The following is a 72089-nucleotide window of genomic DNA, read 5'->3' on the forward strand; positions in this document are numbered from 1 at the left end:
GTATGTATATCCAGATATCCTTTTTTTTTTTTTTAATATATATATATCGGGTCTTGCCTTATCTATCTGCTTATACTTACCCCTGGCATTTTTGCATCTATGAATTGTTTTTGTGATGATATTTACCAAAAGTCAATTATTTTCTGAAGGCTTTAGCTTTCATGCATTCTATAAGTGCAGGATGGGACAATGGGATTTTTTTTTTTTGGTTCCACATTTTATATTCATGTTTTCCAATTTTTAATTATGTATAAGCTTAAGGCTTAAGCTCTCACTAGATTCACTAGATTCCTTAAAAAGGAGACATGCAATTATTAGCCGAAGCTCAGCTCCACTACTATTAGCAAGAGTGACAACTTATATGCATCCAGAGCCAAAATTAACCCACACCAGACGAGACAATCAACCTCAATACATAATTTACCGTGGAAGACATAAATATTATATCAGAGGAATAGCTAGTAGTGTTAGGCAAAGCTGATTGGAATGCTTGGCTGGAGTTTTAAACCCAAGCACTATTGTAGCAATTGAAGTAGTAAATGGTAGGAGTAAATGCTCCTGCAACACATCAACTAACCACACCCTCCTTCACCTGCTTGTATTAACTTCACCGTGTCTAGCCTTTATATTTACCACTTCCTTGTCTCGAACACTCCCATCCTGCACTTTCCCTCTTTCCCTTCAGTCTTAGTTCTTTGGAAGCACACAGAGATGGAGAGGCAGACAAGCAAGTTTAGTTCCATGTTCACATGGACTTTGGTCGCTGCATTGCTCTCTCAGAACTTGGTGATGCATGTAGTGTCAACAAGCTTTGAAGATCAGAAGAACTACTTCTACTTCCCTCCAGTCGACCCACATCTCCCCGGAGGTATATCTTTCTCTTACATCCTCACACACAGGGACAAGATTTGGTGCTATTGATTACTCTTTATAGAATATTAAAGTGTTTTTGGTATAAAATAACTGTAGTTAAGTAAAGTCAAAACATTTCCCTTCAAGATGGCTAGCTTTTCGAGTAAAAAGTCTTCAGCTACTATGCTTTACTAGAGCTTAGCCACAGTCAATGTAAAGGCCCTACCAGAAATATATTGCATCAAGCTTATTGTCACTGATTATTTATCAAGTAGAATTTCTTCAGCTTCTATGCTTTACTAGTGTGTTCTGTGTAAGCACAGTCAACATGATGGCCATGTTTCTAGCAGTATGTCACTTTTTATTTGGTGATTATATCAGAAATATATTGCATCAAGCTTAAAGTTACTCGAATTATAATATTTTCACTCTCATCCCACAATCTGCACTGCATTTATTACAGGTAGTCCCCCGATTACAGGTAGTCCTCCAATTACAGGTAGTCCTCCCTATGTAAGCACACCACCACCAGATGGAGGCTATGGAGGCACACCACCTTCTTATGGAAATCCACCACATGGAGGCACACCACCTTCTTATGGAAATCCACCACATGGAGGCACACCACCTTCTCATGGAAATCCACCACATGGACACGGAGGCCACAGCCCAAAACCACCAAGCCCTTCAAATTGTGGAACCCCCCCACATCATCATGATCCAACACCATCTCCTCCTTCAGGAGGTGGTGGTTACTACAATTCCCCACCAACTTCAGGAGGTAGCCCCCCAACACCAATCATCGAAACCCCGCCAGTCACCACCACCCCACCAAGCCCCCTCGTACCTACACCTCCATACCTCCCTGATCCTAATTCACCCATCATTGGTACTTGCACGTAAGTTACTATATTTAGTACCTGCACGAATATACACGAAATATACTAATGGTCACTAGGTTAACAATGCCGTGGATATTTGTTGATTTGCAGTTACTGGAGGACTCACCCAGGAATTATCTGGGGTCTGTTAGGCTGGTGGGGAACTATGGGCAATGCATTTGGTGTGACTAGCGTTCCAGGGTTTGGAGCACACCTCAGCTTGCAGCAAGCACTTTCCAACACAAGAACTGATGGGCTTGGGGCACTATATAGAGAAGGGACTGCTTCCTTGCTCAACTCCATGGTGAACAATAGATTCCCTTTCACAACAAAGCAGGTCAGGGATAGTTTTGTGGCAGCACTCAGCTCAAACAAGGCCGCAGCAGCTCAGGCTCATCTTTTCAAGCAGGCAAACGAGGGCAAACTCAAGCCCAGAGACTAGAAGTATTTGATTCATCAGTTTGTGAAAGCATTTTATCTTAAGACTCTAGCAGTGTGGTTTTATTTAGGATTTGTGTCTTCTAAGTATCTTATTATATCTGTGATGTCATAGCATGTTAAGATGGATACCATGTGAACAATTTTTATGCTCAGCTTATGTTTTCTTAGTTATAAATAAATTCAAGTTTTAGTTTGAATTTAATATTTTCATTGAACTAGAACTCTGAGTGTGTGTCTCTCTATATATAGCCCATCAAAGTCACTAGTCTCACCTATAAACCGGTAAGTTAGTGTAAGTAATATTGTTTGAGTGTTTTTAATATATGTGTGGGTGAAAAAGTTTGTTGAAATGTGTGTAAAGTTATTTAAAATGTGTTATAATTGAGCTGCCAAACAGCCCTTAAATTCAAATTTGGGGAGCAATTTAATTTTTTGCAAATCACACCACGCTTCAGGCTGCTAAATCAACAGGAAACTAAAGCATTTCTTTTGCAAAATAATTTAAAAAAAAAAAAAAATAGATGTAGCTGTGGTGTCATACATGAAGTGCATGCATTACAAGTGCTAGCATGACAAGCACATTTCTCATAAAAGCAGTGTCCACTTTTCAAAAGACCAATATTTACAACATTCTTTTTCAAAACTACACAGAGCCATCTTAGCTGATATCCAAAGCAATGGCAGCATAGTGGCATGATAAATACACTGAAGGGAGTATCTCTATGATGACAGCTAAAAGGAAAATTTAGACTCAGGCATAGGTATGCATTAGCATCTAAAACAGCATTAGGAAAGCCATTAATTACCCATTCAAGTTCTCTAAGCAGCTTGGGGATAAGAAAGTCCTAAGATTCAGGTCACTAATGCTATACGGTGCTAGCAAAACTAAATATCTTAGCGTTATTAAATCATAAAATAGTTACCACATAACTCATGTGTCAGCTTAGAATTCAGTAGGTTCTGGTCTCCATATCCTTATTCATAATTTCCACGGTTTTAAGACAACGTTCATTATATCTTGACTGTAAATAAACAGTAAATTCTCCTTCAATAAAGATGTGAGGAACATAACATAACAAAGAACTTACAAAATGAAAATACAAGCCTTTATCTGTCAAAATATCCATCTTATTTATAACTACAACTCCCACCATTTGGTGGGTGAGGGAAGGCAGAGAACAGAAGGTGGGGGGTTTTGATTTCCAGCGGCACAATGCTACTAGTTATGCAAAGATGATTAAATTAGCATAAAAGATTTTAATATCCTTCAAATGAAGATAGGATTTCAGCTATAAGATGCAAGAATGTAATAATTTTGCTTCATTAACATCTCACTGAACTCTAATATAGGCTTGCAGCAGTTTATGGATATTAGAGCTATCTAATGAAGGGTCCCAACAACAGTTTGAATCTTTTGAATGGAGGTTGTATGATGTGAACCCAATTCATATATACAATGTGCTAATAATTTCAATTCGATGATGATTCAGGACTTTTCTTATAACAATAATAATGTGGATAATTTCTCTGTTTTTCTCTACTGTTATATATATAAAAACCAACCATGAACAAAATTCTCTACGCCAACAGAAACAAATTTGAACAACTCAAAGAAGGGTAGATAAATTGGTTCCCTGCTATAGACATCTTTACCAAAATAGAACCATTAGCAAGCAAACAATACGATTGAAGTGAAAAGATTAATTTCACTACTGGTCATGTGTTAAAAAGAACTCCAAATTAAACCATAACAGTTTATAGATCCTCAATCTTTTGTTAAATATAAATAAAATGCATGCGTAGATCAAAATAGTTTCCCATCACAACACATCTGACATATCTACAGAGAACAGATGAGGTAATTTAACATAACAATAAATGCATATCAACCAAACTAACAAGACAACAAAAGAAAGGAAATATCTCGTAATAATGGAATGACACATTTACAATTTCTTCAAATATAGAGTGGTCCCAGATTGGAATTCTTCTAATGGCTAATGCAATGCTTCATTAGATCTAGATTGAGACCATGATTCTAGTTCTTTTTCATTTCCTTTTTGCTTTTTCATTTCTTTTAATGTGGGGGAGGTGGTGAGGAAGAGGGCTAATTTGATGGAAAACCATGATTCAGTGGCACTAAATGCTTTCTAGGTGCAGCAAAAATAAAATAGCAGCAAACTAGTTATAATCTGAAAAACATTATTTCACATCAACAGATATGAAAATTTGGCGAGTGGAACCCTCAAGTTGGTATCCAGAAAAATCAGCTGAATGGAAGTTAATTGAATAAAATACTTGATATTTACTTATAATCAAGAGAGAAAGCCAAAAGAACAGAGAGCTGGAACGCAAGTTATGAGAATCGCATGGGTATATTGAGGAATATTTTAATGGGACACAACCACCACAGAGGAGCATGAGAATTCCTAACCTTGATGTAGCAAATTCTATTAAAGCATAACATCAATAATAAATAAGAGATGTCCTTTACAAAGCCATACCATGTTTGGTCAATATGTATTATGTACCTAGGCCCTAGTGTACTAAGTATGACATTAATTCCCAACTGTACCCTGTTGTGGTTGGTAAAGAAAGGAAGGTGGTGTGAAGCTGTCAAATTCAATTTTTTTTCAAATTCAATCAGAATCCTACTGATATAACTGATAGTCATTATCACACAAATTTCAGAACTTACTAAAATACTTCAAGGAAAACATTACTGAAAAAAAAAAAAAAAAAAGGGAGATTCTTCTGTCATCATGAAAGAATCCACGGAAGTGTTCAATCTTCATTTGTTTTTACAATAAGACCTAAACCAGTTCCAATTGATTGCTGAAATTTCATGCATACAAATGTAAATCTTGATTTATGTTCTTGACTTAGTTTTTAAATAGAGTAAGCATGATCTGTTACTCAAAGAATCAATAAACTATATGATCTCAACTTTCTAATCAAGCTGATTATAAGGTTCTGTATAACCTCCGGTATTAACAATTTGCCTCTTCACTATCTCACACTGATGGAGGCCATAACCTCTCCCTTCTCATCACGAACAATCACACCAAACCCCGTTGCTCTGGACTCCTTGAAAATAGCAGCATCGAAATTTTAAGGAGATTTGGTGTTGGGGGAAACCACCAAGACAACAACTGTTGTAGAGCTGGTCTTGAATTATATTGTTGCACACAATGAAGCTCCTCAAGGATATGTCCCTAGCCCAAGCATTGAAAGTCTGGCTGTTGTAATTCAGTTCCGCAAGTCACTGCATTTTGTCGGTCATAGATGACCCATGTCAGTACTAGAAACAACTCCAATTCCGAAGGTTCAAGGGGAGTAATCAGCTCTTCCACCAGTTGAAGCATGTCCTCTTGACCATGGGAACACTTCATCTTGGGCAGCTCTGTCCCACAAAGCATGAATTTGTAAATTCTCCATGGAAGATTAATTTGCTTCTAATTCGCAAATTCACCTATTGAAGACTTATTTTATGGGACCGATAAGTAATGTTCAATTGAAGTAAGAGTCATGTGGTTTTAAAGGTCTAGTTATATGCGTCTTAGGGAAAACATTTTTTAATTTGGGTTTTTATTTAATAAATTATGGTCAATTTTGTAGTCGGGCAAAACTATAATTTCAACAACTGTTGCCAATTAAGGGTATTTAAAAAATTTATATGTCTACAATTTTTTTAAGATCCTAAGTATCTTAGGTTTTAGTTTCTTTTAAGTCCAGGTTAGTTTTTTTATTAGGTTTTTAGTTTACTAGTTAAATTAGAAGTCCTAAGAGCTAAAAGGTTCTACCTAAATTTTTGTTAGGAAGCTATTTTACTATTTTATCTACCTACCTTTTTTCTATCCCCATCATCCAACAGCAGAAACCCACAGCTACAACAAGCAACAAAAAGAAAAAGATAAAAATGAAAATTCTCACAGCCTCCCAAACCACCACCAGACACAGTGCTGCAACCCAAAATAGTACCACTTAAAATATTGTCCAAGGCAAATATATCCATCAAATTCAACACACATAGAACAAGGAATTGATGTCAGCATATCTAGTTCACTTACTGAATATTCTTCATAGAAAAATGACTGATTCAACACTGGATATTGAATCTCTTTACACCATTCTAATAAAATCCTGCCCATCAATTTACATGTTCAACATGGATTTTTAATTTGGACAAGTATGGAAATTTAAATTGTATCCTCCTAAATCAGAGCAATCATGCCAAGATCCTATTAAAGCAATAGAGACTATTGTAGTTCCATAACATATTGAATAATAAAGCATTTACATTCAATACTGTTTTACTTCCCATGGATAGCATAATTTACATTCAGTTAGTTAATAATTCATTTGATTTTAATTATTAGGGAAAGAAAAACTATACAAAATCTCAAGTGACTTTCATTTTCCCTAAAAACAACCCAAGCACTTTATGCATGATGAGTTGAAGTGTCAAATTTATATATATATATATATATATATATATATATATATATATATATATATAATAGAAATTTTATTCTAACTTAATTTAAGTGTAGCCCTTGCAGCCTTATTCTTTCAGCCCACAAAAATTTAGTACTTATGAAATGACCATCATCCTAAGGGTGCATGAGTCGTGGTGGTTATTATTTGACACATATGTAACTCTAATATGTGTACTTTTTTTTTTTTTATGAACCTCTAAATATGAATACATGTTATCACAAAAGCAAAATTGTTTTCTTTTTGAAAAAGAATTTGAAAGAGAGAGAAAAAAAATTAGTAGAGAATGAGGTGGGCCTTTTTCTGCCTCTGGATTCTTAGTCTATCAGGTGTCTTTCATCTATATTTAAATAGGAGAAAACGATAGGGGAGCCAAACTCTTAAACATAATTCAATAAACTCGTTTACTATGATTTGCCAAAATAGGACCCAAAATCATTAATCCATCTAAACGTAAATGAATGAATGAATATATATATATATATATATATATATATATATATATATATATATATATAAAGGGATTTTCGATCATTGGGAAAATCAGTCAAATTTGAAAATTGGAACGATAAATTTGACATGTTTAGAAAGTAGACATCACAAGCTTTTCAACAACATCACAAACCAAACAGAGGTAAAAAAAAGGCCAAAAATTATGTTCGTAAAAATATGACAAATCATGGGAAACCAATAAAAAGAAAGTCCAAAATCAGGTTTTTGTATCAACTTTGCACACAAATTTCTTATTGCTCATTAAAAAAAACATTTAAAAAATTTGGTACTTTCTTAAACTAGAGATGATTATCTACATCTTGGAAAAAATGTATCTCAAGACAATGTTTGGATTGTTAGAAATCACTTGTGCAAATACGACAAAACCAACTTTGAGAATTTTTCCCATTTGTTCCACCCAACTTTAGAGATGCATAACTTTTGGCACACTACGCCAAACTGCAAATAGTTGGGACTTTCAAAAGGTGCTTTGCACGAGCTTTCCAACAATAGCCAGAACACAAAAATCAAAACTCAAGACAAACATTCAAATAAGCATGCAAAGATGGTACTTTATGTACAATCCCAGCCTAATTCATGATTAATTTTATAGATTTATATACTTATTATTAGCTTAATTACCTTTCTTTTTTTTTTTTGAGAAACCAGCCAATAAGGCTACTTAATTAAAAATGAAAAAGTCCAACAAATAGTAGTTATACAGATACGGAGGAACAGACTCCAACCAAACCACTACAGGACTAGACAACCTAGCTCTCTTAGCCAAGGCATCAGCTAAAGCGTTACCTTGCCTATACACATGAGAGAAAGAAAAGCTCTGAAAAGAACTAGCAAACATTAAAATGTCATGAATAATATGACCACAAGACGAATGTAAAAGAAGTCTATTACTAATAGCTTGAATGGAAGACTTCGAGTCACCCTTAAAGACAACATTGCGAAGACCAAGTTCCCGAACAAACAGAACTGCACGCCTAGCTGCCAAAGTTTCAAGAGTAAAAACAGAATCAGGAATGGGAACTTGCTCTGCCAAAGCTGCAACCACCTTGCCATGCTCATTCCGAACAGCCACTCCAATACCCGTTGCTCTTAAATCCTCAAAAATTGCCTCGTCAAAGTTCGCCTTCACAAAACCCGCATCAGGAGGCTTCCATTGAGGTCTTTGTGCACGAATTTTCTTGCTAGGACAACGCCTGACCTGCTGAAACTCCTGCAGATGACGACGCGCCACACTAGCAACCTTATTCAGCGGCCATACCACCTCTCCAATCCTCAACTTATTCCGGTGATTCCATTGAGTCTAGCAAGTCATCGTAAAAACCTCAGAGTTCAGCGAGGAACAAAACACTAGCTCAATCAGGCCCCTAAACGACTTGACCCTGGAAAATTCAGAAGGTAAAGTCGGGAAACAAGAACCCCACACAGAACAGATAGCCTCACAAGACCAGAGAACATGAAGAACTGATTCCTCCCCTACATGACAGTTACAACAAACCGAGGAAGGAACAATTTTCCGCTTATGTAGATTAAGCATAGTTGGGATGGAATTTGTACAAGCACACCAAAGGAAAAATTTCACCTTATTTGGAATAGTTAACTTCCAAAGGCTATTCCAAAACTTATTCTGTCCAGCTATATCCGAAGATGAAGCCAACTCATTTTCTTGCAAATCACATAGCAAATGGTAACTTGTACAAACCTAATACATACCAGTCTGAGATGGAGGCCAAAACAAAAAATCCTTCTAAGCAAAATGGCAAACCGGAATGGATTTAATTAGTTGCGCTTCAGAGGGTCTGAAAATCGAGTCCGCCAAATTTGTGTTCCACCACCGAGAGTCATGATCAATCAGCTAGTCCACCATGGCTTCTTCTGACAAAACAAAAACAGGGGAAAGAACTCTACCTGAGTGGGTACCAAGGAGCTAGGAATCTTTAAAAATCTTTACCGAGGACCCATCGCCTATCCTCCATCGAGCACCTAACAAAATCACTTTATGAGCTTTGAGAATTCCCCTCCAAGCATACGACCCTGAACCCACCTTGGCATCAAATATGGAACCCGTAGGGAAATATTTTGTCTTGAACACCATATAAAATAAGGACTCCGTATCATGGACCAATCTCCAAACTTGCTTAGCTAACATGGCTTCATTAAACTTACCCAACTCCCGAAAACCAAGACCCCCTTTTGATTTTGGTAGACATAGAATATCCCACTTTGATATTTTGATGTTATAAAAGATTAGGCTCTATTTTTAATGATATAGAAAGAAGTTTTTAAAAGGTAAGGGTACATATATATAATTTTTTTTTTTTTTTTGAGAAAGAAACCGGTAACTTCTATAAAATTAAGGCTTAAAATCAGCTAATACAAAAGATGAAATATCCATTGGATAAGAATCCAACCAAACTAAAATAGGAAAACAAAGTCTAGCTCTCTGGGCCAAGGCATGAGTTGCCGCGTTACCCTGCCTACATATATGAGAGAAAGAAGTACTCACAAAGGAGTTTACAATGCATAAGATATCTCGAATAAGATGACCATCCGAGACAAGATCCCAACCACCCCATTTGAGGGCTTTCATTACCTGCTCTGAGTCCCCTTCAAAGATCACCATGTCAAGACCAAGTTCAAGGGAAAAGAGAGCAGCACGTCTGGCAGCCAGCAGCTCCAGTGCTTCCACAGAGGGAGGCTTTTTGATCTTCTCCGCCATAGTCGCCTTGACCTCGCCATTGGAATTGAGTACAATCACCCCAACACCAACTTCATCAGATTCCCCAAACATTGCCCCATCAAAGTTAATTTTCCAAACATCCCCAGCAGGCGGGCACCAACTTTTGGGAGCAGCAGTCCGAACTGTGGTGGAGCAATGGGTCAGGGATTTAAAATCACGAAGGTAGTCGCGCGCAAAGCCAGCTATCTGACCCAATGGCCGTGTATGTTCATTCAGTCTGATCTTGTTTCTATGATACCACACAGACCAGGCAGTTGTGGCAAACAAAGCCACTGTTTCAGGCTTGGTGAAAACTAGCTCAGTCAACTCCCTAAAGGTTGGAAAGGACACCCCAGACTTGTGCATCCAACCAAAGTCCTTCTCCCACACCTCATTAAGGCCACTACAACTCCATAATGAATGGAGGGTGTCTTCAGAAGCAGCAGCGCAGTGAGAACAAGAAGCATCAGTCAGGATTTTACGCTTCATCAAATTCTCTTTTGTAGCTAGGGAATTTGTGCAAGCCCTCCAAAGAAAGTGTCTAATTTTTCCTGGGACTTTGATTTTCCATAGCTTTTTCCAGAATCCCTCTTCTTCAGTGCTGACTTGGGGCAGATTTTCAGCGGAATCCTGGGCAGCACACAACAATCTATAGCTCGTTTTCACCAAGTATTTTCCAGATTTTTCCAGAGGCCAAAATAGCACGTTGGGCTGAGGAGTCAAGCAAAGTGGAAGTGCATTAATCCGGGCTGCATCAGGTGGATGGAAGCAGCGGTCAATCAACTAGATATTCCACCACCTCATTGTCCGATTAATGAGCTCGAAAACTGTGGCCTCAGGATGAAGCTCACCCATGGAGGAAGAAATAACTCCATCCCCATTTGGCAACCACTTATCAATGAAAAGTCTAATGAGTTAACCATCTCCTGCTCTCCATCTGGCACTTGTTACAATTAGATGCCTAGATTTTAGAATGCTTTTCCAAGCATAAGATCCGGAATAAGTAGTAGCTTCAAAAATGGACCCATGAGGGAAATACTTTGCTTTGAAAACCTTATAAAACAAAGAATGCCTATCATGAACCAACCTCCACACTTGTTTTGCGAGTAAAGCCTCATTGAACATACCTAAGTCTTTGAAACCTATGCCACCCTCTTCCTTGGGTTTGGTTAACACTTCCCACTTCTTCCAATGTATTTTTCGACACTCCCCCTTTTGACCCCACCAAAACCTACATGCAAGCATCTCAATGTCTTGACAAAGGCCAATTGGAAGGCGAAAACAACTCATAGCAAAGGTCGAGATAGCTTGGACCACGGCTTTAAGTATAACCTCCTTTCCGGCTTGAGATAAGAGTTTTTCCTTCCATCCCTGCAATTTTCCCCAAACTCGATCTTTAATATAATTAAAACTCGTTTTTTTATGTCTTCCCACTACTGTCGGCAAACCCAAATATTTCTCATATTCCTTAATTTCCGGAACACCCAAGAGACTTTGTACTTGTTCCTTGGCTGAAACCGTCACATTACCTCCAAAGAAAATTGTGGTTTTGTTTGTATTTATTTTCGATCCCGATGCTCTCTCATACTTCCCAAGGATCTCCAAAATTTTTGACACATCACCAACTCTAGCACGACAAAAGAGGAGACTATCATCGGCAAACACAAGATGGGAAATTTTTGGCCCGTATTTGCAAAGAGAGAAACCCTCAAGAAACTTTGCTGCCACCACCTACTCAAAGAGGCCATTTAAACCTTCCAAGCAAAGAAGGAAGAGGTAAAGGGAGAGGGGGTCCCCCTGACAGATGCCTCTAGTTGGGGTAAAGGGATCTGAAGGCTCACCATTTATCAAAACTGAGTAGGTCACTGATTGAACGCACTCCATAATCCAACCAACCCACCTCCTATGAAAACCCATTTTCTCCATAACCTCTTTAAGGAACACCCACTCTAATCTGACGTATGCTTTACTCATGTTCAACTTCAGAGCTAAGTGCCCCACTTTACCCCCTTTCTTACGTTTCATATGATGGAGAGTCTCAAAGGCCACTAAGATATTATCAGAGATTGCCTTATCAGATTGGAAGGCACTCTGAGATTCGGAGATAATATGAGGAAGGACTGCTTTCAACCTATTTGCCAACACATTAGGCACAAGCTTATATAAAGTATTACAAAGTGCAATGGGACGAAATTCAGTGACATGTTCAGGATTTTTAGCTTTAGGAATAAGAGAGATGAAAGTGTGATTCAGACCTGAAATTAAGCTGCCGAAATTTAAACAAAACAACACTGCCTCGACTACATCATCGCCTATTTCACTTCAAAATTTCTGAAAGAAAATGGGAGGCATCCTGTCGGGACCGGGGGCTTTAAGGGGAGCCATTTGATTCAAAGCACACTCAATTTCCTCTCGAGAAAAAGGGCTGGTCAGACCTTTATTCATATCTTCAGTAATTACAGATTTTATGGATTGAACCACTTCATCCACTTCTGCCGGCCTTGAGGAGAGGAACAAATTTTTATAATAATCCCGAACCATGAATGAGATGTTTTCTTCACCCGAAACCAGCACCCCCTCTGAATTTCGGAGCTCAACAATTCTATTCCGACAAAAGCGTTGTGAGGCTTTTGTGTGAAAAAATTTGGAGTTACAATCCCCCGAAATCATCCAATGCTCTTTACTTTGCTGCTGCCACATTTTTCGTCAAGGCAAAGGAGATCAACAATTTATGATTTAAGCTTGAGAAACTGATCCACTCTTCTTCCCTGGGTTGCATCACTTTCAGCCACTTTTAGCATCTTCTTTTTTTTAACAATCTCTCGTCTCACATGGCAGAAAGAGTTCTTACTCCATTGCAAGAGGTTCTTTTGACAAGCCTCCAATTTTTTTATAACAACTTCCATGGGAGAGCCCCCAACGGATCTACCCCATGACTGCACCACTGTGTCCCTACATCCTGAATCCTCTAGCCACATCTGTTCAAAGCGCCAAGGTCTCAAGGTTTCAACTTCAATCCCCTCAAAGCAAATACAAATTGGACTATGATCCAAAGACACACAGGTCAAAGTTTGCACACACGTTGCCGAAAATAAATCGTACCATTCCATCGTGCACACAACCCGGTCTAACCTTTCCCACACCATACCTCCATTTGGATAAGACCTTGACCAAGTAAATTTGTTTCCAGAGAAGCCAAGGTCCAATAAATTACACTCGTCCAACACTTCTCAAAATTGCTCTATCTGACCATAGGGTCTGAGTCTGCCCCCATTCTTTTCTTGAGATTTTAAAATTTCGTTAAAGTTGCCACCACACAGCCAAGGCAGAGAACTATGTCTATGCAACCCCCGAATCAAATCCCAAGTTTCCAATCGCAAATGAGTTTCTGGGGCTCCATAAATTCCTGTGAAACGCCAAGAGTTATCCTTTCCTTTATTAATCACCACATCAATATGATTCTGAGATGAAAATTCCACATCTAAATTAAAACCCTTCTTCCAAAAGAGAGCTAGGCCACCCCCACGAGTAATTCTTGAAACTCCATGGACATGACCAAACTGAAAAGAGTCCCGAATGTTATTTAGCCTAGCTTCTTCCAACCATGTTTCGGCTAAGAACACGACTGAGGGATCTTGTGCCCGGACTAATTCTCCAAGCTCCTGAACTGTCTGCCGATTCCCAAGCCCCCGACAGTTCCAACAAATGAGATTCATTGATCCTAGCGGGGCTGGGAACCAGCCTCCACCAATGTAACTGCATTTTCTTTATCAGACAGAGAAACCAAAATTTTTTTTTTTTGATAGACCTTTCTGGTTTTTCTTAGGCAGTGAAGCCCTTTTTCTCCCTATGAAAACCTTTAATTTTTCCTCAGGTTCAGTAGAAATACGGTTAATGCATGTCCAAGAGCGCTTAGGTGGAATAAGGGTGCACATGGGATAATCTAAAGTATTTGAAAGGTCAACTAGAGGGAGTTTGTCTAACCTGGTGGAGGGTAATGGGACCTTGCATGTGATTGAGGGCTGAGTTGGACTCTCTAGTGCATTTCCTTCATTGTCCCCGGCAGAGCTGAAGTGGCAGACTCCTTTATTGGTAACAACTCCAAGTTTCCATCAACATCTACCATCACATCACCTTTTTCCCCTTCTGAGTCAGAGTTATACAAAGTATGCCCAAAGTTCCTTTTCATTTGTACTGATCCCCAAAACCTGGCGGGAGATCTTCCAGCTTCCTAACAATAGGATATGCAACCGGTTTTGAAATATTGGGGGGTAGAGAATCCGAGGTCAGCACTTCCAGAGGTTTCATCGGACCTCCAGTCACTTGCGAGGATGCTTTTTGAGCTTTAGAAAAAAAAAATTCACTTCCTGTATCCTTTGGAACCTTTGATTCTTTCTTATGTTGGTAGAAGCCCGGGACTACAATGGTGGATTTTCTTATTTGATTTGATAAAGGAGCTCGCAGCCACGCCCCGAAATTCCGATCCTCCATTTGAGCGAGCCTTCACTGTTAATCCATAGGTCGTAGTCTTTGTCACCATGGGTTAAACATCCACACCAATAATAAATACTTGGCAACCTTTTGTATTTAAAGGAGACCCATCCCGTGTTTCCCCCTTCCAAAGTAATTTTATGTCTATGGCATAGAGGCTTCGAAATGTCCAGTATAACACGCACTCGCACATGATCACCACCTTCCATAACTGAAAAATCAGAAGGGCAAACTTCGCCTATACCTGAACATAGTCCTTCAGCCACCGTTTTGTTCATAAAACTAACCGGGATATCATATATTTGCACCCAGAAAGGAACTTGCTCATAATCTAGATTTCTAACGTGAGTGCTATTATCGTATCTCTGAAATGCTAAGAACTTGTCGAAACTCCAAGGTTGAGAAGAAAAAATTCTGTCACAATCAAACTTGTTTTCGAAAATAAAGAGAACAATATGGTTACCTTGGTCCTTAATCTTAAATCCCTCCCGAGTTCGCCAAAGTTGAGAGAAATTTCGAGCCACGGCATCAACGTTGAGGACCCGTTTAGTGTGAAACTTTGCAACCAGGATGAATTCTTTTGACCCCATATCAGATCGGAGGTCAAACTTGTCCTCCTCCTGTCCCTGCAGAGACATCTTTGTCCATCCCACCGTAATCCTCCATAAGACTAAGGAATGCGATAAAGTGTTTCCCAAAATCTCTTCAAGAAAAACCCATTAGCCTGAAGCAACCAAATGGTAGTTAGCAGGGACTGATAGCCTTCACGAGGAAGGGTCCGGCTCTTTCTCAGCCTAAGAGAAGTTTGAAAGCCCAAACCTTCACTAGCAACAAAGAAAACTTACATCAAAACAGGATGCAGTTTTGTAAAGACTAAAAGACGCATAATTATTTTATTAATTGAGCCTATCTAGAATATTTGTTTTTGGAGGGGTGGCAAGTGTAAATTCTAAAAAGTTAAGGGTGAATTATAGCCTTTTCTTCCCTTTGTAGGACACGTGCCCCCACCAATCCTTTCTCCCTTATCTCCTTGCTGCATCAGACCCCCTTTTCTTTGTTTCTTTATTCTTTTTATTTCCTTTGTTCTTCTTCCTCTTTGCTTGTGCTTGATTCGGCCATCCTTCACCTCATCAATAGCCACTCCTCTCTCACACCTACAACCCTCTTCTCTCTTTTTTTATTTGTTTTAATGTGGGGGAGGTGGTGGGGAAGAGGGCTAATTTGATGGAAGACCATGATTCAGTGGCACTAAATGCTTTCTAGGTGCAGCAAAAATAAAATGGCAGCAAGCTAGTTATAATCTGAAAAACATTATTTCACATCAACAGATATGAAGTCTACTTGCAAATATAATGGGAAATTTGGCAAGTGGAACCCTCAAGTTGGTATCCAGAAAAATCAGCTGAATGGAAGTTAATTGAATAAAATACTTGATCTGTACTTATAATCAAGAGATAAAGCCAAAAGATCAGAGAGCTGGAACGCAAGTTATGAGAATCGCATGGGTATATTGAGGAATATTTTAATGGGACACAACCACCACCAGAGGAGCATGAGAATTCCTAACCTTGATGTAGCAAATTCTATTAAAGCATAACATCAATAATAAATAAGAGATGTCCTTTACAAAGCCATACCGTGTTTGGTCAATATGTATTATGCACCTAGGCCGTAGTGTACTAAGTATGACATTAATTCCCAACTGTACCCTGTTGTGGTCGGTAAAGAACAGAAAGGTGGTGCGAAGCTGTCAAATTCAAATTTTTTCAAATTCAATCAGAATCCTACTGATATAACTGATAGTCAATATCACACAAAATTTCAGGACTTTCTAAAATACTTCAAGGAAAACATTACTGAAAATAAAAAAAAGGGAGATTCTTCTGTCATCATGAAAGAATCCACAAAAGTGTTCAATCTTCATCTGTTTTTACAATAAAACCTAAACCAATTCCAATTGATTGCTGAAATTTCATGCATACAAATGTAAATCTTGATTTATGTTCTTGACTTAGTTTTTAAATAGAGCAAGCATGATCTGTAACTCAAAGAATCAATAAACTATATGATCTCAACCTTCTAATCAAGCTGATTATAAGGTTCTGTATAGCTTCCGGTATTAACAATTTGCTGGGGAGCCCAGCAACTTTATGTTGGAAATAAAAGAGAGATAATACTTGAATTTTTCTTAAAAATTACACGATTTGATTTTACCAAAAATAGGTGGCAGAGATGAGGAGTAGACCAAGTCACTGTCTTGAGACAAATCGTGCCGTTTACAGTATATCCGATGTAGTTAGACAAATAGCTTCTGCACGTTGTCCTTAGGATACAGCAGCTCAGCCACTTTTGCTAATTATCCTTGCGAGCCTACACTACTAATAGGATATAAGCTCTCTATAGTACTTTCTTTTCCCAGAAAATTTTATAAAAGATAAAATATTTTTGTGAGTAGTAAGAAGTAATAGATGGTAAGTGTTTAGAAAGAAAAAAAAAAAGTTGTTTTTTGAAAAGTTTGCACCTTTTTAATTCAAAAATAAAAATGTGTGTTTGAAACTTTATTTCTTTCCATATATATATATATAGCCAGATATGTTGCTTGTATTTAGCCAAAAAATAAAAACATCTACTATCTTTAAAACTTTAAATGGTCATAAAATTATTGAAATCAATGTCTGATTAATAGCTTCTTTTATATATATAGCCCGGTCAAAACTTTTTTTTCCAAAGTTTGTTTGATGCGGTAAGTTAATAGACAAAACAAGTTTGTCTTTTAGTGTCAAGATGCCATTAAAAACAAAATAACAGCCCCTAACGTGGCTGTCATGTCATTTAGATATCAAATAATTCTATCCTTTGAAATCTTGACTATACACCATAATTACAACCAAGAATAGAAAGCAACATATAATGCTATAACCTATCAACGGTAAATTATATAAATATATAGTTGTACAATATCTGATGCTTTCTATCTATAACACTGCTATTAAATATATTAAAAGAAATATTTTAAAGTAAAAGTTTATAAAGGAAAGTATATTAAAAGCTGGCAATATATGGTATTAAAATTCACATTAATTTTTAGAGATTTCTTAATTAAAACCATTGACAATAGCTATTCAAATTTTGAATTATATTTAAAAATTTAAAATTTAGCAATTAACGTATTTGACATTAAGGATAATTGATTTCCTCAATTCACTTAAATGAGTATTAAAATAAATATGATATTTTTTATAAAAATATCCAACATTTTATGCATACGTACACCCCTCAAATATAGCTTTAACATTAAAGCAAATAAAAGGCAGCTATGGGATGCAAATCGAATATTTGTTTTTTCAATTCTAGAAGACAAAAGGCTAAAATTGACATACTGAAGGTTTAGGATGTCAAATGCAACTGGAATGGATGGGTCTAATTCTTGAGAGTGGCTACTTTTGCTAAATGTACACCATATTCAGATATTCCCTTCCAAAAACCTCGCATTGTTAGACAATAACCAGGTATTGCCCTTGTTATTATGGGCTAAAGAATATACTTCATGAAAGCAATGCTTTCACCCTGATCTAAACAAACCTCAAAACCAACATTTGACCAACAAAGTGCAGAGTTGAGATGATTGGATCATACCAGGATAATAATAGAATGGAGTGAAGAGGCTTTTAGTTGAGATGATTGGATCATACCATGAACGTTAATTTTCTTAAAGTTTTGACAAGTGAATACAAATCAGTAGTTAAAATATAGATAGATTAGCCATGTTGGCATTATCTCATATGAACAACATGAAGTTTGAAATATTGAAGGTACAATTAACATGCATATACGTAAGTGCCAGAAATCTGCCTTTTAATTGAAAGAACATGGCAAAGCTGCAACTGTTATAATGAAAAATACTTTTGAGGAATATGGATATGATATTTGAATAAATACAGGCAGCAACCTACATGGAAAAACACATGCCCGCTCCTATGGATACTAAAAGAAATCTTATATTGGATTAGATGACAGAAGTCTGAGGATCTCCATTGGGACAATGCATAAGCTACCTATCATGTATATTGTATACAAAGATCAGCTTAAACAGTTGAACTAACTCACCTAAGCATGATGTACAACTGGGCTCAGGATTTTGGACCTAGGATTTAGCTTGGGTTGACAACCCAACACAATACAATAAAATTATTTTATTGTCGAAGATTTAGCAATAAAAGGGCACATAGATTCCCATAACAGTTTGAATTCATGGGTACCTTGGTTAAAATGTCAGCATAAATAGTTAAATTATTAAATTTACCGTATCCTAATACATTAAGTTTAGGGATAAGTGGTAATTTATCATGGTAGTAGAGCCGATAGTCCTAAGTTCAAACTCTATCTCTATTTTGCCTCCCATTTAAAAAGTTAAAAATCCATTAGAGCCTACTTATTAAGGGAGAATTTGGACACACAAGTGAAGAATAGTCTTAGAATAAATGCATAAGTGATTAAATTCAATATTTCCTAATAACTTATGCTTTTGAATTAATGATAGTTTATCAAAACCATTTATGTTTGCAACATATACTAACTACTAAGCAAGCTTGGTTGACTCTTGATGTATCAATAGCATAGATAAACATGTGTTATATTGATGCAGCCACCTGGATTTTTTTTTTCATTAATTAAAGGACGAAATTATAGGGAATATACACGAAATCTCATATTTGTGAGAGGCAAAAAATAGATAGAAAAAATAACACACACACATGAAACAATCACAAGACACAAGAAATTACGCGGAATGGCAATTTGTCTACGTCGACAGAGTTGCAGTGATTTACTATTCTCAAGGGAAAATACAAGATGTTGTAGTACAATGTTTTTGCTCTAATGACATAAACCAAACCTTAATCTGAAACAACGATTTATATCCCACACAGGCTATTTACAATGAGCCAAAAAAGGGTTGGCTTGGGCTATTGGCCCAAGTCTCTGCTCTTTGGACTAAGCCTCAAAAAATCTCTCATTAAAAATCATAACACTTTTATATCAATTCGAGTCATACTCTGAATCAAATATAAACTAGGCTCCACATAGCCCAACAGAAATATCGAAATACAAAGTCTCCATCGCTGGTGGAGGTGAGTCTTCTATCCAAACAAGATCTTGATCTATATGTTTGGCAAGCCTTGCTTATGAGTGGCTTACTGAATTACCAGTGTGCTTTATACAAAGAAAACTAACAAACTCTTAATCCTGCTACTATGGATTTGTTTGTATAAGCGGTTGGAAAACTGTGTTTCGAGTTTAAAATGAGCATTTGTTATAAAAAAAAAATATTAAAAAAAATTAAAAATTAAAAAAATAAACTACGAGGAGTTGTGGTTGCAAAACAAAGTCTTAGGTTTTAAAAACTCTCTTTTAATCTCCCAAAACGTCTAATTAAACGGACCCTATATATTGGATTTCATGAAGAATACATCCCAGCCGGGAGGAGTGTGGTCCTGAGGAAGATAATGAGCTCATAATAAACAAACTATCACCTGCGACTATAAGCTCTGAAAAGTGAAAAGCCACCTTTCATTGCAAAAATGGTTGTCTGTTCTGCAGGCAAGGATCTCTGCCTCTTCACTATCTCACACTGATGGAGGCCATAACCTCTCCCTTCTCATCACGAACAATCACACCAAAACCCGTTGCTCTGGACTCCTTGAAAATAGCAGCATCGAAATTTTAAGGAGATTTGGTGTTGGGAAAAAACCACCAAGACAGCAACTGTTGTAGAGCTGGTCTTGAATTATATTGTTGCACACAATGAAACTCCTCAAGGATGTCCCTAGCCCAAGCATTGAGAATCTGTGACTGTTGTAATTCAGTTCCGCAAGTCACTGCATTTTGTCGGTGATAGATGACCCATGTCAGTACTAGAAACAGCTCCAATTCCGAAGGTTCAAGGGGAGAAATCAGCTCTTCCACCAGTTGAAGCATGTCCTCTTGACCATGGGAACACTTCTGGAGATGCACAGAGCAGCTGGCCCAAACATCTTGGGCAGCTCCACAGTCCCACAAAGCATGAATTGTAAATTCTCCATGTAAGATTAATTTGCTTCTAACTCGCAAATTCGCCTATTCAAGACTTATTTTATGGGACCTATAAGTAATGTTCAATTGAAGTAATAGTCATGTGGTTTTAAAGCTCTAGATATATACGTCTTGGGGAAAACATTTTTTAATTTGGGTGTTTATTTAATAAATTATGGTCAATTTTGCAGTTGGGCAAAACTATAATTTCAACAACTGTTGCAAATTAAGGGTATTTAAAAAATTTATACATGTCTACAATTTTTTTTTTTTTAAATCCTAAGTATCTTAGGTTTTAGTTTCTTCAAGTCCAGGTTAGTGTTTTTATTAGGTTTTTAGTTTACTAGTCAATCTAGAAGTCCTAAGAGCTAAAAGGTTCTACCTAAATTTTTGTTAGGAAGTCATTTTACTATTTTATCTACCTACCTTTTTTCTATCCCCATCATCCAACAGCAGAACCCCACAGCTACAACAAGCAACAAAAAAAAAAAAAGATAAAAATGAAAATTCCTACAGCCTCCCCACCACCAGACACAGCGCTGCAACCCATAATAGTACCACTTAAAATATTGTCCAAGGCAAATATATCCATCAAATTCAACACACATAGAACAAGGAATTGATGTCAGCATATCTAGTTCACTTACTGAATATTCTTCATAGAAAAATGACTGAATCAACACTGGATATTGAATCTCTTTACACCATTCTAATAAAATCCTGCCCATCAATTTACATGTTCAACATTGATTTTAGTTTGGACAAGTATGGAAATTTAAATTGTATCCTAAATCAGAGCAATCATGCCAAGATCCTATTAAAGCAACAGAGACTATTGTAGTTCCATAACATGTTGAATAATAAAGCATTTACATTCAATACTGTTTTACTTCCTATGGATAGCATAATTTACCTAACACTTCAATGTGCGTGTTTCTAGCAAGGCATCTACATTTGGGGAAATGCCATAGCTTTTTCTTCATGTGATTCACTTAAATACTAATTGATTCAGAAGAACAGTCTCACCAGGTAAACTTTCCAACTCTCATTCACGTTTGAGAGATTGCCGATAAAATTAGTGATATGCTGTACAACCAAATTGCTTCAGATTCTGGCCAGACTTTATTCCATATAAATCTTAAAGGCCGAGGAAAATGTGGCTCTATATAGGTACTGATCAGCTTATATGAGATTCAAACCATTTAAAGATCTGGTCAGAATGTAAGCTAATCATTTCATGGTAGGCAAATGCAAGATTCAACTCCTCTTGGATGTGTTGTGCTAAATGCTTATCTGGCAAATGGATATTACTCTCCTTGAGTGCTGGTTTCCAACGTGTAGCACGTCCATCATTTTTCATATATCCATTTTCATCAATGAAGCCCTTCTCTTGGAAAAGTTCAAACAACTTAGCAGAAACAGTTTGATCAATACCTGGAATTCTGTCGGCTAAAAAGTGTGAAGACAAGGGGAACTCCATGCATTCAATCTCTGCGACATCAACACCTTTATTTCTCAAAATTTCCAAATTTTCATCTATCTTCTGCTGCCTCAATTGATCTTTGGGCATGTGCACAAATAGTGTAGGTGGATAATCCTCAGTAATATCCATTTGATCAAATCTGCCTTCAGCAATCATAAGTGTAATACTACTGAACTTCAACTGAGTGGCAAGAACAGAAACAAAGTACCCTCCAGAGGAGGCCCCCAAAGCCACAAGAGGAAGCTTTTGAAGCTTTTTTTTCTCAACCCACCACCTTATAATATCTTTAACAATGAACATCTCCTCCCCAAATGTCCAGCATCTACCTGCACTTGATATGGTAAGAACAGCAAACTTTTGAGAAAGAGCATGAAGGACAAGTAGCCTTTCTTCAGGCAAACCAACACAATTAGGGCAGGTAGAAGATCTGTCCCAAAAGTTAACAGCTCTGCCACTGCACCCATGTGCCAGAAAAAGAACTGCCTTAGGTGTATCAGGTATTTGCCAAATCAATTCTGTCCCATTCTGAACCTCCATTGTTGGATTAAATTGCACCAAAGACTCAAAGCTATTCCATTTCTGCTTCAGAAGTCCAGATGATGATATGTTTTTTCTACCATTATCATTAACTAACAATATTAAAAGTACAAGAATCAGAATAACAGACAGTAAAATTGTGATTCGATACTTTTGAGGCCCATTCCAAGCCTTTGATTTGATTCCACGCTTCCACATTACTGCAAAGTAAGATACAGAGAATTGAGGATTCTTCTGAATGAATTTTCAAAATAACAAATATGACATGAATGCAACATGGAGACTATACTTCGATTTAGAATTTCTGTAGCTTGTTAACGTTTATAGCTGTTACGGCTGCAAGCAGAAAAATTTTTAAAATGAGATTTATTGATCTTCAATATTCAATATTCAATATTCAAAACCAATGGGAAAAAAAACCTCCAGCCAGCTATTCCTAACAAAATCATTTAGCTTAATCAGGTTGAGTTTCTCACTTTCACAAGCCAACCAAATATAAAGTAAATAATATCTTCCAGCAAGAGCATGAAACTGTTAACAAAGGGAAAATTAAAGCATTAAACACAGCAGTTTTGTTTTACTAGAGACTAATAAATATAAAATGTTCTATCATCAGGTGATCAAAAATATCTGTAGGATGTAGATGAGAAACAACAACAACAAGCCCTGATTCTAAATTTTTGGGATCAGCTATGGATCCTCAACAAATTGGTTAGGGTCAGCCACATTGAAAAGATGCAAATGAGAAAAAGAATTAACAAAGAGCAAGCTTTGAGGCTAACGAACAGTAGGAAAATCATTTAAGTTCAAGTGGGTTTTTTTAGTTTCCTTGATGTTAGAAGTCGATAATTTTGCTTGAATACGTTTTCTTAAATTGTTTTAATTCAATGATATTTCGATAATCCAATAATTTCTTATAAGTGGGAAATATCAGTTGTTTCCATTTTTTTTTTTTATATAAATATTTGTGGTTTCCATTTGTTAGCAAGAACAAAAGATCTTCACTCCTCAGTCAGAGTTTGTCATGCCAAGCAAGGTCATGGTTGGCAACATTTGGCAATAACCTAGCCTTTAACCATTTTTGCAGGAGTGGCCACTCTCAAGATCAAACCTGTGCACTTGACTTAGATAGCCTGAGACTTTTACAGTTTTATTCTATAGCAATTGAGTTTAATTATTCAACTTTTACACTTAATTTTTGTAGTACAATTTTTGCAAAGACAGTAATTTTAGAATTGAATACTTTCAAATTCTCAATCCTATTCCTAATGGAAATGACAGATGTTTTATGCCCGTATCTATGTACTCTCAATTCAATGGAAACTTATACACTTTAAAACGATTACATGATGCAACTTAGTCCCAAGTGAATATCTTCTCCATCTGTCATTTGTCTTTTTCTTATAGACAATTACACCACAACCAACTATTGTAACACTCATTTTTCAAACCATCAACCTAATTTTACAACCCAAATGTTTTTCCCCAAGTCCACCTTTTTGGTTAAGGTGACTGAACAAATCAAGACCATAAAACTTTATAAATCACCTAATTCATTTATAAAACTCTTTCCTCCTCTTCACCCCATAGACCCTAAAATCATAGTCTTTCCTAAACCAAAATGCAGCTTAATTGTGACCTATAGCACTTCTAGTTACTGATTACAAGGCTTAAGCTTCATCTTCTTCACTCTAAATTCAAAACACATATTTACAAAAATTCACACAATTACAATTGCAAGCTCTACACTTCCATCAACTAATTGCCTGATCTTCTAAAATACACACATATATATATATAAAGCTCAAGATGCAATTGAAGCAAAACAGCAAATATCCAAAAAAAAAACCAATAACTGATACAATGATAATGAAATCCAAGTTTCTGTCTGGTTGTTGAGAAAAAAATGTAGGAAAGAGAGAGAAAGAATCAAAATTTTCCCTTGAATCCCTTTTCAATTTCCACAACATCCATTTTTCCACTGTTTTCCTCCGTTTTCTCAGCAACCAAACAGAGAAACACATGAAATGAGTTACACAGAATTGCGGTAAATACAGAAACGGAAACGTACCTTGAAAAAGAAAAATCGGAGAGAGAGAGAGAGAGGCGAAGATCTAGTTTTAAAGAGTGAAGTTTCGATCTGAAAGAGGCTACGTTATAATACGTTATTGTCACCATTATATTAGGTAGTACATCAGTTTCGCTATGTTTATGACTACAACTGCTGTCTTTTACTCCTCAGATAGACTCTGTTTACTAAAAACGGATAAATTTGAGGTTCTTTTTTTTTTTTTTTTTTTTGGTATAAACATTGATTTTTGTATCGATCCGTTAGGGCAATCGCATCGGTCGGTACAAAATTCATGTTTATTTTGCACACAAAAAAAAAAAGTACTTTTTTTTTAATCTCAGGCTCACTTTTACAAAACATTTACGTCAGTTTATCTATTCTATCATCTATTTAATTTAAATAATAATATTTCTTTAATTTTTTATTATATCAAACAAAACACTGCCCACATGACCCCACCCACCTCTTTCTTTCTTTCTTTGTCATGAGAAAAAGACAGATGACAGAGCAAGATGAAGGGGAGAGAGAAAAAAAGAATAAAAAAATTATTTGCACATGAATAGTAACCGCGCATATATATGCAAAGTTACTGTTCATGTTTTGTATATTTGCACATTTTTACATGTACTAATCTGAGTATTTTTTGGGTTAAAATGTGTAAATTTGAACACTTTTTGTATTTTGCAAATTTTTACAACCACTGATGTAGTTACTCTTAGTTGATAATCCATTTGATTTTAATTAACAGAGAAAGAAAAACTATACAAAATCCCAGGTGATTTTCATTTTCCCTAAAAGCAACCCAAGCACTTTATGCATGATGAGTTGAGGTGTCAAATTTATATATATATATATATATATATATATATATATATATATATATATATATATATATATATATATATATATATATGCAAGTGCACAATTTGTACCCGGACCCAAAAACAAGTGATGAACTGAAAGAAATTATCTGATGAAATTTGTAGAGTATGAGTTTGAAACCTAAGTTTGGGATGTTGGAAGTTGATCAACAGACTAGAATACCGCAATCTATGCAAGTGACAAATGAATATGATGAAAAAACCTCCTCGGATGTAAACCGAGGACAATTTGTATAGTATTTCTTTTTCTATGCCAAATATTACAATTCTTAGTTCTTTTTTTAGCTAAGAAGCCGATCCCCCTTTCTTTCCTCTCTCGTCTTCTTATATACTTCTTCTTCTTCCCTGTTTCGTCCACGTGTCACATAAATCTTCCTCTTAGATACTTGTCCCATCCACCACCTTCTTGAAATCTTCAAATAATAGTAGGAAAGTTGAATTCTACTGTTCAGAGGTCATTTCTCCATTAATGTGGCCAGGGAAGTAGATGCAAGGCCTTTAATGTGGTGGTAGCAGCTTTTTCCTCAGATATTTCTCACACGTTCCTGCTTCTAAAGGGGGGTTTGGACCACACTTTTACCCACTAGTTCTTCCAGAATTCTACCTCTAAGCTGTTTAGCAAGTCCCAAGGTCCTTACTGGGCCTGTCCAAGGATATACTCCTCCTCGGACAACTCCTCGGACCAATACAGTGCGGTCTGACCGATGGGCCTAAAGATCCTGACCAAGCAAACTTATACCAGCCAATCAGGTCCAAAGCCCAAACATTTATTCAAGCACTTTTACCCCCCACAATATATATGGTAGAAATTTTATTCTAAAATAATTTAAATGTGGCCCTTGTGGCCTTATTCTTCCGGCCCACAAAAACTTAGTACTTATGAAATGACCATCATGTTAAGAGTGCATGAGCCATGGTGGTTCTTATTTGACACTTCTGTAACTCTAAATATGTATACTTTTTTTTTTATGAACCTCTAAATATGTATACATGTTATCACAAAAGCAATTTTTTTTTTCTTTTTGAAAAAGAATGAGAAAGAGAGAAAGAAATAATTAATGGAGAACGAGGTGGGCCTTTTTTTGCCTTTGGATTCTTAGTCTACTAGGTGTCTTTCATCTATATTTAAATAGGAGAAAACGGTAGGGGAGCTAAACTCTTAAACATAATCCAATAAACTCATTTACTATGATTTGGCAAAATAGGACCCAAAATCATTAATCCATCTAAACTTAAATGAATGAATGAATAAATATATACACACATATATATAAAGGGATTTTCGATCATTGGGAAAATCAGTCAAGTTAGAACCTTAACATGTGAAATGGATCAAAAAAAGTTTAATTTATTGACCTGATAGGTTTGTCGCCATCTTATTTTATTCGACCTTACTGTGCATGCAAAATTCCCAAGTTGACCTAAAATATTCAAAAATTTTACAATATTGACCTTGGGATTAAGGGAATGTCAAAATTAACTTAAGATATCCAAGTTAAATTTCTAATTAGTCAAATTTACAAGTTAATAGTCAAAATGACCAAAATGTCCTTTGTAGATCAAACTTTCACCTAGCTGATCAACAATGAAACAAACCCAAAAATTCACACCAACCTCCAAATTTCATCATTTTACATCAAAATTTATATTTCCAAACACTTTTTCAAGTTTGACAATAGCTAACCGAGTTTGAGCACAATTTAAGCAAAATTACAACAATATGATTGAGATAAATTTGAACTCGTATTGAAAATAACTGAATTCTCTTTAAAATGACAGCTTACGAGCAAAGATAGGATTTAAAAGGAGCAAAAGCAAAAACAATGAAAAAGTAAATAATAAAAAATAATAATAATAATAAAACACTAGGTCATTTTTGAGACAAAGTGTCCTAAAGTTTAATTATAGTTTAATCTTAATTGAATTATGATCAAATGACTTTGGTTTGAATAAGGAGTAGTTGGAAAGTTCTTATGACAAACTTTAATTTGGTATGCTTGGATTGCCAAAAACTCCCTTTGAATAATTTTTTTTTTAAGAAAATACCAAAATGGGATTTTTGAGCCAAAAATATGAGTTTCATTCTAACTTCCAACATATCTAGTTTTTCAAATTTGGAAATTGGAACCATAAATTTGACATGTTTAGAAAGTAGACATCACAAGCTTTTCAACGACATCACATTTAAACGAAACGGAGGTCGAAAAGGCCAAAAATTATGTTCGTAAAAATATGACAAATCATAGGAAACCAATAAAAAACGTCCAAAATCAAGTTTTTGTATCAACTTTGCACACAAATTTCTCATTGCTCATGAAAAAAATATTTCAAAAAATTTGGTACTTTATTAAACTAGAGATGATTATCTACATCTTGGAAAAAATGCCTCTCAAGACAATGTCTGGATTGTTAGAAATCACTTGTGCAAATATGACAAAAACCAACTTTGAGAATTTTTCCCATTTGTTCCACCCAACTTTAGAGATAAATAACTTTTTGCACACTACACCAAACTGCAAAAAGTTGGGACTTTCAAAAAGTGCTTTGCACGAGCTTTCCAACAATAGCAAGAACGCAAAAATCAAAACTCAAGACAAACCTTCAAATAAGCATGCAAAAATGGTACTTAATGTAACATCCTAGCCTAATTCATGATTAATTTTATGGATTTATATACTAATTATTAGCTTAATTACTTTGAGTGCTAAGGCTTTGATATTTTGATGTTACAAAAGATTAGTCTCCATTTTTAATCATAAAGAAAGAAGTTTTTAAAAGGTAAGGGTACATATGCATAATTATTTTATTAATTGGGCCTATCTAGAATATTAGTTTTTTGGAGGGGTGGTAAGCTTAAATTCTAAAAAGTTAAGGGTGAGCCATAACTCATAACCCTTTCTTCCCTTAGTAGGACACGTGCCCCACCAATCCTTTCTCCCTTATCTCCATGCTGCATCAAAACCCCTTTTCTTTGTATCTTTATTCCTTTTATTTCCTTTGTTCTTCTTCCTCTTTGCTTGTGCTTGATTCGGCCATCCTTCACCTCACCAACAGCCACTCCTCTCTCTCTCTAACACCAACAGCCTACTTCTATCTTTTAGCAAATAATTACTATATCTCTCTCACTGAATATGTATATCTCTCTCTAAAGTAGAAATCAAAAGCTTAACACTAAAGTTTCAGCTTTAAAGTTTGTGAGTAAGTAAATAAAACTATATCTTGTTTTGGTTATTTTGATGGTGTAATTGTTTGCTTTTGTTTCCATTCTATATTCTCTAATTTGATTGTTAGAAGCTGGAATTTGTGGTATTAGAGCATAAAATATGATTCTATATACTTTTAGAGAGACGTGTTTTTTTTAGAAGTCAAAAAGGGTAGTTTGGGTAAATTAGTAAATGCATATCTCTTCAGAGACATTTAAATTTTTGTTATGAGAATTCTGTTGTGCTCTACGTTTGTATAATTGCATGCCTAATTTACCGCACATACAAGTTATATTTATTATAATGTTCATAATGATGAATATGTTAAAAAAATGGTATCTTAGTATGTATGATATCATTTCTTAATAGGATGCAAGTTGCAGAATTAGGTAATGTATGCAACCAAGTGTTGGAGGAAATTGCCCAAAGGGCAACCAATATCCATCCTCCTATTGAAGTATGTCAAGGTCCTACACAAAATGCTTTTCTAAAGCAAAGGCCTCCTTCTTTTAGTGGCACTGCTAATCCATTAGATGCAGATCTTAAGATGGAGAAGATTTTTAAATTCCTTGAATGCACAAATTCTCAAAAAGTGAACTATTCTGCGTATATGTTTGAAAGTCTTGTTGAGATATGGTGGAAGTCTGGGCATTACCACCTTTCCCTTCTAATAAAAGTCTCTCTTCAGTCTTCCACCATATCTCAGCAAGACTTTCAAACATACACGCAGCACAGTTCACTTTTTGAGAATTTGTGCATTCAAGGAATTTTAAAATCTTCTCCATCTTAAAAACCCAACTCTCTGCTTCTAATGGATCAGTAGTGCCACTAAAAGATGGAGGCCTTTGCTTTAGAAAAGGCTCTTATGTAGGACCTTGACTTACTCTAGCTGGAGGATGGATATTGGCTGCCGTTGTTGCAATTTCCTCCAAAACTTGGTTGCATACATTACCTAATTATGCAGCTTGCATCCTATTAAGAAATGATATCATACATACTAAGATACCATTTTTTTTAACATATTCATAATTATGAACATTATAATAAACATAATGTGTATGTGCGGTAAATTAGGCATGTAGTTATACAAACATAGAGCGCGACAAAATTCACATAACAAAAATTTAAATGTCTCCGAAGAGATATGCATAGGCCTGTTCAAGAATATACCGGCACCGACAAAACCGGTCTGACCGCACCACCTCGCCCCGCTCAGAGCTCTGCCAAAGGTTTCTGGCATGGTGGTCGGTGGTGGATTTTTAGTACCGATGTCGGACCGGTGCGGCCATCGGCGCTGAGATTTGCACACCGACAAAGACCGAACCGACTCGACGTGTTTTATATATATGTTAATATGTATAAGAAGAGTTGAAGTCTGAGGAGGCCAAACGTTCTAAGTTTCTAACTTCTAAGAATTAAGAAGAGCTGAAGAGGCAATGTTCATCCATGAACAAGGCGTCCTTATCAAAAAAAAAATTTGAATAAAAAAAGAGTTAACGCGTGTGAGCCCTTTTTTTAGTCAAGAAATGTGTGTCAGGAGTAATAGTCTGAGACTTTGAGTCTTTGAGTGGTCTTGTCTATAAGTAACTCTAGACTCTTGTGTCTCCCATCAAAAAATATATTAAAAAAATAAAAAATGTGGTGGCCGTATGGGTTATAACCATTTTTCTCTTCTTTGTTTGCTCTCAGTCAATCCTAAAGTGTGAATAGTCACACTCAGGTCTTGTCTAATTGTCTTGCATTCAACAAAAAAAAAATGCCGTATCTGGTTAGTGCTTCAAGTCACGGAATAAGATTTTTTTTTGGTCCTTAATTACTAGGGTTGTACATGGTGCAATACAGCCAGTTTTTGTGGCTGTTTCTGCACCACATCAGAATCTTTGTTTTCCTAAAAACCCATGTTGCCACCGCGCTTAAGGAATGGTTCTCCGGCAACCTCGTTGGTGGTTTTAGTCGGTGCGGTGGTCGGTATCCACCTGTCTATCACACACACAGAGAGGAAGAGATATCTATATTCTAAAACCAAAATCAAACCCAGAAAACTCAAGGATTCAAACCACAAATCAAAACTTAGATCAAATCTAAATATCTTCAAAACCCATTGCAAACCCAAATATTAAAACCCATTATAACCCACTTGTCTGGGTCTGACTGAGTTGGGTGATGGAGTGAGTGGGTCTGAAAGATTGAGAGCAAAAGTCTAAAAATAGAGAGAAAGAGACAAGTTAGAGTGTTAGACAACTGGGTAAGTGTGTGGCTGAGAGTAAATAAGGGGAAAAAAAAAATCTTATACAGTGACTTGAAGCACTAACCAGATACATCATTTTTTTTTTTTTGTTTAAATGCAAGACAATTAGACAAGACCTGAGTGAGACTATTCACACTTTAGGACTGACTGAGAGCAAAAAAAAGAAGAGAAAAATGGTTATAACCCATACGGCCACAACATTTTTTTTTTAAATATATTTTTTGATGGGAGACATAAGAGTCTAGAGTTACTTATAGACAAGACTACTCAAAGACTCAATGTCTCAGACTATTACTCCTGACACACACATTTCTTGACTAAAAAATGGGCTCACACACGTTAACTCTTTTTTTATTAAATTTTTTTTTTTTTGATAAGGACGCCTTGTTCATGGATGAACGTTGCCTCTTCAACTCTTCTTAATTCTTAGAAGTTAGAAACTTAATATGTTAGGCCTCCTTAGACTTCAGCTCTTCTTATACATATTAACATATATATATATATATATATATATATATATATATATATATATATAACACGTCGGGTCGGGTGGGTCTTCGCTAGTGTGCAAATCTCTGCGCCGATGGCTGCACCGGTTCGACGTCAGTACTGAAAATCCACCGCCGACCATTGTGCCAGAAACCTTCAATGGAGCTCTGAGCAGGGCGGGGCGATGCAGTCAGACCGATTTTGTCGATGCCGGTATATTCTTGAACAGGCCTATTATTTACTCTCAGCCACACACTTACCCAGTTGTCTAACACTCTAACTTGTCTCTTTCTCTCTATTTTTAGATTTTTTCTCTCAGTCTTTCAAACCCACTCACTCCATCACTCAGCTCAGTCATACTCAAACAGGTGGGTTGTAATGGGTTTTGAAGATATTTAGATTTGATCTAAGTTTTGATTTGTGGTTTGAATCTTTGAGTTTTTTGGGTTTGATTTTGGTTTTAGAATTTAGATATCTCTTCCTCTCTGTCTGTGTGATTAGGGATGGTCATACCCATTGGGTAATGGATATCCAACCCTACTCGATCCAAATGTTCCGGGTAATACCCGATTCTTCATGGGTAGAGCTTAACCGGGTAGGGTATGGATATTACCCAAATTATTCGGGTAGGGTATGGATATTACTCGAATTATTTGGGTAGGGTATGGATATTATCCAAACCCGACCCGTATTAAAAAAAAACCTAAACCTCTTTCACTCACCGTTACTCACACTCAGACACCTTCTCCAAATTCATCTTCTCTACAATGATCATTACCTTTGCATTCTAATCCCAAGAAAGAAGAAATGCGACTCCACTGGCTCCTCAATTCCCCGCCGTCCGATCAAATCGCGACGTCAAAACCCTAAATCTCCGATCTGGATTCTCATAATGTCTTGGGGATTAGGCTAAAAGCGACCTTTGAAGATCTTCCACCTTGCTCTGAGCTACGACAATGAGGAACCCGTGGAGAGTCCCGACCGAGTGTCTTCGTCTTCTTCCGCTTCGTCATCGTCGTCAACGATGATTGGCTCGGCGTTGCGGTCTTCTTCGGCGTCGTCGATAGTGGCGCAAGATCAGGAGCTAGGGTTTCGAATCGAGTTGGAGTGGTCGGCTGGGGATGGCTTTTATTACTGGTACATCGACCTGTGAATAACATGTGTTGCTTCTTTATTTTATTTTATTTTATTTTTTTATCTAATAAAATTTCAATCTCTATCTCAAAAAAAAAAAATTTTTAAAATAAAAGAAGAAGAAGAAGAAGAAGAAGCAAATACAAACTAATCAATAATTTTTTTAAAATTTTTTATTGATTAGTTTTTTCTTTTTTAAGATAAAGCTATTTGTTAGTTTTTAAGTTAAAATGATTTGGATTAAAAAAAATTAAATGGGTTTTGGGTTTTTAGTAGGGTATGAATATCCATGGATAATAAATCCGGGTAAGATTCGGGTATGGATACTAATGGGTATTGATATTCGGATATCCATGGGTAAACTTTTCGGGTAGGGTATGGATCGGGTATACCCATACCCTACCCATGGCCATCCCTATGTGTGATAGACAGGTGGACACCGACCACCGCGGCGACTGAAACCGCCATCGAGGTTGCTGGAGAACCGTTCCTCAGGCGCGGTGGCGGCTTGGGTTTTTAGGAAACCAAAGATGCTGGTGCAGTGTAGAATCGGCCATAAAAACCGGCCGCACCGCACCGTGTACAACCCTAGATAGGCATTTACCAATCTACCCTTTCTGACTTCTAAAAAAAAGCAGTTATGTATCTCTAAAAGTCTATAGAAACATAACCTATGCTCTGATACCACAAATTCCAGCTTCTAACAATCAAATTAGAGAATATAGAATAAAAACTAAAGCAAACAATTACACCATCAAAATACCCAAAACAAGATATAGTTTTATTTACTTACCCACAAACTTTGAAGCTGAAACTTTAGTATTAAGCTTTTGATTTCTTCTTTAGAGAGAAATATATAGATTCGGCGAGAGAGATATAGTAATTATTTGCTAAAAGAGAGAAGAGGGTTGTTGGTGTGAGATAGGAGTGGCTTTTGGTGAGGTGAAGGATGGCCGAATCAGGCATAGGCAAAGAGGAAGAAGAACAAAGTAAATAAAAGGAATAAAGAAACAAAGAAAAGGGGTTCTGATCTAGCAAAGAGATAAGGGAGAAAGGATTAGTGGGGCATGTGTCCCACTAAGGGAAGAAAGGGTTATGACTCACCCTTAACTTTTAAGAATTTATACTTACCACCCCTCCAAAAACTTATATTCTAGATAAACCCAATTAATAAAATAATTATGCATATATACCCTTACCTTTTAAAAAATTCTTTCTACATCATTCAAAACAGAACCTAATCTTTTACAACATGGAAATATCAAAGCGTTATGCACTTAATGTTAGCTAATAATAAGTATATAGGTGTTACACTTTAATTCCTCACTTCTTCACACATTTAGGCTTTGAAGAAACACAGAGAAATCTATGAAATATAAGGGCAGAGTATAACAGAAAAAGAGAGAGAGAGAGCAAGAGAGAAGAAAGAATTTCTTAATTGAATTCAATTGTATTAAAATCTTCTGCACTCAGTAGCGAAGCTTTACACAATATATATATATATATATGTATGTATGTATGTATGTATGTATGTATGTATGTATGTATACAGTAACAGAAAAGGGGGAAACAGTTACAAGTCCATCTATCTATCTCACATGCACACGGGCTAAAGCTTAAGTTAAAACATACACAGAGCCAAACGACAACGTTCTATTTATTCTAATCCTTTTATTGAAACGACAGCGTTCTATTTAGTTTTGCACTGTGTCTTCTCTATTTCTGGAACTGAACTTGCTTCATCTCCAATTTCTTCAAGCTAACAGCTACTACTGCTAGTGGTTTCATCCCCCCTCAAATGAAAGGGGAATTTCCACATGAGTTTGGAAGTCAGCCAGTGAAAACGAGAAGAAGGTAAGCCCTTTGTAAAAATATCAGCAAGCTGATCATTGGAGGAAATGAATTTGACTAGAAGATCCTTCCTAAGAACCTTCTCACGCACAAAGTGGTAATCCACTTCAATATGCTTGGTACGAGCATGGAACACTGGATTGGAAGCTATGGCCAAAGCACTAACATTATCACACCACAACAAAGGAGGATTAGAGAGAAAAATGCCTAAATCACGAAAGAGCATACGAATCCAATACAATTCAGTAGCTAAGGAAGCCAATGCTCTATACTCAGCTTCAGTGGATGAACGGGAAACTGTGGATTGCTTCTTAGCAGACCAGGTGATAGGGCAATTCCCAAAGAACACAACAAGACCTGAAATAGACTTACGATCAACTAGATCACCAGCCCAGTCTGCATCACAGTAGGCAGAAAAGGAAGGAAAGGCAGCTGTAAAAGCAAGACCATAATCAAGAGTGCCTCTAATATATCTCAAGATACGCTTAGAAGCTTGCAAGTGATTCTGTGTAGGAGCACTCATGTACTGACAGACTTTTTGAACAGCAAAAGAGAGGTCAGGTCTAGTAAATGTAAGGTATTGGAGAGCACCAACTAGACTTCTATAAGAAGAAGGATCAAACAAAGGAGGACTATCATTAGGAAGCAAATGTTGATTGGGAGAGCAAGGTGTTTTGCAAGGCTTACAATCTTGCATAGCAAACTTGGACAACAAATCAGTAGCATACTTAGACTGATGCACAAACAAACCAGAAGCAATGTATTCAATTTGTAAGCCAAGAAAATAGTGAAGCAGACCAAGGTCCTTGAGGTCAAAGGCAGAACTTAAAAGCTGAATGATGGAAGCTGTAAAAGTTGAATCATTCCCAGTGAGAATGATATCATCCACATACAACAAAAGAAACACCAAAGGACCTCCATGTCTATAGATAAACAAGTTCCCATCAGCACCTGAAGCAAAGAAGCCAATATGATACAAATGAGAGGTAAATCTCTCAAACCAAGCCCTAGGAGCCTGTTTGAGACCATAGAGTGCCTTATGAAGAAGACACACATGATTAGGAAATTGAGAATCAACATAACCTTGAGGCTGCCTCATATAAACCTCCTCTTTCAAAATGCCATGAAGAAAGGCATTACTAACATCAAGCTGCCTTAATTCTAAACCATTATTCACAGCCAAAGCTAAAAGAAGTCTCACTGTAGCAGGCTTAACCACAGGGCTAAAAGTCTCATCATAATCAAGACCATATTGTTGAAGGTAACCCTGAGCCACTAATCTAGCCTTATATCTAGCAATAGACCCATCAGCATGCCTCCTTAACCTGTAAACCCACTTGCAAGTGACCACATTCTTGTTAGCAGGTAAAGGAACTAAGGACCAGGTGTGCTATTTTTGTAAAGACTAAAATTCTGAGTCCATGGCAGCCATCCATTGAGGGTGTTTAGCAGCAATAGAATAGAAAGGAGGTTCAGTCATAGAATAGTCGTGCCTAGCAACTAAAGCTTTAGGCTTATATATACCATGTTTTGATCTTGTAACCATAGGATGAGAATTATAAGGAGTAGGAAGGGAGGAAGAAGGATTAGGATCAGAGGATGGAGGAGGAATAGAATCAGGAAGAGTAGAAGAAGAAGGAAGAGAATCAGAAATGGAAGAAGGTGTTGTGGATGGAGATGGAACCATAGGAATAGGAGTGGAGTCATGTAGCAAAGAAGGAAGTAAAGAAGTAGTAATGTCTAAGGAATGAGAAGAAGGAATAGAATCAAAACAGAAGGAACAAGACTGACACTAGCAGTGGAAGAAACAGATGAAGAAGGAAACCAAAGAGAAAAGGTAGTGGTGAAAGGAGTATGAGGATCAGTAGAAAAAGAAGGTTGAGTAAAAGGAAACAAGGACTCATTAAATAAAGCATAACAAGCAATATAAATTTTATTACTTGTAGTATCAAGTCAGATATAGCCCTTTGACAGTGGAGGATAACCCAAAAAAATGCACTCTTGAGACTTAGGTTAAAGCTTGTGTTTATTATTAGGCCTAAGATAAGGATAGCAGGCCTAAGATAAGGATAGCAAGTACAACCAAAGGCCTTGAGAGCATGAAGAGGTGGTGGTTTAGAGTACAAAAGTTCCCAAGGAGACTTGAAGTTCAAGACAGAAGAAGGCAGTCTGTTTATGAGAAAGACGGCAATAGAAAAATCATAGGACCAGTAATTGTAAGGTAAATGAGACCTATAGAGGAGAGAGAGACCTGTTTCAATAATATGTCTATGTTTTCTTTCAGAAACCCCATTCTGCTGAGGAGAATAAGGACAAGAGGTTTGATGTAAAATGCCACTAGAGGAACAAAATGCTTGAAAGGCAGAATTGGTATATTCAATACCATTATCAGACCTAAGTACTTTAATCTTAGTAGAAAATTGATTCTCAACAATTGCTTTGAAATGCTTACACACAGAAAATACCTCATGTTTATGTTTGAGCAAAAACAACCATGTAAACCTAGTGTAATCATCCACAAAGATCACATAAAATGAAAAACCAAGAATAGAAGATAAAGGTTCTGGACCCTAAACATCACTATGAACAATATCAAGAACAAAATTAGAGACAATAGGAGTCTTAGCTAGAGGGTACCTGTGCATCTTAGCACTTATACAATATTCACAAGATGAGCAAATGTTCTCAATTTTAGACAAAGTTACAGAATGATAAAATGTCTTTAGAGCAAAAAATAGAAGTCTAGAACTAGGATGTCCAAGTCTATGATGCCACAACAGAAGGACATCAGACTTGATGGAGTTGGAAGCAGACACACTTGATTTAGAATTGAAGGCAGTGGAAGATGAGAATGTGGAAGAGGATGGAATAGGATACACCCCATCTTTACTCAACCCTTTGTAGAGGATCTTCCCCGAAGGCAAATCCTGAATTAAGAACTTGTGAGCATCAAAATAACAAAAGGCATTATTTTGGAGACACAACTTATGAATAGACAAGAGATTAGTTGCAAGATTAGGAACTCTAAGTATATTGTTAAGCCTAAAGTTATGAGTAGAAGTTTTAAGCTCACCATGACCAACATGAGTGACTGGAAGCTCCTGACCATTGCCTACTATGACAGTTTCAGTGCCTGCAACAGGTTGTTGATGGAGAGATAGTTGAGACAAATTGGGAGTGACATGGTTTGAACATCCTGTATCAGTAAGCCAACTATTGCAGTTCTGAACTTGAGATGAGTTAGCCACCATTGAAGCCAACTTAGCAGGGGCATGCCTCCCCTGATATGCAAAGTCCATTCTATGATAACAATCAAGGGCTGTATGACCACCCTTACCACAGATTTGACAAGATGGCCTATTGGATTGAGGCAAACTTGGAGACCCTTGGGACTTAGAATGCTGCCCTAGATTAGAATTGTAACTAAAATTCCCAAAACCTCCATTATTGTTGCTAAAGCCATTATGAGCATTGAAATTACCTCGGCCACCTCTACCTCTTTGATTAGAGTACCTACCCCATCTGCCTCTCTGATTATTAAAACCTTGATTTTGAGACTGAAAATTTGCATTCATAGCCATTGAAGGAGGAACAAGACCATTAGATCGTTTCTTAATTGCCCTTTCCTCAGCATTAAGTAAAGTATTCAGCTCTTCAATAGACAAAACATCATTGCGAGTTCTAATTGCAGAACTAAAAGAATCATATTCTGAGGGTAAACCATCAAGAGCAATATGAAGAAGCTTTTCATCATCCAAGATCACAGAAATGGCAGCCAATCTATCACGAATTTGCTTAATCTTTTGGAAATAACCATCAATTGAATCAGTACCTTTCTTCACTGCACTCAGTTCATTGCGAAGATTCATAACATGAGACCTTGACACTGAGGCAAATCTCTTTTCTAAGACCTTCCATACACCCTTAGCAGATCTTTGCCCAACAGTAAGAGCAAGAATAGCAGGTGAAAAGGTAGAATTGATAAAAGTGAACATTGCTTGTTCACGATTCTTCCAAGAAACAAAACTATAGTTAATCTCAGTAGTGAGATTACCAAAAGAATCCTTCAAAAAACAATTTGGAATAGTAATTAAATCATTAAGAATATCAATCATTGAGTAAGTTTCAAGAATTACCTCAATTTGATGCTTCCAAACAGTGTAATTACCATAGTCAAGCTTGACAGTCATCATCGAGGACATGTTTGATGACAAAAGCAATGAAGTATTTGCAGGTAAGGCTGTATTAGTCACAACAGGGGTTGAACTAGAGGTAGAAGATGAAGATGTGGAAGCCATTGATAAGGATCAAGGCTCTGATACCATGAAGAAACACAACGAAATCTATGAAATATAGGGGCAGAGTATAACATAAAAAGAGAGAGAGAGAGAGCAAGAGAGAAGAAAGAATTTCTCAACTGAATTCAATTGTATTAAAATCTTCTGCACTCAGTAGCGAAACTTTACACAATATATATATATATGTATGTATGTATACAATAATAGAAAAGAGGGAAAACAGTTACAAGTCCAGCTATCTATCTCACGTGCACACGGGCTGAAGCTTAAGTTAAAACATACACAAAGCCAAACGATAGCGTTCTATTTATTCTAATGCTTGTACTGAAACGACAACGTTCTATTTAGTTTTGCACTGTGTCTTCTCTATTTCTGGAACTGAACTTGCTTCATCTCCAATTTCTTCAAGTAGACAGCTACTACTGCTAGTGCTTTCAGGCTTTAACACTTATAGCCCCTACACCAACACCTTCGGCAGCAGATAGCAAGAATCTGTTGGAATTAATTCTAGAGACTCCATTGAAGTTTGGGAACTATTGCTAATAACACAATTACATACCATTTAACCAAAATTTCCTACTCTCCGTCCTTCCCTAGTCTTCCAAACTTAGAATCTCAGCGACATTAATCTGTTGCTCTTTCTTTGTTGTTTCTTCAAAATTTTTGAGACATGGGTTTGTGATTTTAAACAAAAAGAGCGAGTCTTTAAAGCTTTTGCGACAAACCCATTTGGTTTTTAAAATTCTCAAGTGTTTTCTTTTTTCTTCTTTTTGTTTGTTTGTTTGTTTGTTTGTTTGTTTATTTGTTTGTTTGTTTTTCCAAAATTCTTTGAAGCTTTTGCAACAAAACCAATTTTTTTTTTTTACCAATCTTAAGCGAATTCCTAGCTCAAAATTTCAATCTTTAATTATTTTTTTTCTCTTTCTTTGTTGCTTCCGCAGAAATTTCAAGCCATGGTTTTGTGATTTTTAAGCAAAAAAATTGAATTGGGATTTATAACTCAAACCAAAAAAATTGGGAAACTTATAGATTTAGGTTTTATAGTTAACCACACAGTGGTGCATAGTCAACGAATCTGAAGAAGTCAACTCCACAAACAAAACAACCATGAGCTCTTATGCCAACTTCTTATCATCATAGGGCAAACTTGGTGTATGAGTGGTGGTTTTTCTATGAGAGCTTGTTGATAGGAGTTGAGAGAGGGGAGGAAATTATGTTGTGATGTGGTTAATTTTTAAGCGTTAGATTTTTTTTCTTTGCCACTTGTTCTTCATCCGTGTAAAAAAGAGAGAGAACTGGAGGAATTAAAACTGAAGGGTAGCCAAACCCGATGAGAATTAATAGTCAATCCCAAAATTTTCAATCTAAGAGCCTATTTGGTTGTAGTGATTTGAGGAAGGATGGAAAAAAGAGGGGGAGAAAATGACCTTTTGGGTTGTCAGGTTGGGAGAGAAAATAGGAGGGACTTTGGTAGAGCCTAAACATTTTCTTTCTAGGCTCACAAAAACCAATTTCTCCAATTTGGAGAGAAAAGAGGACTTTAGTGCAAAGGACAATTTTTTCCCCCATTTAAAGTTGAATTCCAGCCTTTATGGTTTTTTTTTTCTTCTTTTGTCCAATCGTTGCCCCTATCCTATTATAATCAACTTTAACTTCTTTCTTTCTTTGTTTTTTTTTTTTTTTTTTGTTTTTTTTTCTTTCATTGTCGTCTTTATCCAAAATCTACAAGAGCAAATTACCAACGTTTTTTTTTCCTAAAAAGAAACAATACCAACATTCTCCACAATTCATTTGGGATTTTTTATTATTTATTCTTTAACATTTTATTTTAACCAATTTAATTAATCACATATATATAAAAATAAATTTAAAGAAATAAGTTAAAACAAAGTAATAATTATATTATGTCACTTTCATAATGTGTCTAATTATTTCTTATATGCTATATAATTGGGGCATAAGAGTAAATTCATACAAACTACTTTTTCCACGTTCACTTTCCTCCTCAACCTAACAAAATGGGTTTTCTATTTTTCTACTTCTCCAACTAAACACACTAAGGGAAAACTAAAATATCTTCTGTTCCTATACTTTTTCATCCCCTCCCCATTTTTATCCTCTCACTATTCTACCCTTTCAACCAAACAAATGGTTTGATTGTTGTCAACATCTTAAACTAACCATATTTGTCTCTATTTTCATGCTCATGTGCCGTAAGACGAAAGCAAACCAAGTTAACAAAATATTGCCATACGTCTCCTCCTCCTCCTTTAGCAAGCAAACATTAGCTCTTTTGATATGACAAATATTAGGTAGCTAAATTCTTCATGGGCCATCCAAGCCTACCTATTTGCTTACCCAAAATTCAATGAACCACCAATATAATAGTTCATTATCACTACCTTCTACCCTTGACTTCTCCTTTTCTCTCTCTCTCTCCTCAACTTGTCTGAAATAAAGGTGATGATCTCTTGTCTTGCTATCAAACTTCAAATATCTTGTAAGTCTCTGGATCTCTCTTATTTAAGGGCATACATATGGTTGGGCAGTCCAAATTATATTCACATTTGGATTAGTCATGTAGGTTTGAAGTTTGGAGGAAAAACTAGTTTGGCCCATATTTTTAGTTCTAATCAATTTTTGGTCAATGCTAGAGATTTGTTAGGACATATGTGATTGGTTGTTAGAAACATATGTCAACATTTTATGTAATTGGCTAATTTTATGTAATTGGCTAATCCTTTGACAAAACACACTTTGCTTGTATTTGGGTAGATTTAGGATGTGTTTAATACTTCAAGGAATAAGAGTGCAAGTCTAAGTCTTGAAGCCATGCAAGTTTGCCCAAGATTCAAGTTGAGAAAGTGTTGTTCATTAAAGCTCGACAACTAGCATCTATTAAGATCTATGGAGTTGTTGAAGCCCGTGGCTCGACAGCAGCTCAACAGATAGGCATCTGTCAAGGTTTATGAAAAACAGAATTTCAGATATGTTTTGATTCCAATCCGTGAATATGTATTTGAGACTTCTTTTCTTATAACCCTAGACATATATAAGGATTATTTTAAGGGTCGTATCTGGTTACATAGCTGAAAGCACAATTGCACATGAGCATAATTCCACAAGTGTGACCGGAAACTTAGTTTTGCCCTAGTTCTTGAAGAAGTTGCTGTGTTTGTACACTGTAGGATTTTGTGACTAAGCAACTTCTCGATCTTCATCTATTGAAGAGAAGAAGAGCTTTGCAGCCAACATCTTTCTCAAGTTAGTGATTGAAGTCGCGTACTGGGATCCGCGCAATTGGTTAGTCATATACTTGGAGCCGTGTATCAAAAGGAGAGATTGTCACTACAAAACAAGTCTAATTGGGTATTGAGGTAAGGGTTCAACTGTAGGTTGGTATAAGGTACTGGGATTCCTTTACTTGTAACCGCTTGTTTTGATAATAGTGGATTCTCAGGAGTGGTGATCTTAAAATTACCCGGTGGGGTTTTTTGCCTTGGAGGTTTTTCCCATTCGTAAACAAATCACCGTGTCAAATTTATTTTTCACTGCATTTAGTTTATTGGTGATTTGTTTGTGCTACCACGCGTTTGCATGTTAAATTGATTGATTAATTCAACTTGGCTAATTAATCAATTAATCCATCACAAGGGGTCAATACGTTTTTAGCCTATCAAGTGGTATCAGAGTAGGCACACTCTGATTAGGGTTTAACCATTGTGTGTGATCCATTGACCCCTGCTTGTCATGGATAGAGGACAATCTTTAATTATACCTCCTTTATTTGATGGAACTAACTATGTATATTGGAAAGTATGCATGAGAGCTTTTTTGCAGTCTCTAGATGAGAAGGTGTGGCAAGCTGTAGAGATTGGCTCGACCAAGCCAAAGGAAGCGCCGGCCGACTGGGATGATGCTAAGATCAAGGCGGCAAAATTCAACAGCAGGGCATTGAATGCCTTATTCAGTGCAGTCACTAATGAGGAATTCAAGAAGATATCTCCACTAAAACTGCAGAGGAAGCTTAGACCATCCTCTAGACAACCTATGAGGGAACAAAGGCTATCAAAGATTCGAAGCTACAGAGGCTTACTATAAGCTTCGAAGAAATTAAGATGGAGGAGGATGAGTTGTTTGATGAGTTTTATGCCAAGCTTAAGGACATAGTGAACTCAGCTTTTAATCTTGGGGAAACCATTCCAGAACCCAAGATTGTGAGAAAGGTACTCAGATCTCTGCCCGAAAGATTCCATGCTAAAATCATTGAGATTGAGGAATCAAAAGATATTGATAAAATTCCTTTGATAGAGCTGGTCGAAAATCTACAGACCTATGAGTTGAGTTAGTCTAGAATCGAGAAGTCTAGCAAGAGCAAGAGCATGGCACTGAAGGCAAAGAGCAGTGAGACAGAAGAGTCTTCATATGATGAAGATTCTAAGATGAATTCCTACATCACCAGGCAATTCAAGAAGCTCATGAAGAATGCAAATGGGAAGGGCTTTGACAAGGACTGAAGGCAATCCAGTTCTTCTCAATTCAAGGGCTAAGACAAAGGGAAGAAGGATGCTAGGGATGTCAATAAATACACTGCTCCTATTGGACCTAAGTGATTTGGGTGCCAAGGCTTCGGACACATGAAACAGGAGTGCCCTACATATCTCAAGACTATTGGGAAAAGTAAAGCACTTGCTGCTACATTGAGCGACCTGAAGATGATTTTGACAATGAGAATGATGGAATTTTAATTGCCTTCATTGCCACAGTCAATCCTACTGAGGGGATTATTGAAGATGTGGATGAAGAAGAGGAATTGGTAATGTCCAAGTTTGAGAAGATGGATGAACAAGATGACATTCATACAGCCTATGCAAAGTTATACAAGGTCTCAGAAAGTATGAGAAGCTGCATAGGTTGACCATCAAGAAGCTTAGTGATGTGAAGCTTGAGCGTGAAGAGCTTTCCACAAAGTTTAATGAAGCAAATCAAACTATTGGAGCATTGAGGTTTGAGAATAACTTCTTGGCTGAGAAAACCAAGAAGCTTGAGGCAGAACTGTTCCAAGTTAGAGCTCAGCTAGAAACGACCTTTAGTGCTAAGTTCGATGAGATGCTCAGTCTTTAGAAATCTGCTTCCGATCGAACTGGTTTAGGGTATGATCTCTTTTCTTCTAATAATGCTTCTTCTAGTACTACTGTTATTGTTCCTCCTAGCAATAATTTTGAAATTGAGAACACTAATGTCAAAACTAAATTGGCTAGTGAGAACATAGACAAGGGTGAATCTATCTTAGGAGCACCCCCTAAGTAGGATAGGAAATAAGTTAAAAACCCTAGGGCTAAGAAGGATAACTCTCAAAATTCTAAACAAAAGAAGCAGCAACATCTTTGTCATCACTGTGGAGCAGCTGGTCATACTCGATCGAATTGCTATAAGTAATTAGCCACTCAAAATAGCAACAACATGGTTGCATCGGGAAACCTGAATCAACTTCCATCCTTTTTTGCACCTTTTGGAGATCTTCTCAAAACCCTCATGTTCCTTTCAAATTTGAACAGTTTCAATTCTTCCCTCTCACCGCTGGTTCAAGGGTTTGCGAAAAAGAAAGGTTCTTTTAAGGTGTGGGGGGAAAGGGGCTCCAAGTGATTTAATCACTTTCTGTCTCTCTCTTTATCTGTTTTTTATTGCATTACTTGTGTTTTTTTTTTGAGTCAGTCTAGTTTTATGCATTGTTTGCTTTGTTTATCATGTTTTTGTTGGTTATTTTTTTTTGTTTTTTTTATGTTTTTTTTCATTAAAAAAAAATTGAAAATTGTGAAAAATACAAAAACAGTATATGTTTGTGTACATTGGTTCTCGTGAACCTTAAAATGGTCATTGAAACAAAATTTTCTAAACTTTGTATCCTTTGTAGCTTAAATGAGCATCTCTATGCACAACTAAGCAAACGAGCTTTATGGCTCTTTGTTTGTGATGAGTAAGGTTAAGTAATCTCTTGCATTTAACACTTGTATCACTCTTTTTTATGAGAAAGACTAGAAAATCCTAAAAGAAAGGTATAAATAACCATCTCACCACTATTACCCATCAATCATCACATGACAACTGTATGTTTCAGCATAGCAAAAGTGCAATGTCAAAAAGCTTAACATAATTGGGTATTTTTTTTCTCTGTTTTATATACTCATGCATGATACGCTTAATAAAAGAAAAATATGCAAAGAAATTAAAAACAAAAAGAACAAAATGCTTTAAAACATGATTGCAAGCGTATATTCTACGAGATGTGGGAGTTATAGGATGTACCTTAAAGGTGATAGTCCCCATCAAATAGTTGTGATTGTGTGTGAGTTAAAGTGATTTTCTTATATCTCAAATCGTCATAACATAGAGACACTTATGCAATCTTGCGATGTTTTTCACACACAACACGCAATATTCTTTGCTCTCATGATACATATGCAAGTACAATGTGATTTGGCCATCACAAGGTTTAGATGTGTTAATGTATACTCACTAAACTGTCTTGACTTGTTTTTAAAATATAAAATCAGTTAGACTTGTTTAGTGTGTGTGTGTGTGTGTGTGTGTGATCTATGTGCTGCAAATTTGTTGTTGAGAGATGATGTTGAGATATTAAAATGTTGCTTGGATCCTTGGTTGAGTTGCATGCTTGATTGCATTCATATATGTGTTTTTCTCTTGATGAAAAACTGTTTTTAAGCAATCTCGACAGCTCCTCGACACCTTTCGATACCTGGCTTATCTATCAAGCTCTTCTGTTGATTCTTATCGCAATCTCAATACCTCTCAATAGCTAGGTGGATCGATTAAGAAATCTCTTGTCCCCTCAATAGCTCCTCAATACCTCCTCGATCCATCGAGCTTCTGTTGTGGACACCTTTGAACACCTCTCGATAGCTGCATTTATATCTCGACACCCCTCTCGACATCTCTCGACACCTCTATCTGTCGAGATTTACTAAACACCTATATATAGGTTTCAGCGCGATCTGATCCTCACTCTCTCAATCTCTCTCGATCTGTCTACGTCTGTTCACCTCCCCAACACTCTCTTCTCTCTCAAAACCTTCAACCCACGTGACTTTCGGCCTTTTTCTTGCTTCAAATCACTTGGTATGATCTCTCTTTCTCTTCTTCTTCATGATCTTCTCATGCATTCATTTCTAGGTTTTGAGTTTTTGAAATTTTTTGGGGATTTTTCAAAATGTTGAGTTTTTGTAAAAATTTTGGGATGGGTTTAGTATATTTAATCTTACAAACTTCATGCATTGCATCTCATGTGTATTATAACTATATTTTCATGCATTTAGATGTGTTTTATATCAGTTAATCTGTTTGTGTGCTAGTAGGTTTGGATTGGGTTGAGCCCATGATAATATACTGTTGCACGTCACATGTTCATGCATTATCATGCATACGTTCTTTACAATTAATATATATATTTCTATATATTTGAATTGCTTGGGACTTTTCTGAGTGTTTCTTTCTTCCCCCCCTCTCTCTTGTTTACGTTAGTGCGTCAATGGCACCGAAACGTAAGTCTGCTCTGTCCTGGAACCTTCTTCCTTCTAGGGTCTCTTCTTCTTCTGATCCTACCCCCTCTTTTGTTCGGTTTCATGATGAGAAAGCCTAAAAGGACTTCTCGGAGAACTTCTCTAAACAAGGTGTTCATTTGGAATGCCGAGTTATTTTGTCGGATTTTGCCGACACTGACCTTCCCAATGTCTTTCACAGTCGGGAATGGGAGTCACTGTGTGACATCCTGGTCATATGTCCTTCCATGCTAATCAAGGAGTTCTACTCCAACCTATATGGAATTGATAGTTCAGTACCTCTCTTTCAAACTCACGTTCGAGGTACGCGCATAGTGGTCACACCGGAGTTGGTATTCGATGTGCTCCGTGTCCCAAGGGTTGCGCATCCTAACTACCCCAGTTGTGAGCGTCTGAGGACTGTGTCCAAAGACGAGATGATCTCTGCTTTCTGTGAGCGCCTAACTGATTGGGGTGATCATCAATTTACACTATGTTCAACCTTTGCTAAAAGTCCTAGATTCATGAACATGGTGATGAATTTTGTTTTACAGCCTCTCTCTCATTATAACTCTATCGTAGAGCCCCGTGCTCGATTTCTGTTGTCCCTTTTTGAGGATCTCACTATAGGTTTTCTTTCACATTTCATTATTTCTATCATAGATGTGTATAGGGATATGACGACCCGTGATAAGCTCATCTTTCCTTAAGCTATCAAGCGGATTTTATGCCATTTTTTGTACCTTTTCCCTCATCCGACCACTTCTCCGTTATGTGTGCCATTGACTAGGCTACTGTAAAATGGAACGAGGCACAGTTTCGTTCGAGGCGGTCTGGTTCGGCAACTCCTCCCACTCCTTATAATCCACTCCTTCTACTTCAGCAGGAGGTGTGACTTTGGATGCGATCATGGCACAACTTCAGCGCATGGATGCTCGCCTCGATACACTTTCTACCAAGTTGTGTCAGGTGAACACCCGTGTCGGCCGAATTGCTAGACGGCAGGCTCGCCTTGGTGGCTTTGTGGAGTCTCGCTCTCCTCCTCTTAAGGCATCTGAGACATTTGATAATGATGGTTTCGGACGATGATGATGATGAGGATGGAGATGCTAGCTCTTCCAGCTTTGACGAGATGTCTATTTGACACTCTTACCCTTTGTCACTCGTGACAAAAATGTAGAGTAATTTTGGTTATGAGAGTAGTCATGTTTAGAGGAGAGTTAGGATATAGGAGATTTTTGTTAGGGGAAGTGTTGTTTTGAGGGTTGTAGTGAGGATTACTTGTATCTTTTTCTTTTCTTTCTTTTAGAGATACATTGTTCTTGTACCTTAGGTCTTGTGACCATGTTTACATACATTGTGCTTATCTTAGATATATATGTGATAATGTATGTTTTATTCACCTATCTCTACATGTGTTGTTTCTTTTCTCTCTTTATACACATGTTTCTTTCTTTTGTATGCAATCTATTATTTCTGCTTCACACAAAGATGCCTTGATGTGTTTTGTTTAAAGTGTTTCAGAAATACAGGTTGTTAAAGTCTACTTGTCATAAACTCTCTTCTTGCAAAATTTTTCAAGAGTTTGTGTTAGGATAGATTTTATTGTACTTAACAAGTGTGTATGAGTTGTGTGATTCATGACTTCTCTCATATGTTTATATGTTCATTTGTTCATTGTGGTTTTGTCACGAATTGCCAAAGGGGGAGATTGTTAGGACATATGTGATTGGTTGTTAGAAACATATGTCAACATTTTATATAATTGGCTAATCCTTTGACAAAACACACTTTGCTTGTATTTGGGTAGATCTAGGATGCGTTTAATATTTCAAGGAACAAGAGTTCAAGTCCAAGTATTGATGCTATGCAAGTCTATCCAAGATTCAAGTTGAGAAAGTGTTGTTCATTAAAACTCGACAGCTAGCATCTATCGAGATCTGTGGAGTTGTTGAAGCCCGTGGCTCGACAGCAGCTCGACAGATAGGCATCTATCAAGGTTTATGAAAAACAGAATTTCAGATCTATTTTGATTCCAATCTGTGAATATGTCTTTGGGACTTCTTTTTTCATAACCCTAGACATATATAAGGATTATTTTAAGGGCCGTATCTGGTTACACAGTTGAGAGCACAATTGCACAAGAGTATACTTCCACAAGTGTGACCAGAAACCTAGTTTTGCCCTAGTTCTTAAAGAAGTTGTTGTGTTTGTACACTGTAGGGTTTTGTGACTAAGCAACTTCACTATCTTCATCTATTGAAGAGAAGAAGAACTTTGCAGCCAACATCTTTCTCAAGTTGGTGATTGAAGTTGCGTACTGGGATCCGTGCAATTGGTTAGTCACGTACTGGGAGCCGTGCATCAAAAGGAGAGATTGTTACTACAAAACAAGTCTAATTGGGTATTGGGATAAAGGTTCAACTGTAGGTTGGTATAAGGTACTGGGATTCCTTTACTTGTAACCGCTTGTTTTGATAATAGTGGATTCTCGGAAGTGGTGACCTTAAAATCACCTGGTGGGGTTTTTTGCCTTGGAGGTTTTTCTCATTCGTAAACAAATTACTGTGTCAAATTTATTTTCCGCTGCATTTAATTTATTGGTGATTTGTTTGTGCTACCATGCGTTTGCATGTTAAATTGATTAATTAATTCAACTTGGCTAATTAATCAATTAATCCATCACAAGGGGTTAATACGTTTTTGGCCTATCAAGATTAGAGAATTTTTGTTCAATCTAGCTAAGTATTTAATTAATACTTCAATATTTAAATACTCTCTAATTGTTGTAAAGGCAGAAGTTTTGATACTAATTTTTTATCAGAAGAAAAGGCTTCTAGATAGCATTGTCAGTCTGCCACATAAGATTATTTGTGAAACTATTATAATTTTTATAAGATTTCCAAACATATAATAGGAATAGAAAAATTGACACAACCACGTAAAAGAGATGAATATCAAATATTTTCGTGGTTCAAACAGTAGACTATATCCACAGATGGTAAGGGATAAAATCACTATATCAAAGAGAGATTAAAAAGTTTTTACACGCTCAAAGAACACTCACAACTAACGAAAACTCTTTATGACTCTCTCAGACTAATCAAAAGTCTCTCCCTATGTCGGAGGACCTTTAGGCTTTGGGACAAAGCAACCAAACCGTTTGTTGTATTGTCTATTGACTATTATAAGACTTCTTCTTTTTTGAGAAAATGTCTATTATAAGACTTCAATATTCATTCCTTTGTGGATAAGGAATACATTCTTTATTTAACAATGAAATGATGAATAAATTCATTCATAGACAGAGTATCATTACTTATTTAAAAATGTATAACTTTTCCTTCCACATCAAGAAAACACAAATCAAAGCCAAATTAGGAATTTAAAACAATTTCTAACACTAGTAATTGTTAGATATTTCAATTTTATAGGTGTCTAGTTGGGATAGTTTAGTTATGTGTTTATTTGACTTTTAAATAAATTAAGTAAAATACAACTTTACCCAAAAAATACAATTTTGTAAAATTTCAATTAACTTAGTTTTAAAAATAAGACAGTGTGTGTGTATAAATTAGATAGTTATAACAGGGATGGCGGATTTGACCTCTAGATGCCAAAAAGTGTCAACCAGTTAAGTTATAAGACTCTTGATATCCAATGTATAAGTTTAAAAAAGAGATTATTAAAAAAATTTATTAAACATATGATGTCCTATGTTTAAGGATTTTCTTCATGACTAATAGTTTTGACGTAAAAATGAAAGGTTTTTTGGGGGAGGTTAAGGGAATGGTGGGATGGGGTTGCACCTCACCAAAAATGGGTAAGCTTGCATGTAGCTAAGGCCAACATATATAGTTGAATACAAATTTTTTGTTCCACTTTATACTTCATTAATCACAACTTATCACGTATTTTCCTATTTTTCTTATAAAATAACCAAAAAAAATTTTAGAAAAAAAGAAAAAGATGCATAACATGCCACAATTTGTGGAGTATAAAGTGGAACCAAAAATTTGACTGATGAATTCATTCCAACATAGTTATCGATTGGTGTTTGTTTCACTAAAATTTTTGGAATGGAAAATAAAATCTTGGAAAATTTTGCCTTCTACCTTTGAAGTAAAGTCTTATTCAGTAAGAAATTAAAGGAATATTCATTTTAGATTTTATTTAGGAAACATTTTCCTATAGAAAAAGTTGGAACATTTCTCGATTTCTTGCTTATAAGTATGGACAAACCAATTACCCGGTTGAGGATGTATAACTGACCCAAAGTTCTAGGATTAAAGCTTTGTTGCTATTATTGTTGTATAAATTAGAGCATTTATGAATTTATGTTATAGAATTACCAAATAGAAAACAACTTAAAAATATGTTATTAACAAATTTTCCATGATAATCTATATCTATATCTATATATATATATAATAGATGAAGCTGAGAGAAAGTTAGTTCCTACATTTAAGGACGTGTTGACAAATAGGATAACTGCTTATTTAAAATACAGACACATATACAGTTTAAAAAAAAATAGTCGTACATTACAATGCTTAGCTTTTTAAACCCTGCCACTTTGCATCATTCCAATAACCTTAAAATTTTAACTTTTACTTCTACAACACCGTTTGAAAGCATTCCACTGTAAATAAAAAAAATAAAAGGCTCAAATCAAACGTTAGACAAAAAAAAAAAAAAAAAGTATCCGCTGTTTCCATTCGTTAAACACAAGCAAACCCTTCCTTGCCGATTTGCTTTGCAGTTTGCCCCATGTCAAAATAAAATAATACACGAAAATAGAAATAGAGGCAATGAAAGAGAGAGAGAGGCGATGAAAGAAGGAGAGAGGCAACGAGGAAACGAGGAGAGAAGCAGAGAAAGAGAGAGACGATGAAATAAAGGATGAGACTGGGACACACAGAAAGAAACAGAGAAAGGTAATGAACTCTGACACGATTCTGCATCGATTGAAGCCATTTTCTCCGCCTCTCTCAATTATCAAAACCCCTAAACCTTACCCCATTGCCGCTCTCTCATGCAGGGGAAGATAGAGAGGCCGAAACCGCTACCAGTGAGTTTTTTTATCTTCGATTTAAGTTTGTTTGGATTGGTTTCGATTTTGGTATTCAAATTAAGTTTTTCTTTTCGCTTTTCAGTTTGAAATTTTGATCAGGCTTTGATATTTCCTTAATCTAGGTCCTATAAAGAATAAGATGATGAATTCCAAGAATAGTCATGAGTCAGTTGAATTTATTCTCATCGGTGTTTTCCTATTTGAATTTCTTTATTTAAAATTTTTCCCTCCTGTTGAATTGTCTAGGGTTTTCCTTTGATCCCTATTGAAGGATAGATGGGTTTATTCTCTTTCTTTGGATGTTTTGTATCAAATTATCATCTATGTATTTTGGTTTGGGTAACTTTAGGGATTTTCGCTTTTGGGATTTTTACCTTTGCTGCTTTTAAATTTGACACTTTACAGTGTACGATAATTTATAATTTTTTCTAAGTGGAATTATGGTTTCCTGGATTATTTGCTATGTTTTTGAATTAGGCATTTTCACTCTTGATATAAATAGTTAACTTTCACCTTTGCTGCTTTTAAATCTGATAGTTTATGGTCTCTGTATTTTGGTTTGGGTAACATTAGGGATTTCCATTCCTGATTTTAATTGTCATTGTTCACCTTTGCTGCTTTTAAATTTCTCAGTTTACAGTGTAAGGGTAATTTATAATTTTTTTAGAGTGAAATTATGGTTTCCTAGATTATTTGCTGTGTTTTTTAAATAGAAATAAACAAATAATTAACCACGAATACTGTGTTATTGAATATTAAGGGATAATTCCGAAATATGGTTGTATGGTTTACACTTTAATTCGTAGATTCAGATTTTGTTGAATTGTTGAACTACCTTTTATATGGAAACACACTTTCACATATTTACAATATCCATACCATTTACAATATTTTCTTTAGCTTCTTCTGTTGTCTCTCTCTCATCTTTCTCTCTTGTATTGTGACAAAGGTTCTAATAGATGGCTTTAGCAAGCTTGGTTTAGAAGGAATGCTTATACTTAATTTTTATAAGGTGAAGTTGTGACTAACTTATATCTGCTGCTTGAGGTACATGGTGCTTTGTATGGAGCTAACTTACTAAAAGCAAGGCATTGAATTTGTGAAGGAGTTTTTAGAGTAAAGTTCAAAACTTAGTTTTTAACTAAAATCCTTGCAATATTTTTCTTTGAGAGTGCTCTTGAAATTCCAATGTCTCTTTAGTTTTACAAGTTTACGTAATTTATGGTAATTTTTGATGGATCAAACCTTTCTTTTGTAGTCTCTCTTTCATCTTTCTCTCCTGTAATTTGAAAAAAATTCTGACCCTATCATTTTGTTGAAATATAGGTTTGCTTAGTTCTTTGCCAAGCACAACACTTGGGTAATTTACAAGAAGAGTTGCTGGAACAAACTGATAGGTAAGGACAACCTGATTTTCTCTTTTTCTATCTCATACTTTGTATTAGATTTTGTCCATTAGTGCATTTGTGTTTGAATTGGATTTGATTTGCATATTTTAGCCAGCTTTCTCTTCAAAAAAATAAATATTTGCATTCAATTGATTCTTATACTCTATTCAACTAACCTGTCAAACTGGTATGTTCTCTTTTAAAAATAATTGTCACCAACCGTATTGGGTTTTTTTGATTTGTTCTAACTGCATAAGCTGCTTGCGATTCTCTTTCATTAGTTTATAGCATTAAAAGCTCCACAACAGAAGATTTATCTGTATGGGAACAAAAGATGAAAAATCAAATGAGTATTCAAAAAAAAAAAAAAAAAATCAATTCTACTCTTCTTTCTTTTTCTTATTAAAGATGCATAATTAGTCATAGCATGAAAGATTTAATATAGTTCCTAGAGCTGTGTATCAGTGTATGCTTCTATGAAAACCTTTCATTTTATACATTAGAATTGGACATCGCTGTGTTGTTTTCATTTCGGTGTGAGTATTGGTTTGTGGTGTGATGACAAAGTGAGAGGGAGTGTGAATTTGAGCTACCACGGGTAAAGGGTTTTTTATTTTGTTTCCCCTTTCTTTCTTAAATCTGGGTATGAAATATGATTTGATTTTTTCGTCTCTCTAAATCTGTCTTTCTCGATTTAATTTACAATAAGTCTATTAAATTATATTTGCTTTTGTTATGTTTTATAGATTACTACAATTAAAAAAAAAAATTGGGATTTCACTATAAAGAAACAGAATACTTACTAGGCTTCCCATGACTTATTCTCCAACAGGTATAAGTATGTCCCAAATGGGTATTGTTGCATTTTGCTGTTTGAGTGAAATAATTAATTATTGAATTTGTGTATTTTTTTTATACATATTCTGGAGCATTTTCATAAAACCCAATTTATGGATATGTAAATTTAAATGCTATTTAAGAAGAATAGAAAGTAGTTTGTTCCTCTTAATATTCCTCAAGTTTCTTTTTTTCTTTTTTGGTGCTTGATCAGTATTTTTTCCCCTAAAACAGATTTAAATTCTTTCTTTCATAAGAGACACCTAGCGAGCTGTTACTGATTTTTGTGGTTGGTTGGAGTACTTGGTAGACCCCATTTGAATTTTTTTATTATTAATATGCTTAATTAGTTCTTTTTCACCCCCTATTTTTTATGCTTCTTTACACAACTTATTGTATGTCGTCATTTTTGTTAATCCCCCCTATCCTGTATATAATCTCGAAAGAGTAGAAAGTTCTTGATATAACAAGTTTAATGGTCCAGAAACATGGTGCTTACCTATCTTCTTGCCTTTTTTTTTTTTTCCTTTACCTCCTTGCTTAGTATCATTGAAATTTGCTTCTTTCTTATGCTGATAATCTCTTCTATTTTCCTGTATTGCAGGGACAAGTAAATTAGGAACAATGGGCATTTTGTTCTTTGAAACTTATTTCTCTGCATCTTGCCATCCTATATCTATGGTAAGCTTTTTTGTAGCAGGCATTATTCTTTGATGGACAATTTCTACTTGAGCATAATTTGGTTTTAATGCTCATTTGGGAAATTTTTTAATTTGCAAATTCTATTAAATAGCATACTTGCTGCAAGTATTTTGATCTTTGCTAATTTCTATGTTTTGTGTCATACTATTTTCAATCTTAAAGCAATTTTCAATCTTAGGTTGTTTAAGTTAGACTAATAGAACCACAAAAATGCAAGAGTTAGGGAGAGAAAAAAGAAGTAGCTGCTTTATTTTTGGAAGGGATTGTGTTATTTTTTAGCCTATTTTGGGTTAAATTTTTGGGCTTTTTAGGTATGAGAGCTACTTATGGGACAATCAATAATGGTATTGGTGTGGTGTTGATGGGTATGATGAGGCCTGAAATGAAGATGAAGTGCATTGTCCCCGTTGTTATGGCTAGAATGCTTGGTTATGCACATTTTGATTGGTATGCCAATTGATGTAATTGGTGAGGCTAGTGTTAGGAATGTTTATAGATTTTTATTTTTGTATTTTTAATTTTATACAAGTATACTGAATTGTGCATTCAGTTTTTGGGTGGGCTTGCTATTTGGGGTTGGTTTTTAAAGTTAATTGTTGCTAATGCTTCAGTTTCAAACCACTTATTAATTCATTTGCTTAGTTACATCTTGATTCAATTTGCATAAGTAGTTTACATTTGTTCTAGAGTTCACTTTTGGCGTTGACTCCACTAAATCTAAGTTCTGACTCTGTCCATTGCGTTTGGATCTAGCATGCAGTTAACAATTTGAAGTTTTTTTTACTTAGATGAGCTTGGCTCATTGGTGTGGTAAGCTTGAGATATTAACATGGGAAACTAACAGAGTAATTGTCATTGGAAATTGAAGAGTGAAAATACAAATTGTTTTCAATGTGCTGTGAGTTAAGGCTATGTTTTATATCTATAAACCCAAAACTTATCATTTAAAAAAAAATCACCCCAACATAAAAGGGCTTTAGTTTGTGGTTAATTTGCTTTGGGTTGGTGCCTGTGTGTTTTCAATGACATATGATGCTCACTATGTGCTTGGTATTTTGTTTCTAGATGGACACCATTGTAACATATGATATATATTTTTTAAATTCTATAAAAGATAATTGGAGTTGATTTTAAATGGAGTGATATTGCATTTTATAGATAGCATTCCTGAAAGTAGGACAAATGAGGGGCTGTACAACATGCGCTTGACGAATTTTGAATTTTAATGTATTCTTAGATAGCTGGGGTCATTATTAAACTTTGTAAATTTTTTTTTTTCTTGACCAATTAATTATTTCTAAGTAACATGGTAATCTAAATGGACTCAAGCATCCATAGTTGATGCCAAAATTTTAGGACTCAAGCTTGGTTGTTGTTGTTAAGTGAATCTAATACCTTAACGTGAGTATGGGATGTGTACTGATTTCAGAAAAGGAATGTCTCTGGTACAAGATTTTCTTTGACTATATTATGTATGAGTACGTGAATATCTTACTATTATTCCTGCATAAAGATGCATATATATATATATATATATATATATATATATATATATATATATATATATATGTGCAACCATGACTGTGCCTACAAAAGGTATAGTTGCTTTAAAATTGGCAGAACTAAATCTGTACTCAAAATGTTTGAAGTAAAAAATAGGTAAAGTTTGTTCAACAGTTCAGTTTAACATTAGCTCTGCAGAGTGCATATTTTTCTACAATTACTGTGGAGATTGCATGAACCTGGATCTTCCATGTAAGTGGACTTTACATCATGTGTGTCCCCTGTAATTAATGGTCCATGTCAGGTAGCAAAACTTATTGCAGCTGATAATGTCTTTGTTCTGCAAAATTTAATGGTATGACTCAAGTACTTTGGTGGACTACTGCTTAGACATAACCTGAACTGGACCTAAAACTCAATAACAGAAAAGATTGTCTTTGGTTTTATTTTACAAAATGGTGAGCCTGGCAGATTAACCCATTTTCTAAATATTCAGAGGTTGAGAAAGTAATTATTTCAGTTAAGGGATGTTATTCTCCACGTCTTTCTTATGTCTTTTGAAAAGGTAGTTATATGGAGTGGCTTAGGTGTATCTTTTGTTCTTTTAGGTGGTTGATGAACTGGGGTGATGTTCCATTTCATTTCTTATCATTCTAATGATTTTTTCTGTCCTTAATTTTATTAATTTCTTTCTTCTCTTTATTGGAATGGTCCCTGAAGTTAGGATCTTATGTTTTATCAGGTTGGATGCTTCTTTGCAGAACTATCAGATATTGATATATGGAGAACCTGAAGGCAGATGTCTTTCATTTATTAGAAATTGATATTTTAACATTTATTAGATATCTGAGATGTTAAGGATTGGAATGCTATTTTAATTTTAATTTAATTTAATTGATATTTTACATTTACTAATGTAATATTTCCTATGAAGAATAGGAATTCCTAAGATTGAAATCCTAATGTACAATTAAAGAGAAAGAAGCAAAGAATTGTTTAAATCTTCATATGCAAAGATATAGTCTGGAAAGCACAGAGAGATAGGCTGCATACCCATTACCCCATAATCGGTAAAGTTATTGTTTTGGTTATTGTCTTCTTTTTCTTTTTCGTTTTCAAATCTGGGGATTGAATATGATTTAGGTTTGAATTTATTGGTTGGATTGGTTTAGATTTAGATTTAGTTATTTGAGTTAGATTTGGTTTTGACTGATTGTTTATGAAATTCATTGCGATTAGTATTTTTTTTTTTTGAAAATTGAGATTGCTATGTTTTTTATATTGAAAGCACTGATCAGCTTTGCAATACCTAAGATAGTAAATATATAGCCAATTTTGTCTTTATTATGTAACGTATATCACAGAAATAAAGGTGGGTGTTCTTCTAGGAAAAAAAGGTTAATAGTATTGCATTTTGATTGCCTTTTTTTGAAACATTGTTTGCCTATTTTAAAAGGCACAAGCTCTTATATTATATTACTATTTGTTGAAACATGCTACTTATATTGTAGTTGTCTTTCTCTAATTTTTACGTAGGATAGACCAAGATTATACAATGGTTGATTGCAAAACGGAATTTATTACTTCATATAATAGCAATTGGGTTATTTATTTGTGCAGAAACAAAGGACGAGCCGTTCGTTCTGGAGCTTATCAGGCATGTGTATATCTGTTAGGTTTTTCTAAGATTGGTGGATGAATGATATTTGCCTAGATGTATTTTTCCAGATTATTTTGATACTTGGCTATTGTGGTTATAGTCCAAATAGTGCAACTAGTAGAGCAAAGGCCAGACATTATTAAAAACTACTTGGGTTTAAAAGGGGCTGGTGCTTATGGTTATCCCCTAGCATTGAACTTTGTCATAAATTGAGGGAAAAAAATCAATAATCTAGAATGTTAAAGTTAATTTTGAGTTAGATGATTTTGATAATTCCAAAATGTGGTTTATTATGTCACAACAACGCTAGCAATGCCTTTAGACAAGCTGTCGTTTCTCAACGTTGATGAGCTTGAGCTTTTACAATAGTATGTTGATCTTGATATTCATATTAAAGCTAATAAGGACAATGTAATCGTTACTATCATGTAAGCTTCTTGAAGATCAATAACTATATTCTTTCAAACCACAACCTTCAAAAAAAAATTGAACCAGATCTGCATTGGTTATAACTTATAAGATTTCAAATATCATTTTTTCTAAATCATGTGTTGATGCCAAGTTTGTCATTTTCAAAACAAGTGTCTTTTTTTTTTTCATGCCCTATGTTTACTCCCATAATCAAAGAAGTGTATAAATGGAATTTTGAGTTCTTTGAATTGTGTGTCCTAATTAAGAGATACTTTAGTTCACAAGTATTTCCCGTTGAGATTATTTATATACACATTGATTTTTAAGTTTATAATGTTTACATACTAGGTTTAATTCTTTAGTGCATGTATGAATTTAGTTAGTTTGAAAGTAATTGACTGATATTAGCTAATTACTGGCAATGCTAAAAATAATTTCAAAGAATTCTAGATTGGGTTCCCCTTTGAAACAATTGTTGTTGGTGGCAAATTAGTTGATGATGTCTCTCATCTCCTTAAATTAGATTCAGTGCTTTGTTTTTTATTTATTATTGTTTTAATTTTTTGGTTTCCTCCTTTCTATTTGGTGTGTGTTTTTTTATATATAAGAAAAAAAAAAAGTAGCATTAGAACTGTGCAATTATTGTTGCAAGAAAATATGTGATTTTATTTAGGCTGTATTTTTATTTGCCGGTATGTAGAGTTGAATGCAAGAAAATCCCCAACAAATTGCTTTGTAATATATACCCACCACAAAATTAAGTTTAGTCCCTTGCAAACAATGGTTTCTTGCAGCTATTATTTTATTTTGTGTATGTTTGCCGAAATTATTATTATTTTTTTAAAATTTTATTTGAGGACACTGTAATATATAACTTTAGAATTTGTGAGAATTGTTCCATATTTTTCATCAAAAATCTTATTACTGGTTTTGTTTATTTTTTGATTGATTGGTTCTAACTCTGTCCATTGTAATTAACAATTTGAAGTTGTTTTACTTAAATGAGCTTGGATCACACAAGTATTGGTGTGATAAGCTTCACATATTAATGTGGAAACCAAAAGAGCAATTGTCATTGGAGAATGAAGAGTAAAAAAAAAAAAAAAGTTTTCAAAGTATGTGTCGTTAATTAAGGTTATTTTTTGTCTCTATAAACCCAAGGCTTATTAAAAGAAAAAAAAACCAACATAAAAAACCTTTAGTTTGTGGTTACTTTGCTTGATATATATATATATATATATATATATATATATATATATATATATATATATATATATATATATATATATATCATGTGCTTGATATTTTGTTTCTAGATGAAAACTATTGTAACATATGAAGGAAATGATATTTTGTATTGTATTTTATAGATAGAATTATTGCAAGTATAGGACAAATAAGGGGTTGTACAACATGCATTTGACGAATTTTATGTTGTGTTGATTGTTTTCTATTACATAAAATGATCCCGTGCATTGCGCGGGTTAAACGCTAGTATTATGTAAATAATGAAATTATTGTCTACGAAACCATCGCAACATGGCCCCAAGTTGTTGCACAATATTTGGCCCAGTCTTAAGCTGTCCCAAGTTGGGGTTCACATAAATTATCTTAGCATCAAGCCAAAACATCAATATAATTCTTTTTTATATCAGCATAGTTGGATCTTAAATCCTTTATTAAATGAAAGATATTTTACAAGCTAAATTAATTAACTTGAATCCACTAGTAAATTTGATCACTTTGTAGGTAGAATTATATGAGGCTTTTTTATATATATAAAAAAGGCTCTCATTAGTTTAATAAGATTTGTAGTTTGATTACTCTATGTGTCTGTGCACTTGTTTATGGTGAATTAATTATATGCAATTCTAAAAATGAGGCTTGTACGTGCGTATGTGATCAATTTATTATGCTTATTTAGATTGCAATGGTTTTTTTATTTTTTTTTTATTTTTTATACTGAATTACTTACAATGGATTCTCTTTACTTAAAAAAAATAAAATACCACCGTATACCTTTGGTGCGATGGTCACTCCACAAGTATAAGTGTTTGTGGAGTGTGGGGAGTAAGGACCGTGGTTCAAGTCTCCAAGAGGAAACTTCACACACATATATACTTAAATTAGGTTAGAGTAGAATTATATCTTGTATATATAATAAATAAATAAATAAATAAATAAAATAAAAAAATAGAAAATTTTGTTATTATTATTATTGGTGGAGAATAGCTAGCAAACAAAAGCATAGCCGGTTGTTGTAATTGTATGCTGATCTCATAAAAATCTTATGGGCAAAAACCCTTTTTTTTATTTTATAATCTTTTTCCCTTATTTTTTGTTAACTAAGAGATGCATGCTGTGCATGCATGTGCACAAATATGTATTCATGCGCTCATACATACGGTTAATGTGTATTTTCATATGCATATGTGTACATATTCAAGCACATACATGTACACGTGTGTATATATCCCAATAAGAGAAAACATTTTTTTTTTCTTTTTTGAATCTTTTATGCCTATATATTGTAAGTATTAATTGAAGGGAAATATATGGAAATGATAACCTACTTAGATAAGTAAAAATTGGAGAAATTACATTTTTTCACCTTAAATTCTCACAACTTCAATTCTTAGAGTTCCAAAATTTTCATTTGATCAGTTGTCCGTGCATCAATTGTGTAAGTAGAGTAAATATTGTCGTTGTTACGTTGATGTTAATAAGTTCTTCATGATTAAGGATCATGAAGGTGACTCAGTTTTAAATTTTTATTTCCTTAGTTCACAAATCACAATGATATTTGAGGACCTGCGCCTATTAGAACTATCAATGTCTATAGATGCTATGGCTACTCCCAAGACAATTTTATATTCAAAACCTCTAAATAACATCAAAAGATTCAGCTAATTCTCATGTATGGCCATAATTTTATGAATAAAAAATAAAGACCTTCACATCATTGACGAACCTACATATATTTAGGGAACCATGGCCCCTCTGGCCTTTTGAAAACTTTTTATTAATATATGGCATGCGATTTTTTATTTTTTTTAATTCTTGGCCCCCAAAAATTGAAAATCAGTCTCCCAAAACCCAAAATTTAAAGTTGCCCCCTAATTCATATATGTGTACAGTGAACTCCTTCCTAAACAGAAATATCTAAGAATCAGTTTTTACAAACAAACAAAAAAAATCCTTTAAAAAATATATGCCAAAAAAAGGGAAATGTATGCATTATAATAACTATGTGTTTCATTAGAAATTTTGTTAGTTCACTTATTTAGAACTCAAGTTAGAAAATAAATATAAGTTTGGGACTTCAAAATTTGGGTGTCACCATGTTGTCTACCTCCACATAAAGGATTATTTGAGAGTTTTAATTTTATTTTTTACGGATTCAGCAATAAGATGACTTTGCAATTCAGCATCATTATTGATTAGATATAATGCAAAAAATTCTCATATTACAAGGAATCAAATCATTGATTTAATAAACATATAATAAAGTTGTTTGGCTAAAATGAAAACTACATACCTAAAGTTTGGGAGTGTTTTGATTTTACATCCTAAAGTTTCAAATTTTGATTTTTATCCCACTAAAATTTTATTTTATTCTCATCAATAGCCTCTCATCCATATTTTCATCAAGTGCCACATAACCTTATCACACATGTTTAGTTCAATAAATAAAATGATGTCACATCATTTTTGTTGCCTTAAAAAACTCAATAATTTAAAATGACATGGCATAATAAAAATGAGCATCATTTTATTGGTTGAAGTAAATACTTGTTGCAAGCTTATATGATACTTAATGGAAAATACAGGTGGAAGGGCTGCTAAAATTAAACTTTATAGGATAAAATCTAAATTCTAAAACTTCAGGATGTAAAATTAAATACCCTCAAACTTTAGAGATATAGTTTGAAATTTAGCCAAGTTTTTTTATCTTAACACAATTCTAGATCTTCAAACAGACACATTAATCCTTTTAGAATTGATGAAATTCTTTGTTAGTCCACAAGTTTCATTCGCAAGAATTCAAAATTCATGAAAAATAATATATATATATATATATATATATATATATATTTATATATATATATATGTGTGTGTGTGTGTGTGTGTGTGTGTGTGGAAGTTCACCATTAATAGCATACTTTAGATTTCAAAAAAATTGTTAGTTTTTTTTTCCAGTTTCGCCAATGGCAAGTAAGTATCAATATAGTCTACCAATTTGTTTATAGAATGATTTTACTTGTAGTTTTTCTTTTTATTATTATAACTATGCAATGAGCATCTTCAATCATAAATATTATCGAAACTAGGTTTTACAATAATAATGTACATAAAAGACGATAATCTAACACACTTTTTAATTTTGTACATCAAAAGGGAATTGCGGTGAAATTTAGTACAAAGTTAGTCATCGATGAATCTAATGATATAAAAGAATATCAAGTTTCATTTTGATTGATCATAAATTATCGTTTATTTATTTATTTATTTTTATAATCAAAAAATGGGTGGGTGGGTGGGGGGGGGGGGGGAATTATTAAGTTGAAATATAGTAAAAACAGTTATTTTGTTAATAGTGGATGCTAGTTTTATTTTTCATGCATTAATTTTGTTTTAAAATTTTGTGTATTGATTATTCTTTAATGATCAAAAAATTTTGATTTAAATTTTAGAACCCTAAATCAAAGTCCTGACTCCGTCCCTGAAGGTTTGGATGAACTAACATATTTTATAATATAGGTTTGCAATTGGAAAATTGAAAATTGTAAAGACTTGGTGTACTTAAAAACAAAAAACAAAAAGACTGAAAAAACATAGAACCCTGCGAAATGGTTGAATGGTCAAGCCGAGACCAGAGTTGGGAATCTTTTAGGCGAGGGTAACATATTCACATTAACAAAGGAACACAAATTGATTAAACCCAAAAAAAGAACACACAGATGTAAGAAAAGTCACATTTTGATGTTAACAAAGAACAAAAAGGATCCCAAAGGTGATGTCATGTCACATGTTTCCTTCAAAGAAATGACCAAAGACCATAGAAACTTTGGCCTGGAAAAACAAGTTTTTGTATCTTTACAACTCTCCAACGTGATTTCAACTTTTCATTTTTTTTCTCTTTTAACAAAGAAACTTTGGTATGGACTTAGTCATCCATGGAAAACAAGTTTTCATATCCTAAACAATACTTTCCAACGTGATTCTCACCACAAGCAAGTGACGCAATCCATCATCTAGGTTCGTTTTGTGCACAACGAGTGTGATTTGCAACGTACAAGAGTTTTAGTTCAAAACCAAAAACCATATAAAAGAAATAATAATAATGATACAATCATGTCAGTCTGATACACGTGTTCTACACGTTTTGCATTGATCAATCTCTCTAGAGAGAGTAAAATTCTCTAGTGTCAAATACAATGTATACATAACACAAACACAATAGTGTGTTCTACACGTATTGATCAATCTCACAAAATCCACCCAATTTTCCAACAATTCATACTCAGTAGTTCTATTATTCTTGTTTCAACTTTTAAACTTTCATAAAAAAAGAAGGAAAAAAATTTCAAACATATGCTCAGAGAGGAGATTATTGTGCCATTTGAGTTGAAAGTCAAGTCTCCAACATCGTAATCGTTTTAGGTTATCACAAAGACATTAGGTACGTTAGCTAGACTATAATAGCTAGGTATTGTAATGTGATAATTATTACTATAGTTTAGCTATTCAGTAATTTAGTTATGTTTTTATTATAAGGAATAGTCATTCCTTTTCAATCTCTCAAAATCCACCCAACTTTCCAATAATTCATACTCGGTAGTTCTATTATTCTTGTTTCAAGTTTCAAACTTTCCTCAAAAAAGAAGAAAAAAGAATTCAAACATATATGCTCAGAGAGAAGATTATTGTGCCATTTGAGTTGTAAGCCAAGTCTCCAACGTCTTAATCTTTTTAGGTTATCACAAAGACATTAGGTACATTAGCTAGACTATAATAGCTAAGTATTGTAATGTAATAATTATTATTATGATTTAGCTATTCAGTAGTTTGGTTATGTTTTTATTATAGGGAATAGTCATTCCTTATCAATCTCTCAAAATCCACCAAACTTTCCAACAATTCATACTCGGTAGTTCTATTATTCTTGTTTCAAGTTTCAAACTTTCCTCAAAAAAGAAGAAAAAAGAATTCAAACATATATGCTCAGAGAGAAGATTATTGTGCCATTTGAGTTGTAAGCCAAGTCTCCAACGTCTTAATCTTTTTAGGTTATCACAAAGACATTAGGTACATTAGCTAGACTATAATAGCTAAGTATTGTAATGTAATAATTATTATTATGATTTAGCTATTCAGTAGTTTGGTTATGTTTTTATTATAGGGAATAGTCATTCCTTATCAATCTCTCAAAATCCACCAAACTTTCCAACAATTCATACTCGGTAGTTCTATTATTCTTGTTTCAAGTTTCAAACTTTCCTCAAAAAAGAAGAAAAAAGAATTCAAACATATATGCTCAGAGAGAAGATTATTGTGCCATTTGAGTTGTAAGCCAAGTCTCCAACGTCTTAATCTTTTTAGGTTATCACAAAGATATTGTTACTAGAATTATCATGGTTTGAAAGGAATAAGTATATATTATGAAGTACATATATTTTGAGTTTAAATTAAAACCTAATGTAAAGCATTTATTATTACAAATATAAATATATCTTTCTACCATTTTTTTAAAATGTGTGGATATTACAAGAACCCTCACGGAAACAATTAATTTATAGGTTTTGGCTCATGGCTTTCTAGTTAAGTTCTAAGATGAACATATATTTTTTATGAAATTTTTGTTGTTTTTTTAGAGAGCTTCATAGTGAGTTTTAATCTATGGCATCAGTGGCGAAGCCAAGAATTTATACTTGGGGAGGCCAAACATAAAATTAAACAATTAATTTTTTCTTTGTGTATATATTAATTATATCCATACTAATAGTAATGTACATACAATTTAATAATCAGAACCCAAAAGTGTATCATTTCTAAATTACTGTCTCCTAAACTTGTCCATGAACCTAAATTTTTCAAATTAAATTATCACCCATTAAATATAATGACTAAAATTTAAAAAAAATACTAATAATTTAAAATTTGCTAATTAAATAAAAGACAAACAATCATTCAAATTTCAATATATACAAAAAATCTAATAACTACAACCAAATACATTTTATATAGTTTTATATATAAATTAAATGATAAGAATAATATATTTTAAACATATAAATTTATAATGTTATGGTATATTGATTATTTTAATATATATATATATATATATTTTATACAAGATATAATTCTACTCTAGCATAATCTAAGTGTATATGTGTGTGAAGCTCCTTCCTGGAGACTTGAACCCCGTCCTTTGCCCCCTCACACCTCACAAACACTTATACTTGTGGAGTGACCATCGTACCAATGGTGTACGGTGATAATTAAACAAATAAACAAATTAAAATTAAACATATGAGAAAAGTCAAATCAAACAAATTAAAATTAAAATAAAAGTTCGTGGTAAAGTGGGAGTAGTCTACATAGCTACACACTTCCATTTGTAGAAAGAATTTTAACCACACAAGTGGTTATATAATGGAGGAGGATAATTGCTTGAGAAGTGTTATGTTCACAATATTTTTATTACAATTTCACAATGAATCTTAAGTGGTAATAACTATAATTATATGAATCTTAAGTTGTTACTGATTATAATTATATGAATATAGCATTTCTTCATTAAAATAACTCCACTATATATATATACTAATTCTTTTTCAAATATTTGGGGGGGGGGTGGGGAGCTAAGGCCCCTTTCAGTCCCAACGTGGTTCCACTACTGTATGATATATGCTCTTTGTAGGGACATTGGGCCCAGTAATTTACAAAGGATGGCCCAACAAAGTCTATTGGGCTAAAAACCCAATCCGAGGACATCAAATGATCTAAGAGTACATGAATGTACCTCATAAAGAAAATGCCAGGTAAAGATGTGATAAACGAGTGAACAATTATGTCAGAGGAAGAGATTTGTCCTTGGATATTAAAGTCGAGGTCATAGGAATAGAGGTTTAATACCCCAGTCTATGTTATAAAAAATCCTATGGCTACGGGAAGACACGGTACACGTGGAGGACAATAGAAGAGCGGTGAAATATCTAAGGTAAAGCTGCTACCACTGCCTACACATTAAAAACTCTGCAATTGATATACTGACTGCATTAATAGAGAAATAAGACCTGTGCATGAGATTTGGAACTTGGTCCTTGACCCTAGAGGACTTTGGGGAAATTTGATGGGACAAATATCCAAAGCCAGCGTTACAACCATGAGGTGGAAGGTGATAAAGAGAAGAAGAGGAAGTATAAATAAGAGGAAAGACCTTCGGAAGAAGGGGAGGCTTCTACTTGAGAAAGAAGAAAGAATAGCATATGATAATCTAGCGATCTATAATTGTAATCAACCTTGAGAAATAATACTATAAACTATCATCGGATGAAAATCCGAGGAGGAGCTTTCATTTATATTCTTATAGTTAACTCCTTGTTTGTGCTATTGGGCCCGAGACCCATTCTTTCTTTGTTGTTTGAACCACCCTCAAAATCTAGATTTCAAGCTCACTCTCTACAAATTTATTATAAAAGGCCTTTCAAGCCCATTCCCTTTAATTGTGAATTGGAGGTTCGAATTGTGTCTCTACACTTTTGATAATAGTTCTTTTTCAACATATTAAGATATCAATCGATTTTTGTTGTTTGCTTCATGTTTAAAGGTTGTCCATTTTTTCAGTCCAATTTTCTTCTTCTGTTCATTTATTAGATCCATTTTGCATAGCTAAGGTACAATCACTTTGCCTTATAGGCAGGTTCTCTCTCTCTCTCTCTCTCAACCGTACATTTGATTTGAGTGGAGCAATACAAAAAATACAACCATTTTCGCAACATATACTAGAAATCTAGAATAACATTTTTTTTTTTTTTTGCGTATCAAAAAAAAAAAAAAAAAAAAATCCATTTTGCAAAGAGGCATGAGATTGGATGGCACCAACAGTCTATGGCGTTGGAAAATTTAGTTAATATATCCAATGGGTGGAAGACATTAATTAGTCAATCTTGTGCGAATTCGGTAACATTGGAAACTTTGGTCAATTTTATAAGGCTGCGAATCGAACCTTTGATAATGGGAGACTTTGATAGTGGGAGACTACTGTTAATTCATTACGGGCGAGACTTTACGCAATTAAGCCTACCATCTTGTCGGCTTTGGTTGATCCTGTTACGGTAAGAAGCCTTCCATATTGAAATACTATAGTCAATTCTAATAAATGACAGGGAAGGCTTGGATCCTGTGTCAAGATATAGACATGTGTCATTGTTCTGATAGGTCAAGTGCAACTTGACACTAGACCCATCCAAGTTCCAAATTTTAGGCTCAAGTCTATTCTACAATATTGTAGACTTAATTTGGTCAATGCTTTTATAGCATACAACATTCCACAATAGGATGAAAAACTAGAGTTGGAAAATTGAATTGCTCTTGCCAATCTCATTACTTGGAAACTGGAGTCAAGTCCATATTCTTTTTTTATTTTATTATATTAGGTAGAGAAATGAGGATTCGAATTTCAGTTCTCTTCTAGAGAATTACTAAGTAATATCATTGAGTTATATATAAGACAGTTGATGACCTAAATTTATTTTATGATATATTGGAGAATTTCGTCAATCTCCAATTTCATAGAATTGGAGATTAAGGGTTTAATTTATAAATTTCACTTTATTATTTGTAATAAAAGATATACTAAACTGATTTTTTTGAAAGTTTCCTAGTAACAGAAAGGAGGAGAAATTTGAACCTAGACATTTTCATAAGAAATATTAAGAATTGCCAATTGAATTGCAAAACCCTTAGTATATATGCAACTTATTGAATGACCAAAATATGTAACAAGATATATATATAATAAAAACCTCAATCTATAAAGATTCTTTTTATATTTATGGACTTGACAAAAAAAATCTATATAAATCGTGGACAAAGTCTCCTCCAAATCAGATTGAAGGAATCTCCCCAAATAAATTGTATTAGTGTTAAAAATGTCATGTGACTGAAAGTGCACGTAACACTCATTTGAGCCACAATATAGTATATTTGAGGAATTTCTCTGAATGTCCAAAAATTATATGTTCCTTATTCTCATGATTCGTTGTTCTTGATCCTTAAATGATTGACCGATTGCATTACTCGGATGGGGCTAAATGTATATTTATCTTGATAAGAGAAGATATATAGCCCATCTTTGTCTCATAATTTAATATAAATATTTTGTAAGTTTTTTTTTTTTTTTTATACTTTTTTTTCCTTTTAATGTTTATAAGGAGATTTATCAAATTCTTCGTCAACCCAAGTTTCCAAATCATCATTATAGTTAACTCACAATTTCATATATTTTATTGTTTAAATTAAATTTTATGAATAATAAAAAAAAAATATATATATATATATATATATAATAGCACGGTATTTAAAATTTTAAATAATGCATGTATATTGTTAAAAACAAAAAGAACGGATAAAATTTTAACCGTGAAGTGGGTCCTCTCCAAAAAAATTTCCAAAATCATTCATGATCCCCAATTATTATTATTTTTTTCAACCTAGCCACCCAATTATTTCTTCTGCGAACACAAGGACAAGGGTTCTGCTAAGAAATAATGAAATATATTGGAAATTGGAATCTGTAGCTTCTCATTTGTGCATTTTTCAGTATGGTTCCGCCAATCTCACTAGGCTAATGCAATCACGTGACAAATAATAACCCAAAAATAAATACATATACACAAATAAGGAAAAAATTACTCAGTTTATTTTGGGAAGTGATCGCCAATTTTTTTTTTTCAAACCTAACTACCCAATTATTTCATCTGCGAACACAAGGGCTCTGCTAAGAAATAATGAAATATATTGGAAATTGGAATTTGTAGCTTCTCATTTGTGCATTTTCTAGTAAGGTTCGGCCAATCTCACTAGGCTAATACAACCATGTGACAAATAGTAACCCAAAAATAAATATATATACACAAATAAGGGAAAAATTACACGAATTATTTTGGAAAGTGTATAACTAAAGATTATTAATACATGGCAAGATTTGTAATATAACCATATAATTGCTTTTTATGAGGTTGGCTTCATAGTGAATACTTTTTATTATCTAGCTCAAAACAGTTTAGAATTTACATATTCCTCTTTCAACTATTAAATTATATTCCCCTAAAAAAAAACTATCAAATTATATAATAAATAAATAAATAAATAAAAAACACTGCAGAGTAAGTTGCAATTGGAATCTCTAACAAAAACTCTAAGTTCAATTCTCTCGCTTTTTAATTCTCAAGAACAAAAAGAAAAGAAAAGAAAAATCTCCCCTTTCCCTTCTTTTTCTTTTCTTTTCTTCGAGAATCAATCAATAATACTTGACAAATTAGATATAGTATATGAATGCTTAGTTAGGAAAGTACAACTTTGGTAAGTACCTTATTTGAAATTTGAATTACTCACTAAAACTATCTATGTTGGTCCCAGCCTGCTCTCTCTTTTTCTTAATTTCCTCGTAAAACAGAGAAAGATATGGAAGTCTAGGGAAGACTGTCTTGTCTTCCCCCCCATACCCATAGTGGGGGTAGAAGATAAGTATTACTCTCACAAAATTCTTCACTCGCAATCAAAGCCCACTTATTTTCTGACCCACCATAACAGTGAACTATCAATATATAAATACCACATTCTTACTACCTTTATTTCTCAACCATACATCTCTACTTCTCTTTCTTTGCACCTTGTCTGAAATTACAGTGCTCTTCTCTTTTTTTCTCTTCTTTTACAATCCAACTCCGGTTCTCTTTGTAAGTCTCTATCTTTATTTGTATCTCTTCTCTATCAAGGGGAGTCCATAGTTGGGCACCCAAACCCAAAAAATTAATATTTAGGTTTGGGTTAGTGAAATAGACTTTTAGGGTGGGGACTGGGGATAGCCTAGATTTTTAGTTCTAATCAAGTTTATTCAAGTAAAGATTAATCTTTTTGTAGTTTGAAGTATATGGTATTTTATTTATAAACTAATTCTTTAATTTAGTTATATTTGTAACATAATCACTTTACTATTATCAATGAGTCAGCAAATTCTAAGTCAAATAAATAACACATCCTTTTTCTTATAAGAAAAGGGTGAAGGTGAGTTTAATAGTTTATAGGTTCAAAATATATTGAAAAAGTATTCATATATTGAATTCTGAAAACGAAGTTTGTTTGCGGGCGTATATCTAGCTAGTTTTGGGTTTAAATTACACTACTTGGTTCCCTTTACATTTGTTTTTCTTGATTGAATAAATAAATAAGTTTCTCTTTATTCACTCAAGAGAAAAAGGTTTTTTTTTTTTTTTTCTTCTTTTTTGTTTCTTCGGAAAACAACAAACAGAGGCTTGGACTCTCTTTTTTTCAAGAGAAAAAGGGTTTTTTTTTTTTTTTTTCTTGGGAAAACAACAAACAGAGGCTTGTACTTTTTCTTTTTCTTTTTCCTCCCCCTACGTGGAGGCATAATTGGTTGGTTGAAATCATTTTATTCTCTCATAAAAATTTAACACTTTTCCATTTTGGAATTTCTTTTTCTTGTTATTGATATCATTTTCCTTTTTTAGTTTCCGTTGACCTATACATTAATAACATATCCATATCTACGACCCATGCATGCGCACACACACGTGCACATGAGTGTACACAAATTCTCTTTTGTACACACAAACACTACATATGAAAGTATAACTATGAGAAAAATTTATGCTTATTGAACGGAAAATTGAACTAAATGTTCACTGATACGGATGTCTTTTTTACCATCATGTCTTCACACCTCAACTCTTTCTTCTTGATTCTTTGCTAGTTGAATACTAAACCCTGTTTTAGGATAGTGAAGTCTTTCTTTTTCTTTTTCTTTTTTTTTCTTTTTTTTCTGTTTCAAATTTATACCACAGCAGTTGATGATGTATTTGTTTCTCCTATATATGTTTCTCTGAGCGTGGATTATGTTTTAGTTTCTATGTATTTTCGTTTCATTTTGAGTGAATGTTTTGTATTTCAAATTATGTGCAGCCAGGTTAGGTATGGCCACAACATACAAACCAAAGAACATCCTCATTACTGGAGCAGCTGGCTTCATTGCCTCCCATGTCTGCAATCGGCTTGTCCGAAACTACCCAGATTACAAGATTGTTGTCGTTGACAAGCTTGACTACTGCTCAAACTTGAAGAACATTCTTCCTTCAAAATCAGCCCAAAACTTCAAGTTCATCAAGGGAGACATTGCCACTGCAGACCTTGTCAACTACATCCTCCTCTCTGAGTCCATTGACACCATCATGCACTTTGCAGCACAAACTCATGTTGACAACTCTTTTGGCAACAGCTTCGAGTTCACAAAGAACAACATCTATGGCACTCATGTCCTTCTCGAGGCTTGCAAAGTCACTGGTCAAATTAAGAGGTTCATCCATGTGAGCACTGATGAGGTTTATGGGGAGACAGATGAGGATGCTGTCATGGGAAACATTGAGGCTTCTCAGCTCCTTCCAACAAATCCTTATTCTGCTACTAAAGCTGGGGCTGAAATGCTTGTCATGGCATATGGGAGATCATATGGATTGCCAGTGATCACTACTAGAGGTAACAATGTTTATGGGCCTAACCAATTCCCTGAAAAGTTGATTCCAAAATTCATTCTTTTGGCCATGAAGGGACAGCCTCTACCAATTCATGGGGATGGTTCTAATGTTAGGAGCTATCTCTACTGTGAAGATGTTGCTGAAGCATTTGAAACCATTCTCCATAGGGGTGAAGTTGGCCATGTTTACAACATTGGCACACAGAAAGAAAGAAGAGTGATTGATGTGGCTAAGGAAATTTGCCAACTTTTCTCTTTGAACCCTGGAACCCATATTAAGTATGTGGAGAACAGGCCTTTTAATGACCAAAGATACTTCTTGGATGTTCAGAAGTTGAAGACTTTGGGATGGTTTGAACGTACTTCATGGGAAGAGGGCCTAAAAAAGACTACAGAATGGTATGTCAACAATTCTGACTGGTGGGGTGATGTTTCTGGAGCATTGCTTCCTCATCCAAAAATGTTAATGGTGCCTGGAATTGAAAGAAATTTTCATGGGCCTCATAACAGCAATTCTGCTTCCTCT

At 34.7% G+C, this 72089-nt stretch overlaps 3 protein-coding genes across 4 annotated transcripts in view; 2 read left to right on the forward strand and 1 right to left on the reverse strand.

Annotated features, from left to right (window-relative positions):
• Positions 1-657: 657 nt before the first annotated feature.
• Positions 658-2371, forward strand: LOC142640570 (uncharacterized). Its single transcript, XM_075814731.1, has 3 exons — positions 658-868; positions 1316-1751; positions 1845-2371. Exons 1-3 carry the CDS (start codon positions 712-714, stop codon positions 2173-2175), a joined length of 924 nt encoding a protein of 307 aa, XP_075670846.1. The 5' UTR covers positions 658-711; the 3' UTR covers positions 2176-2371.
• An 18759-nt stretch (positions 2372-21130) lies between these two features.
• Positions 21131-24705, reverse strand: LOC142638501 (uncharacterized). 2 transcript variants are annotated; one of them, XM_075812531.1, is made up of 3 exons: positions 24552-24696; positions 22770-22816; positions 21131-22680 (listed from the first exon to the last, which is right to left on the reverse strand). In XM_075812531.1, exon 3 carries the CDS (start codon positions 22676-22678, stop codon positions 21638-21640), a length of 1041 nt encoding a protein of 346 aa, XP_075668646.1. In that variant the 5' UTR covers positions 22679-22680; positions 22770-22816; positions 24552-24696; the 3' UTR covers positions 21131-21637. The 2 variants fall into 2 exon arrangements, with proteins under 2 accessions (XP_075668646.1, XP_075668645.1); XM_075812530.1 differs by lacking the exon at positions 22770-22816 and having other exon boundaries at positions 24552-24705.
• Positions 24706-69665: 44960 nt separating this feature from the next.
• The window catches only part of LOC142641273 (trifunctional UDP-glucose 4,6-dehydratase/UDP-4-keto-6-deoxy-D-glucose 3,5-epimerase/UDP-4-keto-L-rhamnose-reductase RHM1-like), a 3714-nt gene continuing 1290 nt past the window's right edge, over positions 69666-72089 (forward strand). The window contains exons 1-2 of the mRNA XM_075815679.1: positions 69666-69752; positions 70996-72089. The exon at positions 70996-72089 is cut by the window's right edge and continues 501 nt beyond it. Of these exons, the coding sequence (XP_075671794.1) occupies positions 71007-72089 (1083 nt within the window). The 5' untranslated portion in view covers positions 69666-69752; positions 70996-71006. The remainder of the gene's footprint in view (positions 69753-70995) is intronic.

Source organism: Castanea sativa, chromosome 6 (assembly GCF_040712315.1).
Source record: "Castanea sativa cultivar Marrone di Chiusa Pesio chromosome 6, ASM4071231v1".
Lineage (NCBI taxonomy): Eukaryota > Viridiplantae > Streptophyta > Magnoliopsida > Fagales > Fagaceae > Castanea > Castanea sativa.

Coding starts and splice junctions, on each gene's coding strand:
- LOC142640570 (XM_075814731.1), top strand. CDS start 712: ATGGAGAGGCAGACAAGCAAGTTTAGTTCCATGTTCACATGGACTTTG. Junction 869..1,315: donor CGACCCACATCTCCCCGGAG/GTATATCTTTCT, acceptor CATTTATTACAG/GTAGTCCCCCGATTACAGGT. Junction 1,752..1,844: donor CCCATCATTGGTACTTGCAC/GTAAGTTACTAT, acceptor GTTGATTTGCAG/TTACTGGAGGACTCACCCAG.
- LOC142638501 (XM_075812530.1), bottom strand. CDS start 22,678: ATGTGGAAGCGTGGAATCAAATCAAAGGCTTGGAATGGGCCTCAAAAG.